Below are 72,089 nucleotides of genomic sequence, written 5' to 3'. Positions count from 1 at the left end.
CCCCCATTTTTTGGGCTGGCAGCTGTTGCTTATGATTCTGATCTTTGAATTTACACCTCCTTGAGACCCATCTTTTGTTTATTCACTATCTCCTTTTTATATAATATACAAGCAAAATACTGCGGATGCTGGAATCTGAAATAAAAACAGAGAATGCTGGAAATCTCAGCGGATCAGACAGCATCTGTGGAGAGAAAAACAGAGTTAATGTTTCAGGTTGATGACTCTTCGTCAGAACTCTCCTTTTGCCTTGCACCATCATCCCTTTTGTCATTTAATCACTCCTGCCCTTTTCCCTGCCTCTGTACTTGCTTAAAACCTCTCTAACTTTTCACAGTTCTGATGCAGTCACAGCCCTGAAACGTTAACTCTCTTTCTCTCTCCACAGATGCTGCCTGACCTGCTGAGTATTTCCAGCATTTTATGTTTTTACCTTTGCTTATACTAACATGCAACTGGACGGAGGTGCAGGGCAGTGATGTGAGCTAGCTCAATCTCCGATGTCTCTTCTAGTCAGCTCAGAAGTTATAATAATGTAGCTGTGCTACTGCTTAACATCACAGCAATTATTGCACAAATGTGATTTGCTACTTGGTCATCTTCAAACTAGATAATGTAATTTCCTATTACGATACTGGGCCCCAAAACCTTCAGATACTCTTCCAAATCTTCAGATCAGACGGTGCTGCAGAGAAATAAAACTTCCATTGCTTGTACAAGTGTGTTTAGCTTGTCTGTATGACACATATTCAAGCACTACCTTCTCTTAAGAACAGAGATTCTTTTTTTGGCAAAAGGTTCTGAAAAAATGATAAATTTTGTTGCTTTTATTCACTGATTCGGTGTTTATTTAAGTTGGCGAAGCCTGCAACACTTTATAGTGCAGTAAATGATCTGTTTTTCCACTTTTGGCAATCAGAATAATTTTTGGCCACTATTGTTCAATTTGACACTTTTGGAACATTGGTTACATATGCAACACAGAATATTCACAATTTACTAAATTGTAGCCAAGAATTAGAGTTTAAAAAGCAGCATATTTAGAAAACATCTTCAAACTCATCAAGATTTTTTTCAGCTATGCCATTTATAGCTATTGTTTTCATGATATTTTTCAAATACATTCCCATTTGAACTTTCTGTTTGGGAAAGACGGTTTTAAGGACTGATTGGTTTGTACTTAATCTGTTTCACCATTCACCTGTTAGCTGAATGTAATTGTGCCCCGACTCATAGGGGCCTTCTTTCTTGAAGAGTTTGATCTGAAAAGAGTGGGGGGGGGGAAAGCGGGGGAGCGCGAGTGCTCTGCCAAAGCTTCAGCTCACGTTTTGGCTGAGTATAGAAGCTTTAGTCTGGATTGGGCTGTACTAAACGTTTTGCACCTTGACAAACTTAGACCTTCACCAATATATATATTCAGTAAGAATTTACCAATGCCAATCACAAAAGCAATCATAGAATCATAGAAACTTACAGCACAGAAAGAGGCCATTTGTCTCCTCGTGCCTGTGCTGGCTCTGTGAAAGAGCAGTTGTGCTCAGTCCCACACCCCTGCTTTTTGTCCATAACCCTGCAAGTTTCTCATCCTCAGGTACCTGTCCAACTCACTTTTAAAATTATTTATGGAATCAGCTTCCACCACCTTTTCAGCTGGAGCGTTCCAGATCCCGACAACTCTGAGTGAAAAGATTTCTTCTCATCGCCTCTCTTGATCTTTTGCCAATGATTTTAAATCTATGACCTCTGGTTACTCACCTAAGGGAATCGCCTTTCTCTATCTATCAAAACTCAACATCTTGAAAATCTCTATTAGGTCACTTCTTAATGTTCTCCGTTCCAAGGAAAACAGTCCTAACTTTTCCAACCTCTCCTCATAACTGAAGGCCTTCATTCCTGGCAACATCCTGGTAAGCTTTCTCTGTGCCCTTTCTACGGGCTTAAAATCTTTCCAGAAGTGTGATGACCAGAATTGCCCACAGAACTCCAGCTGAGGCCTAACCAGTAATTTATAAAGTTTGAACATATTGGGTTGGATTTTAGGCTTTTCTACTTTCAGGGAGAAAACGGAGGTGGGGCATGAAAGTTACCGGCCAGGAATAGGTTGCGCTTTTTGTAAGGAATTTGTGCCATCTGGGCCCTGTGCCAGGGTGCGCAGCGCGATGGGAGGCGTTGTACAACTTTCGAGGCGCAAAAATGGGAAACCCGCGAACTAAAGTGCCGGGCAGTGTGCGCTCCGAGGCGGGAGGGGAACCCTTAAAAAAAAAAACCCACAAAAACACTCCCAAAAAATTGCCGATGCCATTACTGTCATGTTTGTAACCTTCACATAACTGTAACCTTTATGTAACAACACTGCATACTGTATACACCCGAGTAATGCACACCTTGACCACAGGGGGTGAACTTGTGGGAGACACTGCTCACCTGGTCATCCAGGTATACAAAGGGAGGTCCCACGCAGGGTCAGCCCTTCTTGGTCCTGGGAATAAAGGTTCAGGTCACGTAGTGACCTTGTCTGCAGTACATGCCTCGTGTGATTCTATAGTAAGGTGTAAGGACACTACATTTGGCGACAAGATACGGGAATCAACGACCCACAAGGATGGCTACCGGTAGCACAGAGGAACGGCATTGTGTCGGTGAGGACTGGGACGATCTCGTTGAGAGGCACCAGCAGAGCTTTGCCACGAAGGACTGGCTGGGAGAGGAAGCAGCTGGCAAACGGAGGGCTCATCTACTGACCAGCTGTGGATCCAAGACGTTTGCGTTGACGAAAGACCTGCTTGCACCCGAGAAGCCGGCGGACAAGTACTTTGAAGAGCTCAGCACTCTGATCGGTGAGCACCTCAAACCGGCGAGCAGTATACACATGGCCTGGCACCGGTTCTATACACACCGGCATCGGGAGGGACAAAGCATATCGGACCTTCGGCGCTTGGCCAGCCTCTGAGTTCACAGATGCCTGCAGGGGGGAGATGTTAAGGGATTTCTTCATTGAGGGCATTGGTCATGCCGGGATTTTCAGGAAGTTTATTGAGATCAAGGACTTGACTTTGGAAAGGGCAACACTGATAGCTCAAACCTTCATGGCAGGGGAAGAGGAGACCAAGATAATTTACGCGCGCAGCCCTAGTTCCAACATGGCGATGGACTAGGGAGTTAACATTGTAAACGAGACACAGAACCCTGCAGGCAGGCGAGGGCAATTCGACACCATCCAGGCAGCAACAGGCTCTAGGGTGGGCCAGCAACAGAGACAATGGCAGGGGGATCAGCAATTCATGCCATCACAAGGGACAATGCATCCCGGGATGGGACCATTGACACTCAGCAACAGAGTGCTCAGGAGTAATCAAAGAGACAAATCACAGTTCCTTTGTTCACAACAATCTCAGCTCATGCTGGAGGTGCGGTGGCAGACATGCTGTGAAAACCTGTAGGTTTCAACAATTTATCTGTAGAAACTGTAACTTCAAGGGACATCTGGCCAGAATGTGCAGAAAGCCCTTAGCGAGGCTAGTTTACGAGGCAGAGGAACCAGACAAGGGGTCTGCAAGGCAGGGTGATGTTTGGGGCAAAGTTATGGACGCTGAAGTCGAGCGGGTGCATGTGGCAGACGTCCACAGCTCGTACACCAAAACGCCACGTATGATGATGAAAGTTCTATTAAATGGCATCCCGGTATGCATGGAGCTGGACACAGGAGCCAGCCAGTCACTTATGAATGCCCAACAATTTGAAAAACTATGGCCACTCAAAGCTAACAGGCCGAACTGGAACGCATTGACACGCAGCTACAGACGTACACCAAAGAGATCATCCCAGTACCAGGCAGTGCAAACTTGGTGGTCACACACAATGAATCGGAGAACCTGCTGCCACTCTGGATTGTCCCGGGGAATGGTCCCACGCTCTTGGGGAGGAGCTGGCTAGCCGAGATGAACTGGAAACGGGAGGATGTGCATGCCATTTCATCTGTGGAGCGAAGTTCATGCTCACAGGTCCTACAGAAATTCGAGCCACTTTTTCAACCAGGTGTCGGGACCTTTAAGGGCACCAAAGTAGTGATACGCATCACTCCGGATGCCAGACCAGTGCACCACAAAGCCAGAGCCGTGCCGTCTGTGATGAGTGAGAGAATTGAGAGTGAGTTGGACAGGCTGCTAAAAGAGGGCATAATTTTGCCTGTTGAATTCAGTGACTGGGCAAGCCCCATCGTTCCTGTCCTAAAAACGGATGGCTCGGTCAGGATCTGTGGCGACTACAAGGCCACCATAAACCGAGTGTCACTACCAGGACCAATACCCGCTTCCGAGAGTGGAGGATCTGTTTGCCATGCTGGCAGGTGGCAAGCTGTTCACCAAGTTGGACCTCACCTCAGCTTACATGACTCAGGAACTGACTGAAGAATCCAAGCTTCTGACCACCATCACTACGCACAAGGGGCTATTTGTTTACAACAGGCATTCGTTCAGCGGCCGCTATCTTCCAGAGGAACATGGAAAGCATGCTTAAATCCATCCCTGGAACAATCGTATTCCAAGATGACATCCTTATTACGGGTCGAGACACTGAGGAACACCTCCACAACCTGGAGGAGGTGCTACGTCGACTGGACCTGGTAGGCTTGCGACTAAAGAAGTCCAAGTGTGTGTTTTTGGCCCCAGAGGTCGAGTTTTTGGGCAGGAGGATTGCCGCAGACGGGATCCGGCCTACCGAATCCAAAACGGAGGCGATCCGTCGTGCGCCCAGGCGCGGCAACACATCAGAGTTGCGTTCATTTCTGGGACTATTAAACTACTTCGGGAACTTTCTGCCGAACTTAAGCACATTGTTGGAGCCGCTGCATGTGCTCCAGCGTAAGGGTTGTGAATGGTTTTGGGGGGACCGTCAAGAACGGGCTTTCAATTGGGCACGGAATCTGCTTTGTTCTAACAAGCTGTTGACCTTGTACAACCCCTGTAAGAAACTGGTTTTAATGTCTGATGCATCATCCCATGGGGTTGGGTGTGTGTTGCAGCAGAGTAATGATGAGGGCCAACTCCAACCTGTGGCTTATGCTTCCAGGTCGCTGTCCCAGGCAGAACGGGGATATGGGATGGTTGAAAAGGAAGCACTCGCATGTGTCTACGGGGTGAAAAAGATGCACCAGTACCTTTTCGGCAGAAGGTTCGAGGTAGAAACGGATCACGAACCGTTAACTTCCCTGTTGTCCGACAGCAAGGCTGTCAATGCCAATGCGTCAGCTCGCATACAGTGGTGGGCCCTCACGCTGGCTGTGTATGACTACACCATACGGCACTGGCTAGGCACCGAAAATTGCGCTGACGCGCTCAGCAGGCTCCCACTGGCGACCACCGAGGGGGCGTCGGAGCAGAGTGCCGCGATGGTCATGGCCGTTAAGGCTTTCGACACCGCAGGCTCCCCCATCACAGCCCACCAGATCAAAATCTGGACCAACAGAGATCCCCTCCTATCCCTCAAAGAAATGTGTCCTGACTGGGGATTGGGCGCCCGCACATGGAGCGTGTCCCGAGGAGGTCAGACCGTTTCACAGACGGATGGACAAGCTCTCCATCCAAGTCGACTGCCTGCTATGGGCCAGCCGGGTAGTTATGCCCCAGAAAGGAAGGGAAGCATTCATCAGGGAACACCACAGCGAGCACCCAGGCATCGTGTTAATGTAGGCCATTGCCCAGTCACATGTATGATGGCCGGGAATTGACTCAGACCTGGAACACTGGGTTCGCAGGTGCACGACATGTTCTCAGCTGGGAAATGCCCCCAGGGAGGTCCCATTCAGCCCGTGGCCCTGGCCCACCAGGCCATGGTCACGTATTCACGTAGACTGCGCGGGCCTGTTCATGGGAAAAATGTTCCTGATTGTTGTCGATGCATACTCGAAATGGATCGAGTGCATCATATTGAATTCGTGCACGACATCCACCACCGTGGAAAGTCTGCGTACGGCCTTTGCGACCCATGGCTAGCCGGACATCCTGGTTAGCGATAATGGTCCGTGTTTCACTAGCTATGAATTCCAGGAGTTTATGTCGGGGAATGGTATCAAACATGTCAGGACAGCACCGTTCAAGCCGGCTTCCAATGGCCAGGTGGAACGTGCGGTTCAAATCATAAAACAGGGCATGCTCCGGATTCAAGGACCCTCCCTTCAGTACCGCCTATTGCGCCTCCTGCTGGCCTATAGGTCCCGCTCGCATTCGCTCATGGGAATCTCGCCCGCAGAACTACTCATGAAACGCACGCTTAAAACGCGGCTGTCCCTCATTCACCCAAACCTGTCAGACATTGTTGAGGGCAAGCACCAGTCCCAAATCAAGTGCCATGATCGCAACTCAGTGGGGAGATGCATAGAAATTGATGACCCTGTATTTGTTCTCAATCATGCTTTGGGACCCAAGTGGCTTGAGGGTACGGTAATTGGCAAAAAAGGGGAATAGGGTCATAGTGGTCAGACTTAACAATGGACAGATATGCTGCAAACATCTGGACCAAGTAAAGAAAAGTTTCAGCATGGACACTGAGGAACCTGAGGAAGATCATGAGATGTTACCCACACCACTGCCAGAGAAAGAGCAACAAGGACAGTCCACAGCATGCACAGTCCCTGCGGCCAGCCCGGACAGGCCGAAATCACCTCAGGCGACAGAGATGCATGCCAAGGCCCAACAACCAGAGCCCCAACTGCGGCGCTCCACGAGAGAGCATCGACCGCCTGAAAGACTCCATCTTTGACCCAAAGACGTTGGGGGAAGGTGATGTCATGTATGTAACCTCACATAACTGTAACCTTCATGTACACTGTATACACCTGAGAAATGCACACCTTGACCACAGGGGGTGAACTTGTGGGAGACACTCCTCACCTGGTCATCCAGGTATATAAAGGGAGGTCCCACGCAGGGTCAGCACTTTTTGGTCCTGGGAATAAAGGTTCAGGTCACGTAGTGACCTTGTCTGCAGTAAGGTGTAAGGACACTACAATTACAACAAAAATCGCTAAAAAATTAAAAGAACAAACACTCGCACTTACCTTTACAGCACTTTACCTTCATCACTGCCGTCACTATGGCTGAACCGCTCTGGTTTCCCAGGCAGTCATTGCGAGGCGTGATTCCAGGAGTACGGGTTGGGTTCAAGTCAAAACTCGGACGATGTCACAACTTGAGGTGTTGCACACCCGGCGCTGCTCTTCCCGGCGGTGCTGTTAAAAGCCGTCGCAAAACCCGACCCGAAGCTTGCGACAGGACGCAGGAGACCTTGCCACCCCATTTCACACCGCTCTGGGGCGAGACCCGGAGCGCAAAGGACCGTAAAATCTAGCCCGATCTCTTTGCTTTTATATTCTATGCCTCTATTTATAAATCCAAGTAACTCATAAGCTTTTTTAACCACCTTGTCAACTTGCCCTGCCACCTTTAAGGATATTTATATGGACTCCAAGGTCTCTGCTCACCGACACTTTTCAACACCATGCCATTTATAGTACACTGTCCTTCCACATTAGTCCTCCCAAAGTGCATCACCTCACACTTCTCGGCATTGAATGCCTATTTCAGCATTCTATCTATGTCATCCTGAAGCCTATAACTATCCTCATCACTATCTACTACCGTGCCAAGTTTCGTATCATCTGCAAACTTCATAATGCTGCTCCCTACGTCAGAGTCTAGGTCATTTATAAAAACTGAAAAGAGTAATGGACCCAAAGCTGACCCTTGGCAAACCACCTCCCAGTCTGATAAACATCTATCCACCATCAACCTCTGCTTCCTGTCACTGAGCCAACTCCGTATCCATACCCACACTTTCGCCTCAACTCTGTCGGCTTCCACCTTAACAGGCCTCCTTTGTGGCACTTTGTCGAATGCCTTCCGAAAGTCCATATATACTTCTACTGCACTTAAAACAAGTATTTATATAGGGCCTTAACGTAGTAAAACGTACCATGGCTCTTCATGGGAGAATTATAAAACAAAATTTGACACAAAGCCACATAAGGAGCTATTAGGACAGATGACCAAAAGAGGTAAGTTTTAAGGAGTGTCTTAAAGGAGGAAAGAGAGATAAAGAGGCGGAGAGGTATAGGGAGGAAATTCCAGAGCTTGGGGCCTTGGCAGCTAAAGGCACGGCCACCAATGGTAGATGAATTAAAATCGAGGATGGTAAAGAGGTCAGATATCTCGAGGATTTTGGGGCTGGAGGAGATTACAGTAACAGATGCAAAGTACTCATTTAATACCTTAGCCACGTCCTCTGCATCTACATGAAGATTTCTCTTTGGGTCCTTAACAGGCCCAACATTTTCACGAGCTAATCTCTTACACTTTGTGTATTTATAAAATGTTTTAGGGTTCAATGTAATGTTGCCTGCTAACCTTTTCTTGTAACCTCTGACTCCTGTATTAATTTTTTCAATTCCCTCCTGTGCTTACCATAATCTTCCTGGTTATTAACTGAATCTTGCTGACATTTGTTAAAAGCCTCCTTTTTCTGTTTTATTTTAAATTTTATTTCCTTGGTCATCGAGGGGATATTGGCTTTGGATGCTCGACCCTTTCCCATCAAAGGAATATGCCAAGCTTGTACCTGAACTATCTCTTCCACTAATCTTCCACATTGCTCCGTTACTGTTGCACCCTGCAGTCGCCTTTTCCAATCGACAGTAAATTACTGAAATTAGCTCTTCCCCAGTTGAGCATTTTTACCTTTGATATTTTCTGGTTTCTTTCCATAATTACTTTAAACCGAATTATGTTGTGCTCACTGTTACCTAGATGATCTCCTAGAGTAACAGACTCCACATGCCCTACTTCATTTCCCAGGGCCAGATCCAACATGACTTCCTTCCTTGTTGGACTGGAAACATATTGATCGAGAAAGTTCTCCTGTACACATACCAGAAATTCCTCGGCTACCCTACCCTAAGGGCTATATTTTTCCTACTCTATAATTGATTAATGAAAATCTTTGAATATTACTAATCTATTTTTGTTACATGCCGTTGAAATTTGCCAACAAACTTGCTCATCTATCTCCTTCTCACTGATTGGAGCTTTATAAAAAAACCTCAGTAATGCAACAGCTCCCACACTGTCCCTTATCAAACCAAATAAATCCTTTTTATTTAGAACTGTATCATCCTGAATCAATACAACCAGACTAGTATTCTTACCTTCACTATCATTCTTGAATACTTAGTAACCAGAAATATTAAGAACCCATTCCTAGCCTTGTTTGAGCCATGTCTGTTAATGCAATCACTTCACAAATCAATGTGACAACTTGTGCCTGAAGCTCACCAACCTTACTAGTTGCATTACGGGTATTGATGCACAAGCTTTTGCTTTTGCTATTTTCTTCAATCTGATCCCTGCAATTTTTGAGATATTTCTAATTTTATTGCTGGTTATATCTCTGTATCTTCTGGTCTCATTGTTACTACTTTCTGGTTCCCCTCCCCCTGTCAATTTAAATTTAACCCTCCCCAACAGTACTAGTTAGCCTCTCAGCGAAAACATTGGTCCCAGCTCTGGAGCAACCCGTCCACCTTGCACAGGTGCCCCTTCCCCTATAACCAGTGCCAATGCCTCAAGAATCTGAAATCCTCCCTCCTGCACCATTTCTCAAGCCATGTATTTAACTGTACTACCTTCCTGTTTCTATACTTACTAGCACGTGGCACAGGGAGTAAGCCTGAGTTTAGTACTTTTGAGGTCCTGTTTTTTAATTATTTTTCTAGCTCTTGAAACTCTGCCTGAAAGACTTTGGTACTTTTTCTACCTTTGTCATTGGTTCCAACATGGACCACGACTTCTGGCTGTTCTCCTTTTTCCTACAGAATGTCCTGCACCCGCTCGGTGATATCCTTTACCCTGGCACCTGGGATACAACATACCATTTGGGAATCCCATTTGCAGTTACAGAAACTCTTGTCGATGCCCATAATTATCGAATCCCCCATGACTACTGCATTTCTACTCTTTCTTTTAACGTATATAGTCAAATTTCCCATGGTGACAGGGGTTTGATTCTGACTGCATTCCTCAAAGGTGTTGTCACCCTCCCTGGTATTCAGAATTGAAAACCAGTTAGCAAGTGCCACTGGCTTGTGGGATTCATGCACTGTCTGTGTCTTCCTCTTACTCTGTGTGGTGAGTCACCCTAGTCCCTCACCTTCTGTGACAGTGGGTGACCACCTCCTGGAATGCACGATCCAGTAAACTCTTCGGGGGAGAAATTGGGTGCATTTGTGCTGAAAAATAAAATTGTAATATAATCACATAATTCACAGGGGAACATTGAAAAAAATTATTTTACCCATCGTCTTCTCCTCCTTCAGGAAATTCAGGCTTGCTTTCCATCTGCTCTTGTACCAGAAAAAAAGTTGGGTCTTCGGTCCTGACATTTTTCGGGCCCGTGTACTCAAGTCACCCTTCATCTCCAAAAGCAAAATACTGCGAATGCTGGAATCTGAAATAAAAACAGAACATTCTGGAAATACTCAGCAGGTCAGGCAGCATCTGTGGAAAGAGAAACAGAGTTAACGTTTCAGGGTTCTGACGAAGGGTCATTGACCTGAAACGTTAACTCTATTTCTCTCTCCACAGATCCTGCCTGACCTGTTGACTATTTCCACCCTTTGTCTCCTGTTCTCCCTGCTCCTCTTGCACGTGACCTTTCAGGACTCCGCTCGTGCCGTCACTCTTCCCATCATGGGAGCAGTGAACACATCACTGATTTTTACTGGTGCAGTGGCTACCTATGCTTCATGCACTCTGCTGCACAGCCTTTCTAAAGCCCAGCTCCAACATATGATCCCCAACACTCCAGACTATCCTCAACTCTCTCCCAAACCCCAGCCCACTTACCTTGTCCCCCTCCATTTTCTCCTGGCTCCATTGTTATATGTGCAGACTATAGATATACTCTCTGTGTAGTCACTGTATAGTTGAATAAGATAGAGACTTATTTACCTGATGTACTGTCAATAAGGTTTACACTGTGTATACACTATGCTGGCACCACGAGAGGGTGCAACTGGTGGAGACCGGGGTTTCTTGCCCTGGTGGCAGGGGCTGTATAAAAAGGGGAGCCACCATGCGGCTGCCTCACTCTGGAGTTATGAATAAAGGACCAAGGTCACTACAGTTTGAGTACAACACATTGCCTTGTGGAGTCATTCATAAGTGCATTACAGACATAACAACTGGTGATGAGAATACAGACTTTCACGTGATTATAGCTACCTTTGGCACACTAAAAGACTTCGCAGAGGGTGATGATTGGGATACCTTCACAGAAAGGCTTGAGTAATATTTTGTGGCAGATGACCTGGCAGGGGAGACGGACACATTGGTGGAGAAGTGCAAGGCTATACTGCTGAACAGTTGTGGGCCCAGGGTTTACTGCCTCGTCAGGAACTTGCTGGCACCATGAAGGCCAAGGATAAGACGTGCGATGAACTGACTGAACTAATTCGCGACCAACTAAAACCAAAACAGAGCATCCTCACGGCCAGGCACAGATTCTACACTCACCGCAAACCTGAGGGCCAGGAGATTGCAAAATATGCTGCCGACCTCAGGAAACTTACGGCACCGTGTGATTTTGGCACGCACCTCAACGAAGCATTACGAGACATCTTCATTATGGGAATTGGCCACGAGAGCCTCCTTCACAAGCTATTATCTGCTGACTCCACAGTCAACCTGCAGAAGGCCATCAGCATCAGTTAGGTGTTCATGACCTCGACCTGCAGCACCAAGCAAATTATTCATCCTTTGAACTCAAACCCCGCAAGTACTGTACACAGAATGATGCCTTTCACAGGCAAGACTGTAGAATGTGGCTCTGTCCAGGGCAGAGAGCAGACCTCAGGGTTCCAGAACTCAGAGTCCGCCCACGGGTGCTAATCGAGTAGCACCATGCTGGCATTGAGGAGGAAATCTTAGGGCTCACCAGTGTCGGTTTGCTGAGTACGTATGCAAAGCCTGTAACCTGAAGGACCACCTCCAGCATATGTGTAAAAGAAATACGACTCACTGTCTAGCAGAGGAGTCGGTAGATGACATTGAATCCAGCGGGGAGTATGATGATTTGGCCAGAGAGGCAGCTCAGCCCCAAGAAGTGTATGGAGTGTATACCTGCACCACCGATTGTCCTCCAGTGAAGATGGAAGTCGAGATAAACGGCATTCCAGTCTTCATGGAAGTGGACACTAGAGCGAGCCAGTCAGTGATGAGCCAGGATGCCTTTGAGAGGCTATGGAACGAAAAACGACCAGAGCTGGTTCCAGTACAGGAACAGTTGCGCACCTACACCAAGGAGCTGATCCCAGTGTGATCCATAATGGCGTGGTGCACAAGTTACCTCTGTGGATTGTTGCAGGTGATGGTCCAACGCTACTTGGAAGAAGGTGGATGGGGAAGATCCAATGGAAATGGGAAGACCTCTTCACTCCGGCAATCGATGTTCCCCGTGCTCAGAGGCAGAGCAAAATCTCATCTTCGCTTGGGCCAGGCACCAGAGAACAGACCAGCGCAGCACTTGAGGCACAGACCGTCCATCACAACTGCTTGGCAATGATCTGACCGGAATGACCTAAAAGTACCTTCCCAGCTCCAGTGGCAGGACTCCTGGTGAGGAAAATCGAATTCACAAGCACTCTTCCAGCTTTTGTGGCAGAATTGCGGGAGAGAAGGATCAAAGCAGTCGACCTCGAGGACAGAGGCAAGATGGCGTCTATGCTGCAGCAAGGTGCAGCGTGGCTAAAAAAAAAAGAGATGACCGTGGCCATACCACGAGGTGCAACGCTGAGGGACCAACACGTGGTGTCCAACAAAAGATTTGATTGAGGAAGGAGACCTGCAACCAACTGAACTTAAAAAGAGACATTGTATGCATGGCAATCAATGTAATGAACCGATTAAGATTGTGAACAAAACGTTGTTGCTAGATGTCGGTACTATTCCTAAGGTAAAGAACAAAATGTTGTTGCGAGCTGTCGGGAATAGAATGTCCCCCAAAAGTAGCAAGCGAGCAAATTCGGGAGGGTCAAGGTGCTGATCCTGATGCCCAGCTCCAGGTGTCCCCACAAGGTATAGGCCAGTGACCTCTGGAGAGTGAAGGCACTGATCCCGATACCCTGCCCAAAGTCTATCCCACGCTGCAGGCACCCGATGGCAATGGCACCAATATGCTCAGTCGGCCACCGTTGCGGAGACGGCGCAGCCCCCAGACCTGGTCGCTACTTGGCCATATCCGGGAGCGAAAGATCAGAAACAACGAGTTCCCCAAATGGGACCTGGAACAGCCAAGTTCCCAACACCGTTAGAGAGCAGGCAGAAGATTCTGCAGCCCTCAAAGGAGGACAGGGAGGCCACACACATCTGTGGCTCTGCCCACCACTAGGCAACAGCAAAGGCTCCGAGTCCTGGCAAGGTGAGCGAATCCCACTAGCAGGGGGCGCAGCACCGCCATCAGACGACTAGGGCCCCGTCCGCTTGCTCTGGAACTAGCGTCCTCGCATACCTGTACTGCTACCTCAGTACTGACCATGACTGAACCATGAATACAATCTACCCAATCCTGGCGCACGACCATAAAACATAGCGAATGTAAGTCACTGAACCAAGGTATCACGATACAAACTGTTTTTTTCTTCCTTTTTTTGTATTTCTTTGTATTTGCACTGTGTCTGATCCTGTATGTTAATGTAATGGGCCAGCTGCATGATCTCGCTTTGAGGGAGGGGGGGCGGGGGGGGGGGGGGGGGTAAGTGGATGTATGTAGCCATGGACACACACATGGATCACACCCAGAACTTACTGGAACCTCCACTGCATCATCGAACCATCCAAACTGATAACCACTACCCAACGTTGTGGCAAAAGGACTTGGGGATTAACGGAGAGAGCCAAGCCAAAGCACAGCCAGGATGCAAGGGCTATTGGCACATAAGTCTGGAGAGAGCTGAGCCACTGACTCTCTGCCGCCGAATCTCCCGCTTCTATCTTTCGGTCTCTCATATGGTTTCCCCTCAGGCTTGCTCTCTCTTCAAATCAAATCATTGCATTTTATTTCCTTCATCCACCCCTGCTGAATATATTGAAAAATAAAATTGTAATATAATCACATACTTCACAGGGAAACATTGAAAAAAATTATTTTACCCATCGTCTTCTCCTCCTTCAGGAAATTCAGGCTTGCTTTCCATCTGCTCTTGTACCAGAAAAAAAGTTGGGTCTTAGGTCCTGACATTTTTCGGGCCCGTGTACTCAAGTCACCCTTCGTCTCCAAAAGCAAAATACTGCGAATGCTGGAATCTGAAATAAAAACAGAACATTCTGGAAATACTCAGCAGGTCAGGCAGCATCTGTGGAAACAGAGTTAACTTTCATCGACCTGAAACGTTAACTCTATTTCTCTCTCCACAGATCCTGCCTGACCTGTTGACTATTTCCACCCTTCATCTCCTGTTCTCCCTGCTCCTCTTGCACGTGATCTTTTAGGATTCCACTCTTGCCGTCACTCTTGCCATCATGGGAGCAGTGAACACATCACTGATTTTTGCTGGTGCAGTGGCTACCTATGCTTCATGCACTCTGCTGCACAGCCTTCCTAAAGCCCAGCTCCAACATATGATCCCCAACACTCCAGACTATCCTCAACTCTCTCCCAAACCCCAGCCCACTTACCTTGTCCCCCTCCATTTTCTCCTGGCTCCATTGTTATATATGCAGACTATAGATATACTCTCTGTGTAGTCACTGTATAGTTGAATAAGATACTTATTTACCTGATGTACTGTCAATAAGGTTTACACTATGTAAATACTATGCTGGCACCACGAGAGGGTGCAACTGGTGGAGACCAGGGTTTCCTGCCCTGGTGGCAGGAGCTGTCTAAAAGGGGAGCCACCATGTAACTGTCTTACTCTGGAGTTACAAATAAAGGACCAATGTCACTAGTTTGAGAACACATTGCCTTGTGGAGTCATTCATAAGTGCATTGCAGATATAACATCCATAATCTTCACCCACTTTCTCTCTCACTTTCAGCCTCTCACTACCAAATCCTGGTACACGTCTCCAGTCCTAATGCGTGTTGGCTACCATCCTGCTGTGTGCTTTGAATTTTTTTTAAAGTTCAAGGTAGAAATCAACAGCTTCAGTAAAACATATGCAAACAATATAGAGCGATTGAGAGAGATACAGGAGAAAGTGAACAAAACTTGCATAGTGAAAAAAACTTTAAAAAAGGCAAAAACAAGGAGAGATAGACACCTGAATGAGGAAGTATTAGAGCTGGAAATCAAGGAGAGACAGAGTGATAGACAAACAAAGATAGAGAAAAAAAAAGAGCCAGAGTGGGAAATACCAAGAGCTTACAAAGATAGGCAATTTTGTTTTTATTTTCTCACCATGCGCAATGTCCCTCACTAGGTCAACTTAAAAGTTGGGAGATCAAAAAGGCCCTTAACTTTGTTGCCAAAGAAGCAATTAGAAATAAAAAAATCCAACAAGCAGAAGAACATTCAATCAGATGTAATTTTATATTTCTGCTTTGACCAAGAGCAGCAAATGTAGTTTAAAAAAAATGTGTTCATGGAATGTGGGCGTTGCTGGCAAGGCCAGCATTTATTGCCCATCCCCAATTGCCCTCGAGAAGATGGTGGTGAACCGCTTTCTTGAACTGCTGCAGTCTTTGTGGTGAAGGAACTCCCACAGTGCTGTTAGGGAGTTACACGATTTTGACCCAGCTACAATGAAGGAACGGCAATATACTTCCAAGTGAGGATGGTCTGTGACTTGGAGGGGAAGGTGGAGGTGGTGGTGTTCCCATGGGTCTGCTGCCATTGTCCTTCTAAGTGGTAGAGGTCGTGGGTTTGAGAGGTGCAGCCAAAGAAGCCTTGGCGAGTTGCTACGGTGCATCTTGTAGATAGTATTGCAGCCATGGTACGCTGGTCGTGGAGGGAGTGAATGTTTAAGATGGTGGATGGGATGCCAATCAAGCTAGCTAATTTGTCCTGGATGATGTCGAGATTCTTGAGCATTGTTGGAGTTGCGCTCATCCAGGCAAGTAGAGAGTATTCCATCACACTTCTGACTTGTGCCTTGTAGATGGTGAAAAGGCTTTGCGGAGTCAGGTGAGTCACTCGCCACAGAATACCAAGCCTCTGACCTGCTCTTGTTACCACAGTATTTATGTGGCTGGTCCAGTTAAGTTTCTGGTCAATGGTGACACCCAGGATGTTGATAGTGTGGGATTCAGCGATGGCAATGCCGTTTAATGTCAAGGGACAGTGGTTAGACTCTCTTGTTGGAGATAGTCATTGCCTGGCACTTGTGTTGCATGAATGTTACTTGCCGCTTATCAGTCCAAGCCTGAATGTCATCCAGGTCTCGTTGCATGTGTGCATGGACTGCTTCATTATCTGAGGATTTACAAATGGCACTGAACACTGCAGTCATCAGCGAACATCCCCACTTCTGACCATATGTTGAAGGAAAGGTCATTGATGAAGCAGCTGAAGATGGCTGTGCCGAGGATAATGTCCTGGGGCTGTGATGACTGACCGCCAACCACCACAACCATCTTCCTTTGTACTAGGTATGTCTCCAGTCACTGGAGAGTTTTCCCCTTGATTCCCATAGACATCAGTTTTACTAGGGCTCCTTAATGCCACACTAGGTCAAATGCTGCCTTGATGTCAAGGGCAGTCACTCTCACCTCACCTGGTTGAGTTAATCCTTTATTGGTTTCACAAAAGACATTATATAATGCACATTGCTTACATCATTCAAGAATATGACCCACTATGTGTAATATTTGCTTCTATATGTCGCACTTTATGTTTTGCTTTGTCTTCATTTGAACATTGTGTATATATACATACATTTTGTTGATATGACTCTTATCTAAGCTGGATCTATAATTTTGTATTGCTTATTTCCCCCACCCCTTTAAAACAAGAGAAAACAATAATGGTGAAATGTAAAAACAGTTTTAAGTTATAAATTTGATAACCAATATAGAACCCATGGCACAGATCCAGGTCTTAACCAGGTTTAACTAAGTCTGTAAATAGTAAACCCAAACTACTTAATTGTATAACTTATTGCATTGTTAAGTAGACCAAAAACGAACAAAGTTCCAATCAGGTTCTTCGTGAATCGAATTAATCCCATCGTTCACAATTGCCGACCAAGTATGCAATCTATGAGCACAAAAGCCAGTGCAAACACAGAGGGAGCTTTCATGCTCAACAGCTCAAGATAAGCTACTCCTTGTATTCATGTGCAAGCAATTGCCCTTCTAAAATGTCTTTTTGAGAGCTTAAGGATAAAATTCAAGATATGCCTGCCGAGGAAGATGGAAGCAGGCAGCACATCACTGTCTTGTCCCAACCCAACACTCCAGAAAAGGGAACCCCGTGCACCTGAACCTGACTAACCAAGGGCGTCACACCATACTGAAACAGTATGCACAATCATGCTGTCAGACTCAATATATCAAACTGTTAATGCCTTAAATAAAAATAAACCTGCAACAATATTTTAAAAGACAGTCTGTATTAAAAGTCTGTTTTTATCAAATATCACCATCATAGATTAAAATATGAATCCATAAAGTGTATTTATTGTGAAATATTTGTATAATATACTGGCTGGATTTGTAATCAACTCAATAAACATGCAGTGATGGAGGTCACAATCGTTAACCTTTCCATCTGGCTTTTCTCATCAGTAACATGGTCTTTATTTACTGCTGCACATGCCAGAACACTTGTTGTGGGCCAAAATAAAGGCAAAACAGAACAGAAATAACTATTAAAATAAGATGCTATGGGTGTGATTACATGGCTGTAACTACATTTTTTTGTTCGGGTGACCATTCATTATTAGCAACTTGAGCTTTGCTTTGCGATTTGTGATCTCTATTTGAATTCCAATTATTACTTTGTAAATTAGCCTCAGTTATCTATTATTCTTTCCGCAATGTGAACAGATATTGTGCATCCTACATTCAAGGGGTGAACTTGCACCATGCAATAATATTATTGGTGCAATGTGACTGCATTCATCTCCACATATATCTTGCTCTTGGTGCAGAAATTTAGCCTTTAATAGGAGGACTCTCTTGTTGCTTGATCATCAATCCTTTGCTCAGAAGGAAAGCCTTTTGATTGGGTTCACGTCCAAGGAGGTTTTTGAGCATGTCCATGCCATCTAAAGTTCCGCCCGGTTTGAGGATACAGTCTCTGTACTTTATACCAACCTATTGATGGGAAAAGGAAAGTCTTACTGGTGTACTTTAGTGTCTGTTACTTTTCAAAATGTGCCAACAATTAATAATCATTTAAATATTGCCATCCTTCGATATTAATCTTACTCTGGGCTACTCCCATTAATTCTTTCACACAATGAGGCAGGAAATGACCTGTGTGGATCCACTACTGGGAGTTTAAGTCTGTGGAGGATATCATTCAAAAATGATAAAGGCACTAGCAAAATAGATCATGTCGCTTCATTTTATTATTCGCCACCTACTTGGAGTTCTTGTTGGCAAAAGGTTTTCTGCTTGAAGCAGGTCAGGAAGTTGCAAGGAAATATGTGCAGTAAAACCTTTGGCTGAGGAGATGGTTCTCTTCCCATCAAATGGCAACTGTTTGATTTACTCAACTAGCCATGAGGCCAGCTTGTGGTGTTAATTTCCCGAGGCTGGGGTTCCTGACGGTGCAAATAACTGCCAAGACATTATAACATTTCTAATCCAATCAACAAGCAGGATAGTATTTCTTTCCTGGCATTACCATTTCAATTTGGCCCATCATCCCATTTGTGTCTCTAATCTCTCCTGTCTTCCACCCTATTACAGACCTTCCCTTTTGTTCCTTCTTCCCCTCCCCCTTTCAGTGCTTGTTAAGAATCTGTTCTTTCCGAACACTCGCCAGTACTAACAAAGGGTCATTGACCCCAAACGTCAACTCTGCTTTCTCTCCACAGATCCCTTGGCCAAAGGGATCAAGGGATATGGAGAGAAAGCAGGAAAGGGGTACTAAGGTTGAATGATCAGCCATGATCTTATTGAATGGTGGTGCAGGCTCGAAGGGCTGAATGGCCTACTCCTGCACCTAATTTCTATGTTTCTATGTTGCCTGACCAGAGATTCCCAGCATTTTTATTCCAGATTCCAGTATCCGCAGTATTTTGTTTTTGCATCAGTATTTCTTTCCAATCTGCAAAGTCAAATCTATATTATTGAAGCAAATAAAATGGAGATGGTATTACAGAACCATCTTTAGTAAGAATTTTAGATGATGTGCAAACCGAGCTTAGTCATTGTGACTGATGAGTTAAAGAAGTTTCAAACAAGATACTGTAATTGACTAACTCGCTGTGCACACACCAAGGCTAGCTGGAGCATCTTTGTTTTTAAGTGGATCTCCCTTGGTGATGCTCATGGTAGGTCAGAGAATGTTCTTTTTGAAGAACAGCAGTATTACATCATATGACACAGAATTACCCTACTGCGAAGGGTGAAACTGTATACCTTGGTGATTATAACTTCTAGAAATAAGCACTTCCTGACGTCAATTAGATGGTAACCGTTTCCCCATAGCTTGGCAGCTGCTTGTAAATCCTTTGTTTCTTCTCAAGGCTTCAAGAAATGACTAACTTCCCTTCCTTTTTTATGCTTTCTTTCTTAAAAATAGTTTCGCAAGACTTTGATATGTATAGTTAGATCCATATTGCTTGGAACAAGTTTCGCTTTTTGTTTTCAAAATTGATAAATCCCGGTTGCCTGAAATCTAAGCAATTCGTGGGAGGCCATGGAAGAATCATAATGTGTCAGAAGGATCATTTGATATGTAGAGAGTGTGGGGATAAAAACTTAAAGGGGCAGTCTCTGATGATTTTTATCCCCTGTTGACAACTTGGGCTATTCAAAATATTGTGTTTGGAAGATAACATAGAAAACAGATGCAGGAGTAGGCCATTCGGCCCTTCGAGCCTGCACCACCATTCAATATGATCATGGCTGATCATGCAACTTCAGTACCCCATTCCTACTTTCTCTCCAAACCCCTTGATCCCTTTAGCCGTAAGGGCCACATCTAACTCCCTTTTGAATATTATCTAACGAACTGGCCTCAACAACTTTCTGTGGTAGAGAATTCCACAGGTTCACAATTCTATGAGTGAAGAAGTTTCTCCTTATCTTGGTCCTAAATGGCTTACCCCTTATCCTTAGACTGTGACCCCTGGTTCTGGACTTCCCCAACATCGGGAACATTCTTCCTGTATCTAACCTGTCCAATCCCGTCAGAAATTTACATGTTTCTATGAGATCCCCTCTCGTTCTTTCAAATTCCAGTGAATGTAAGCCTAGTTGATCCAGTCTTTCTTCATATGTCAGTCCTGTCATCCCGGGAATCAGTCTGGTGAACCTTCGCTGCACTCCCTCAATAGCAAGAACATCTTTCCTCAGATTAGGAGACCAAATCTGCACACAATACTCAAGGTGTGGTCTCACCAAGGCCCTGTACGACTGCAGTAAGATCTCCCTGCTCCTATACTCAAATCCCCTTGCTATGAAGGCCAGCATGCCATTTGCCTTTGTCACTGCCTGCTGTACCTGCATGCCTACCTTCAATGACTGATGTAACATGACACCCAGGTCTCGTTGCACCTCCCCTTTTACTAATCTGTCACCATTCAGATAATAATCTGCCTTCCTGTTTTTGCCACCAAAGTGGATAACCTCACATTTATCCACATTATACTGCATCTGCCATGCATTTGCCCATTCACGTAACCTGTCCAAGTCACCCTGCAGCCTTTTAGCATCCTCCTCACAGCTCACATCATCACCCAGCTTAGTGTCATCTGCAAACTTGGAGATATTACATTCAATTCCTTCGTCTAAATCATTAATGTACATTCCAATGACGATAAACCACTATTAAATGATGTACAGCCTTGTTATACTGGTGACAATCTGAAGTGACCCAATACATGATTTAACAGAATACGATATAAAAAAATCCCTGCAATGTTTTACCATAGGATCCATTATATGATTATTTTTGAAGAGGCTGTAGAACATGTCCATGGAAAAAACCTCACTGAACAGGTACCCATAGTACTGACCATCATAGCTACCTGCCAGATGCCCAAAAGTAGCAGGCATATTTGTTTCTGAAAAACAAAAACAAATAAACTCACATTTCTTGTCAAGAAACCATACATGTAAATATGAATTTAAGTACAGGTACTGCGAATGAAGGCACATTCTTTGCTTCAATGCATTATTCAGGAATAATGGAAAAGAATATTTTTTTTTAAGAAGGTAAAATTCAGAGGGATTTAGGGGTCTTTGTGCACAAATCACAGAAAGTTAATATACAGTTAATGTACAGCAAGCAATTAGGAAGGCAAATGGCATGTTAGCCTTTATCGCAAGCGGGTTGGAGTACCCGAGGAAGGAAATCTTGCTACTATTCTACAGAGCTTTGTTGAGACTACACCTGGAGTACTGTGTATAGTTTTGGTTCCCTTATGTAAGGAAGATTATACTTGCCTTAGAGGCAGTGCAACAAAGAATCACTAAATTGATTCCTAGGACAAGAAGTCTGTCCCATGAGGAGAGATTGTGTAGAATGGGCCCATATTCTCAGAGGTTTAGAAGAATGAGACGTGACCTCACTGAAATATGTAAAAATCTTAGCGGGCTTGACAGGGCTGATGCTGAGATGCTGTTTCCCCTGGCTGGAGAGTCTAGAACTAGCGGTCACAGACTCAGGATAAGGGTCGGCCTTTTAGGACTGAAATGAGGAGAAATTTCTTCACTTAGAGGGTTGTGAATATTTTGAATTCTCTAACCCAGACTCAGATCGATAAATTTTTGGGTAGTAAAGGAATTAAGGGATATGAGGATTAGGCGGGAATGTGGAGTTAATGTAGATGTTCAGCCATGATCTTACTGAATGGCGGAGCAGGCTCGATGGGCCGTGTGGCCTACTCCTCGTCCTAATTCTGATGTTCTTACGTACCCCTTAAATTGCCACTAAGGAGTCACCCTCTCCTGAATGAACTGTGTTTAAATAGCAGGTTAGTGGTCATCAGATGCATCTTCCTTCATTAATTCCGTAGCCAATGTTCCCTGTAGAATGCGCGGACTCTCTACTGGTCCCATGCAGCCCAGGATTGAAGTTTTCAATGTAAAGTTTCGCGCATGTGTGAAACATTGGGGACCCACACTCCCCGCCACCCCCCCCCAAAAATAAGAGGGAACATTGGCCGCAGTCATGTTGAGCGTTAAGGAGGCAAGCCGCTGCTTACTTTTAAATAGCCGACAAGCTGAATGCAGCCAATCGTAAAATGGTTGACCCACTCAGCAGCATGCCAAATTTAAAACTGCTAAAAATTCCATTGCCACCTTCAGCGTGCCGAGAAACAGCTGACCATGCTCCACTGCTGCAAGTGCCCGAGGGGCATTCATTCCCCCTCCCCCACCAGTGACAGACTTTGACGGACTTCCCAGTACCACTAGAAATCAAACTGGCGCTCAACAATATCTGAATTCACTGAACTAGGAAAATCCAGGCTCAGTGTTGGGAATCATGGGCAGGTGCAAATCCCGCCTGCTACAGTTCAGGTGTAATTACCACTGAAAATGAAAATTCTGTCCTTTGTCTCCAAGAAAAATCTATCTGATACACAATCTAGTATAGACAATGGAAGGAATTTTAACCCTGCACCCCACTTTTTGCAGGGTGGGCGAGGGTTAAAATTTGAAAAAATTGTCAACCAGACCCCAACCCACTCACTTCCAGTTTTAAGAGAGGCTGGTCTCCACGGTAGAAGACACTAAAATCGATAATCAAGGGGCAATATAAAAACACAATCACTAAAGAAATAGTACTCAGTAAAATAATGGTACAAAAGGTGGACAAATCCTCTGGACCTGATGGCCTGCATCCTAGGGTCTTAAAAGAAGTGGCTGCAGAGATAGTGGATGCATTGGTTGTAATCTACTAAAATTCCCTGGATTCTAGGGCGGTCCAAGCAGATTGGAAAACCGCAAATGTAACACCCCTATTTAAAAAAAGGAGGCAGACAAAAAGCAGGAAACTATTGACCAGTTAGCCTAACATCTGTCGTTGGGAAAATGCTGGAGTCCATTATTAAGGAAGCAGTTGGGGGAGGGGGGGGGGGGGCGGGGGAAACGGGAGGACGATGACATTTGGAAAAGCATAATTCAATCAAGCAGAGTCAGCATGATTTTATGAAAGGGAAATCATGTTTGACAAATTTGCTGGAGTTCTTTGAGGATCTAACGAGCAGGGTGGATAAGGGGGAACCAGTGGATGTAGTGTATTTGGATTTCCAGGAGGTATTCGATAAGGTGCCACATAAACAGTTACTGCACAAGATAAAAGTTCATGGGGTTGGGGGTAATATATTAGCATGGATAGAGGATTGGCTAACTAACAGAAAACAGAGAGTCGGGATAAATGGGTCATTTTCTGGTTGGCAAACAGTAACTAGTAGGGTGCTGCAGGGATCAGTGCTGGGGCCTCAACTATTTACAATCTATATTAATGACTTCAATGAAGTGACCGAGTGTAATGTAGCCAAGTTTGCTGATGATACCACACCTGGAGTACTGTGTACAGTTTTGGTCTCCGTATTAAGGAAGGATATACTTGCATTGGAGGCTGTTCAGAGCAGGTTCAACTAGGTAGATTCAGGAGATGAAGGGGTTGATTTATGAAGATTGGTTGAGTAAGTTGGGCCTATACTCATTGGAGTTCAGAAGAATGAGAAGTGATCTTATCGAAACATATAAGATAATGTGGAGGTTATTTCCACTCATTGGGGAAACTAAAACTAGAGGGTGTAGTCTCAGAATAAGGGGCTGCCCACTTAAACTGAGAAGAAGAGGAATTTCTTCTCTCAGAGGATTGTAAATCTATGGAATTCTCTGCCCCAGAGAGCTGTGAAGGCTGGGTCATTGAATATATTTAAGGTGGAGAGAGACAGACCTTTGAGCGATAAGGGAATAAAGGGTTATGGGGAGTGGGCAGGGAAGTGGAGCTGAGTCCATGATCAGATCAGCCATGATCTTATTAAATGGTGGAGCAGGCTCGAGGGGCCAGGTGGTCTATTCCTGCTCCTATTTCTTATGCTCTTATGGTTGAGGGTGCGTGCGACCTCTCAAGAGGCGAGTCGCTCACTAAATATTTAAGGAGGCTGCGTCCCTACAATTTAAGTAAACATTTTATTTTTGAAACGCCTGCAGGCCGGTTTCCAGGGCATCAGGGAACCCAGCAGCTGAAGGGAGGCAAGAACGACCTGATCCATCCGGAAGTGCCTTTACAGCACTTCTTGTCGGCCAGGAGGAGCAGTGGTGCTTCGTGCCGGCCCACCGAGCTTCCGTTTAACACCCTGTGATAGGCCGACCCACCCCCCCCCTTGCCACGTTGGACTTCCCACAATCCCCAGTGTTCGAAACACCACACGACCGATGTCAGACCTCTTCACCCCGCCCCCCCACGTTGTAGAACGTTTCTCCGATCGCCCGCCCATCTCCTGCCCGCCTGTCCATTTAGCTGACTGCCGGGCAGGAAATCTGTTGTAAATTTTTTTAACTCGGTCCTGCTTTAAAATAAAGAGAAGAATTTAAAAAACATTAAAAGACTGAGAATTGCAATTTTAATGGTAATATAATACGTCGGAAATTTTATTAAGATTTACTGCAGCAGAAGCTATAATACTGCACAGTAGGAAATGTGCTTTCAGGATGACCTTTTAGTATCCATTAGAAATGCACAAAGTACTCAGCTCATGGTTCCCTTTGGATTATTGATGGTCAGGTGAAAGCTAGTCACACATATCTTTAACCATAGATTCCACCTGCCAGAAGAAAAGGTGAACACTGATTCATTACAGTCCTTCAAGAAGGCGATAGATAGACTTCTGTAATTGGTCACCACAGCATATGGAAGATAAGAGTAAATCATTCTGGATAATAATTAACAGTTTGGGACTTCCTGGGGTTTTCCTGTGGGGGATCATAGAGGAATCTTTGACAGAAGGTCTCCTGAACTGGTCACAGCACTCTGGTTCTCTTGGCTGCCCCAGTAGGTTTGGGGAGGGAGGGAGGGCGAAGGAAGGATTTGTATATAGGGAGGGAATCAACATGGATGGAATGACCATGTATGGGCCTGATGCCTTATCTGTTCCCAGATACTTAAACAAAAAGGAAATAGGTTTGAATTTTGTGTCTGCAGGTTTGTACCTGGTGATGCGGGTATTCCAAGAATTTCTTCACAGTTTCTGGCGTACTCCTCTGCCGTGTTAGCAGTTGACTTTGTATGGATTGACTGGTCAACCTTACACAAAACAATCTGCCGTAGATTTAGAAGACCTGTTTGGGGAGAAAAAAAGATAATGCAGACTTCTAAAATTAGATGATAAATGATTGGGATTGGGAAACAATGGGTTAAAAGAGATGCGCTGTAGTTCTTAATTATCAATACTGCACTTGGACTAATATTGTGGAAGGGTAGCCGTTCGATTGCATTTTCCCAATTCAGAATAATTTAGGGAGGGAAATAAGGTCTTGCTCTCCAGTTAAGTGGAACACTTAAATAAAGGAGACTACAACAGTATGAGGACAGAGTTGGCTAAAGTGGACCAGGAAAATAGATTAAAGTATAGTACGGTTGATGAGCAGTGGCAGACATTGAAGGAGATATTTCACAACTCGCAAAAAAAATCTATCCCAATGAGATGGAAAGACTAAGAGAAGGGATAACCATCCGTGGCTAACTAAGGAAATAAGGGATGGTGTCAAATTGAAAACAAGGGCATACAATGTGGTCAAGACTAGTGGGAGGCCAGAGGATTGGGAAACTTTTAAAAGCCAGCAAAGAACAACTAAAAGAATGATAAAAAGAGGGAAGATAGATTATGAAAGTAAACTATGAAATATAAAAACAGATAGCAAGAGTTTCTACAGTACATAAAAAGGAAAAACGTGGCTAAAGTAAATGTTAGTCCCCTAGAGGATGAGACTGAGGAATTAATAATGGAGAACAGAGAAATGGTAGAGACGTTGAACAAATATTTTGTATCGGTCGTCACGGTAGAAGACACTAAAAACATCCCAATAGTGGATAATCAAGGGGCTAGAGGGAGGAACTTAATTCTATCACTATCACTAATGAAGTAGTACTTGGTAAAATATTGGGACTAAAGGCGGACAAGTCCCCTGGACCTGATGGCTTACATCCTAGGGTCTTAAAAGAAGTGGCAGCAGAGATAGTGGATGCATTGGTTGTAATCTACCAAAATTCCCTGGATTCTGAGGCTGTCCCAGCGGATTAGAAAACCGCAAATGTAACGCCCCTATTTAAAAAAGGAGGCAGACAAAAAGCAGGAAACTATCGACCAGTTAGCCTAACATCTGTCATTGGGAAAATGCTGGAGTCCATTATTAGGGAAGCAGTAGCGGGATATTTGGGAAAGCATGATACAATCAAGCAGAGTCAGCATTGTTTTATGAAAGGGAAATCATGTTTGACAAATTTGCTGGAGTTTATTGACGATGTAATGAGCAGGGTGGATAAGGGGGAAATCAGTGGATGTGGTGTATTTGGATTTCCAGAAGGAATTCGATAAGGTGCCACATAAAAGGTTACTGCACAAGATAAAAGTTCACGGGGTTGGGGGTAATATATTAAAATGGATAAAGGATTGGCTAACTAACAGAAAACAGAGAGTTGGGATAAATGGGTCATTTTCTGGTTGGCAAATTGTGACTAGTGGGGTGCCGCAGGGATCGGTGCTGGGTCCTCAACTATTTACAATCTATATTAATGACTTCAATGAAGGGACAGAGTGTAATGTAGCCAAGTTTGCTGATGATACAAAGATGGGTGGGAATGCAAATTGTGAGGAGGACACAAAAAATCTGCAAAGGGATATAGACAGGCTAAGTGAGTGGGCAAAAATTTGGCAGATGGGGTGTAATGTGGAAAAATGTGAAGTTATCCACTTTGGCAGAAAAAATAGAAAAGCAAATTATAATTTAAATGGAGAAAAATTGCAAAGTGCAGTACAGAGGGACCTGGGGGTCCTTGGGCATGAAATACAAAAAGTTAGTATGCAGGTACAGCAAGTAATCAGGGAGGCAAATGGAATGTTGGCTTTTATTGGAAGGGGGATAATCAAAGCAGAGAAGTCCTGCTACATCTGTACAGGATATTGGTGAGGCCACACCTGGAGTACTGTGTATTTAAGGAAGGATACACTTGCAATGGAGGCAGTTCTGAGATGGTTCACTCGGTTGATTCTGGAGATGAGGGGGTGACTTATGAAGATAGGTTGAGTAGGTTGGGCCTTTACACATTTGCGTTCAGAATGAGAGGTGTTCTTATCGAAACACATAAGATAATGAGGGAGGTCGACAAGGTGGATGCAGAGAGGATATTTTCACTCAGTGAAACTAAAACTAGGGGACATGGTGTCAGAATAAGGGGCCGACCATTTAAAACTGAGATGAGGAGGAATTTCTTCTCTCAGAGGATTGTAAATCTATGGAATTCTCTGTCCCAGAGAGCTGTGAAGGCTGGGTCATTGAATATATTTAAGGCGGAGATAGACAGATTTTTGAGCGATAAGGGAATAAAGGGTTATGGGGAGTGGGCAGGGAAGTGGAGCTGAGTTCATGATCAGATTAACCATGATCTTATTGAATGGCGGAGCAGGGTCGAGGAGTCAGGTGGCCTACTCCTGCTACTATTATGTTTTTAACACCCATCTGGCTACCTCATCTCCCCCATGTTGTTACCTGCAGTCTTCCCATATGGCAATTGCAAAGCTGTAGGGCGCAGAGGAAAAAGAAAAATGTTACAGGCAAAAAGAAGAGGTAAGAAAGAGGAGATTAGGGATGAGAAAAAAAGTAAGCAGACAGAGAAAAAACGATTAAAGAGGAGAGACTAAATGAGGAAGAGAAACAGAAATGGAAGTGGTCAGAGAGAAAAGAAAAGAAAATCAAAAGCGGAGTCATTTTTCCCTCTTTTAAAAAAAACTTACTTGAGGGGCATGAGAAGCTGAGTTTTTCTCAGCCTGAAAATGTTCGACAACCATGAATCAGCGAGTTTTGTTTCAAATTTATCAGCAATGAAAACTGACGTGAGAAAGCCTTAAGCAAGGCGAATTGGCAGGCCTATACAGTCCCTACCTTAATTTTGTCAGTGACGGCTATGCTACTGCCTCCTCCCTGAATGGTCAGTAAAACTCCCAAGAAAACTGACCTATACTTTGGCACCATGGGCTCAATTTCCCTTCTGATAACACTCTCTTTCTCGGTTTCAAATATTTACTTGCATTTGCCTTAAAGGATGCACTGGTCTCAGCCTCAGCTACTCGCTGTGACAAAGCACTCCATGCTCCAACGACTCTCTGCATTAACAAATTCCTCCTGTCCGCATTCTTATCGTCAGTTTTAAATTTCTGACAGCTCGGCTGGAGTTTCCAACCCGATCAAACAATCTTTCTCTATTCAGCCTATCAAAACACTTCATAATTTTTATATCCTCTATTGAATCGCAGGTAATGTTTATCCGATTATGCACCTGAGCCAACTTCTTTTCAAGGGATTAACACATGCAGACAGATTGTCGAATCATGTCACTCACTTTAGACTCCCCACCACATGCTGGCTGCACTGGGCCAATTTATTAAGAAATCCTATTGGAGACTCTTTATCAGAGCCATTATCAAATTAATATTGATGAGGTTTCCACTAAACTCTGCTTCCAATCAGAGACTGCAACCCTTTTCATCTTGAACAATGGCCCTGAAATTCCGGTTGGAAGCTTCTTTCGAATGAACACCTCCGACCAGAAAATTTTTACGAATTTACCTGGTGGTTCCAGAGGCGCCTCGGATTCCGGTGAGGAGGCCTTCTCTTCCCGCACTGTGGAGCGCACTCCTGTCCTCGAGGTTTGGACGCAGACGATGCAGTCACATGTGACTGCACAAGCAATCAGGTACAGTATTCCACAGCATTCTCATTAATAGCAATGAGAACTCTGTATCTACGAGTTCTCATTGATATTGATGAGAAAAAAAACACCACACCAAACATCATGATAAAAAATAAAAAACACACCTCACATAATTAAAATTAATTGAAATTAAAGTTAAAAAATGTCTTAGAAAAAAATATATTTTTCCGATTTTAAAAGTTTTTAAAATTAGGGTTTAAAATAAACTTACCGTAGTGGGCAGGGTTTTTAAACAATAAAATGTGGTAATATTTTATTTGACTATGTTTTTGTATGTTTTAAAACTCTTACTCCTGTAAAAGTAGGCTACACGCCTGCTTTTATCAGGCGCAAAAGTTTTCAGGACATCCGCCGGGCAAGGTATGGATAAATACCACAATCTTGCCCATGCGAAAGTCCTGGCTGTGGGGATACGGAGGATCTGTCAAGCCAGAACTTGACAGATCAGAAAAGCCAGTTTCAAGCGCATTGTACACTGAAACCGGCTTTTGCGATGCCTTCCAGGGTCCGTACACACACAGTACGGACACGGGGAGGCCGGGATTTCTAGGCCAATGTTTTAACCATTTAAGTTTACAGCACAGAAGGCGACCATTCGGTCCATCGCCTGTGTTTGTTCTTTGCTAAAGCAATCTAAAACTAATACCACTGCCCTGATCTTTCCCCGTAGCCCTTTCTCTTCCTCTGCTTCAAATATTTATTAAGTTTTCTGCTCTGGTAGAAACAGTTCCAGTATCTTTACAAAGCTGCTGTTAATTGGCTTCATTATTCAATTGTAATAGCACATAAGGAAAATCTCAAAGATGTCCTGTTGTAAATCTACACGAGAATTAAAACGTACAACATTCGGTTCGACCATACAATCAATACAGAAAGATGCAGCCAGTATTGCAAGGAATTAACATCCCACCTTTTCAGAGACTTATTTGATTTTGTTCTTTTAGAATCTTTTTCAAATTGCTAAGTTAACTAGAAAATAGACCACCAGGAATTGAATTCCGGTCAATGAAAAGACCTGTGGTAAAAAAAATATAGTACAATCTGGAAAATGACAGTAGACATATGCATATGGACATTCTGATCTTTTTGGCATACATTATATTTCACTTTTCAGTACATAAAATACCTCTCGTGATTCTTCCCTCCAGCTGGGACAGCTGCAGCCTCTGCTCAACTCTTCCTACTTGATGCAACTTGTGTTTAGCAGAGCAGAATTCAAACCTATATACATCCCCATTCTGCAATGCTGAACGTTAGGGCATTAACAATCAATATGCTATTCAAGATCTAGGTTGAGAAACTGAAGAAAAGTGGTGCTGGGCAGTGATAGAATGTTGCCACTCATCAGTGAGCCACTCGTCAGTGAGCTGTAATGAGTGAACACAAACTTAAGATAATCACAAAAATAAAGGAAAAGGGAGGTTAGAAAAACGTCTTTACACAGAACGGGTTAAGCATGTGGAACTCCCTGTCACAACCACTTGCTGAAGCAGAGTCCATAAATTATAATAAATAGTTAATTGAAAAAGAGGAATATTGAAGGGTGAGCACGAGAGTGGGATCAGACTAGATAACTCCTGGAGAAAAACACCAGTGCAGAGTTGACGGACTGAATGACCTGTAACATTCTATGATTCTATTCTATGTGTTGGAAAGAAATGCAAGTTTGTGAGAAAAAACAAACAACAGATTTGGTACGATAAAGTGGTTAATTTTTAAGCAGACTCAACTATTGGGGTAGTAAACATAACTGGGAACACAATGTAAAATTTCTCTCCAATCAATACATATGACAATCTCTGCTTTCAGACAGGCCAAAAAGGGGAAAAACAACCCAATTTCAAAATATTGGTATGGCAGAAGCTTTTTAAAATCTGTAAGATCAATTTTTAGTTTGGCATATAAAATACATTGGGCTAGATTTTACACTTTTGTGGAGATCGCCTAAAAATGGGTTTTCAGATCGCCGGCTTGTCGCCCATTTTCAAAGCCCCCAAGTCTCCAATTTTGAAATTGGGCGTTACCTCGAGTGATATGAAATGGGCGTTAGCTTTAAATCTCTCTGACCTTCTACCGTAAAGTGTCGCCGTCCTTAGCAATGGCATGGCAACACACGATTCAGGAGGTCAAGGGTCATCATGACATGCGCAGAAGAGACAGAGAGGGAGCAGAGAGGGACTGAAGGCGTGTGTGGGTGTGGTGTGGCTGCTTTGGGAGGAAGGAGGGAGAGTTTATAGCTTTAGAGCAAATAGGGAAACAAAAATTAGCTGTTACCAGCCAGATATTTGCCCGAATTTGGCCTATAATGGAGGGAGGAGGAGGAGGCATCACAGCACGCTGTGGAGACTGACACTGGAGAGAACAGTGAGCTGGGGGAGGAGCACATTGGAGGGCGCAAAAGAGCCAGGAGGTTCTCGGACGAGGCAAATGCCTCCCTCCTGCAGGAGGTCGAATGACCCTGAGATGATTTGACTCGGAAAGCGCACCCCAAAGGCCTACCAGAAGACATGGGCCGAGATAGCAGAAGTGGTCACATCGGCGACCAACAAGGTGCGTGAGGGCAACCAATATTGCAAACGATGGACAACCTTCTGGGATCCGCAAGAGTAAGTATTACATTTATTTACATGTACTTATGTATTTATATAATTTGATTTGTAACAGTCATGATTGACTATCAGCAGATGTGAGGTCTTTCACTTTTACCGGGAATGTTGTAGTCTAAGCCTGCGGTCATGGTGCACATCTTTTGGTAAAGAATGCTAATTATCATAATTATCATGATTACATCTGTCGGTTATGTGTTGTATCAGTCTCTGTGACAGTACCTAGCAATGATATCACGCAATTATCTCATGCCATGTCATCCTGTCACCTTTTACAGAAGAAGCTATCGATGATGAGGTCCATGCAAAGGCGAATGGGTGGGGGCCATCCAGTCATCTGCAAGATCACTGATATGAGCGGCTGCTCACACTTGTGGGGAAGCACCCCCAGACGGCCACGCAAGCATCTGCAGACCCTGAAGTGATGCAACGTGAGTAAAGTTTACACCATTGCGTGACGTAAAGTCAATAGATGCCACACCCACTCATATCTGAACAATCATATATGATAGATGATTTATAAAATTGTCCTATAAATAATGCTGGCCTAATGAAAATCATTGCAATGCAGAATGTGTTGATGGTCATGAAATGTGATGTCTGTAATGATTTTGATAGCGGTGGTGCTTTTATTGTGCATATGCTGTGTGTAGCGCTGGACTCACCTTGTGACCCCAGCACCCCCTTCTCCTCGAATAACCTCATTTGTGTTTTGCAGCTCAGCCAGCAGCGCGTCCCCAGAGGCCAGAAGGTGGGGACGCGGGGTCGGACTCGCCGGACAATTCTACAACTGGTGCTGAGGAGCTCTGATTCTCGCCCGTCAATCCGCTGGGTCTGTTCTCTACGATTGAGCGCGCGGACTTCGAGTCACCTGCATCGCCATGCTCCAGAAGCCATTCCACCCCAAGGCCATTGAGTGCTCCTCCGGTCATTCCCGCCTCCACTCTGGAGGTACCTGCCCCAAGCATCTTGCCCCAGGGCATTCCATGTGTCCCCAGGATGGCGTCGACCCCGTGGAGATTTCGTGGATGAGGCAGGTCTGGTCCACGAGCGCCACATGAGAGCGGAGAGATGGTACTGTTGTCCAGGAGGACTGTAGACATTGGTGACCAGATCCTTGAAGCATTGGGGGGCATATTCCGACAGCTGGCCGCCATGCCCAAGTACGTTCCGTGGATGGAGGAGGCCCTGGAGGCGATAGCCAGGAACACCGCTGGCACAGGCCTCCCAGTGGTCCCGGAGCGCGGCACTCCATCCCTAGGTTCCGCACCACCACTGTAAACGACAGATGAAAGGCAGGACCAAGATCCTGCTTCTGCATCAGAGAATGTTGCCCCCTTGGCACCCCCCGCTCCCGTACCCGTCCAACCACCGTCTCTGCCTTCATCCCCCCAATGAGGCACTGCCTGAGGAACTCTTTGGCCAGGCGGTGTGGAGCGAGGGGGGGGCGGGGGTAAGGGGTAGAGGTGGGGAGAAGGGGGGATGGGGGGGCGGGGGAGAAAGGAAAGTGAGGTGCATGTCCCCAGGTGATGGCTGTGTTATATCTCCATCTGGGTGTATGCAATTTGTATGCTTTGCATTTATATTCTGTGTTGCTGGACATGTTGACCATTTGATTGATGTCAATGGTCGAAAAAGTGGGGTGTGAGCGGGGGTGGAGTGTTTTTGGCCGTAATACTTATGATTTCAGATCAATGCTGGTATCAAAATTTTTTTATTCAACATGCCTTGGTCTGCATTGTCTCAGATAGCTGGACTGTCACACACTGGTGATTCCTCAACATGCAAGGGTTAAATAAAACTTAACTTCAATCAACTTAAACTTTAACCGGCACCAAAGTGATGCCCACCATTGATGTCTGAGCTGCACACACACAGTAGTGTGTCAGCGTCGTCACTCACAGCAACGTTCTTTCAGGCAAATCGTTCAGTTATCAGCTCCTGACGTAAAAGTCTTGCAGCTATGTAGCCACCACGGGCCCTTTCTTGCGGTCTGCAGTGGGGGGGCGTGGGCATGGTTGCATAGCCAGCCTGATTGTCTGGCCCTAGGTCAGCCTCCAGCCCCTCGTCCTCCTCTTCCTCGCTCTACTGAGGTGGAGCATCAGTCCCTTCTGGCAATTCTTGGCCCCTCCTGATAGCCAGGTTATGCAGCATGGAGCACACGACCAGGAAGTTAGCTACTTGCTCAGGGTTGTATTGTAGCTTCCCTCCTGAGTGGTCCAGGCATCTAAAGTGCTGCTTAAGCACAGTTATTGTTTTCTGGACCATATTGCGTGTCTCTGTGGCTCTGGTTGTATTGCTTCTCGGCCTCGGTGTGGGTGTCACACAGGGGGGAGGGGGTCATCAGCCAGGTGGGCTAGGCCATACAGTTATCACCAAGCATCCAGCATTGTCCTTGTGGCTGACTCTTAAACATGTCAGAGACAGCGCTCTCACACAGGATGTGAGCCTCATTGAAGCTGCCCGGACATTTGGCATTCACTGCCATTATTATCTGGTTGTGGTAGACAACTAGTTGGACATTCAGGGAGTGAAATCTTTTTCTGTTACAAAAAAGCTCTGGGTCCTGAGAAGGTTCCCGCATTGCGATGTGAGTGCACTGTTTTGCTCCCTGCATCCTGGGGAAGTTAGCAATGTGGTAGAATGCTCCAGCCCTGTCAGTCTGAGCCTCCGTGATCATGGGGAAGCTGATAAAGTCCATCCTAGGCACGTACAGGGCCTCTGCAGCATCTGCGTATTAATCGATGCAGGCTGAGAAATGGCTGGCCCCATTGCAATGAAAGTATAATAGCGATTGAACAGGAGCAATAATTTCCTCACTAAAATACACCTACAGTAAACCCCCAATAGTCCAGAGTCTGAAAATATTTCTGTTGAGATGGTCACTTCACCCAAGAAGAGAACTCCAGAATCAATCCAAACTCCCCCGAAGTTGAAGCATCCTTTTGATTGAATCACACCTGTGATTTAAAAATGGCGCCCACACCGCTGTGATTCATTCAGAACAGTTCCACTTTTTCTGAACGGTGTTTTGGGCGAGATGTGTGCGAGATGGCGAAATTGACGCGGGGCGATCTCCTGGGTGTTAGTTTCGGCAAATGTGATCTTTACAACAAAAAAAAGTGGGCGGTCGGTATTATTGAATCTCGGCGTTAATTATGTGCGGAAAGTAATGCTGGGCGATATTATGGCCGTTGGTTTCGCCCATTCTGATGATTCAGCCCATAAAAGTCGACGGGCGGAATTATTTTTCCCCGGCGTTAGGCACATGGGGAAAGTAACGCTCGCCGATAAGCGTCCGAAAAATGGGCATCAGTTTCCATTTTTTGGCTAGATGGACGATATCTGGACGTTATACATTCATTTCAGCGGTAAAATGGATGTTAAGTGGGCGCTTTGCATGCAAAAAAAGTGTAAATTCTAGCCCGTTATATTGAAACGTCAACATGCAGTGCCATGAATACACAATTGAGTCCTATCCTTGGGCACTGCACGTTGGAGTTTCAATATGATGTACATTTATGCTTATGGTCTACAGGACAGTAGTGATACCTGCCCTCCAAATGGCTGAGAGACGTGGACTATATAAAGTAGACACCTCAAAGCGTTGGAGAAATACCACCAGCGCTGCCTCTGCAAGATTCTGCAAATCCATTGGGAGGATAGATGCACCAATGTCAGCGTTCTTGCTCAGGTCAACAATCCCAGCATCGAATCACTGACCACACTCGACCAGCTCCATTGGGCGGGCCACATCATCCGCAAGCCTGACACAAGACTGCCGAAGCAAGTGCTCTACTCAGAACTCCGACATGGCAAATGAGCCCCAGGTGGAGAAAGGAAATGCTTCAAGGACATCTTCAAAGCCTCCTTGATTAAGTGCAACATCCCCACCAGCACCTGGGAATCCCTGGCTCAAGACTGCCCAAAATGAAGGAAGAGCATCCGGGAGGGCGCTGAGCACCTCGAGTCTAGTCACCGAGAGCATGCAGAAACCAAGCGCAGGCAGCGGAAGCAGCATGCGGCAAACCAGGCTCCCCACCCACCCTTTCCTTCTACCACTGTCTACCTCCCGTGACAGAGACTGTAATTCCCGCATTGGACTGTACAGCCACCCGAGAACTCACATTTAGAGTGGAAGCAAGTCTTCCTTGATTTCGAGGGACTGGGTATGATGATGGTGACATTTATGCCAAATAAAAAATTTCATCCTCCATAACAATTTCAGAAATGTCACGAATTATAGATGACTGGGTTCTGTTATGGTGTTTAAACCAACTTCTCTTTGCTAGTAGTTGGAGTTTAGAACAGAGCTATCAGCGTTTCCCTTTTTGCATGAGATTTGTTGGCGAGAATACCCAAAAATAGGTCAGGGATCTAGCTTCCTTTCCTCAATTTGTGCAAACATCACAAAGTTCAACAGCTTATCTGTAAGTGGAAGGTTGTGCGAAGGGTGCAGAGGGAAGCTGCAGAGAGCAAATTTGATATCCTGTACCAAAAAATGTATATTTGGTTACTTGCCGCTTCCTTCGCATTAATAATGTAGCCAGCACTTGTACACCTCCATGCTCCTCTGTCAGCTTAAATTGCTTATTCGGAGCCTGCTCTGCACTCCAACAAATTGCTCTGGTTCACATGATGTTTATTTGCACTTTCATTAGATAAGTGACCAATCACATTGCCGATGGAATGCTAATTGATGGGTTTTTTTCGTGCAGATTTTCTTCCCTGTTCCGTTTCTGATGGCTTGTCTCTCCTGTTCGGTTACCATTTCAGGGCATCAGTTTCCATCTGCTACCTCCCTCAAGAGGCCATTCTTCATGTGCGAGCCCAGCAAGTCTTTAAGGGAAGGCCGTTCAACGGGAGGGGGTGGGCACATTGCCAAAGCTTATCCAGTCTTCACCTAATGTTCACACATATGCACATTCCAGCAGGAATCACTGGATAGTGATCAGGAGCAGGAATCATTGCGTTTTTTTACCCTCCCTAACTCACCGCAGGGGTACTCAGGTGAGGCAAACCGCCACTACAGCTGACATCAGCAGACCCAGAGTTAAACCTGGGACTTTCTAGTCTATATGGCTCAGCTATACAGTGTCTCCTCATCAATTTGGTTCAGTAGCACACTGCATTTCAGTCGATATTGCTTGATTACACACGTTTTTCTCAACTACATGGTTTACTTACACATGGCTTCTAGTCTATACGGCACAGATACACACTGCATTCTAGTTTATAAAGCTCGGTCACACACTGCCTTCTCTGCTATATGACTCGGTCACACACTGCCTTTTCTTCAATGTTGCTTGGTTACAGTCAGTACAGTATTAACCGTTGAAGCCTAACATATTTAAGAATAAGTTAAAAACATTAAGATTCTTCCCTCCCTCTCTTCCCATCCCCACCAGCTCCCGCGCTCCCCCCCCCCCCACCCCAACACCCCCACTTAACTGGACAGGAAGGTGAGATGAGGAAATAAAATGTAACAAAGTTTATGGGAACTTTGATATCTTGTAGTTGATGATGTCTACTTACTCTCATGGGGCTGTTGGGATCTGTACCTTCCTCTTGGAAAGGGGTGGTTAGGGTTCTTAATTTTATGGATTTATTGGGGGTATTTTAACAATTTTCATGACCTTGTGAACAGCAAACCTTTGATCAGGAAAGTTGTATTTCACAGGAAGGATTTCAAAACAATTATAATGGCCCTGAAATTCTGACCGGAGAATTTTTACGAGTTTACCTGGTGGTCTCGGAGGCACCTGCGATTCCGGTGGGCAGGCCTTCTCTTCCCATGCTGTGAAGCGCGCTCCCGGCCTCGAGGTTTGGACGCAGAAGGTGCAGTCAGGTACAGTATTCCACAGCATTCTCATTAATAGCAATGAGAACTCCGTATCTACGGGAGCTTGACAGATAGGAAAAAGCCGGTTTTCAGCGTATGCTCATGGTGCGCTGAAAACCGGCTTTTGCGATGCCTTCTTGGGTCCGTACACACTCCGTACGGACCTGGGGAGACCGAGATTTCCAGGCCAATGTTGTTAATGCCTGTTAAATAATTGCTCAACAAATGGCGGGGCCGAAATTTAGTCCCGCCGGAAAGCTGGCGCTCCTTCCTTTTTCTTTTTATAAAAGAGTTTTTTTACCGTTGTTTCGGAAGAGCTCCCCTCGTTCGCGAAATTCACCTCTTTGTCTTTTTTTTTGAATCGGCCAAGAAGTCGGTCACACAGGAGGTGGAAGTGCAGCGGTAAGTGCTGGGGAGCGGCGGAAGTGGAGGCGGGACGGATTCTCTGCCGTTGTCACTCAGCAGTGGAGCCATTGTGCCTCTGTATCACCACCTATCTCGCCTCAGTCAGTCGCGATCGGACACTGGACCACCAGGGAGGGTTTTGGCCGGCTAGTGGCCTGGCACCCAAGAGGAGGTGCCAGACTTCCTGTTGGCGGTACAGTCGAATCCTGGGACACAATAGTTCATCCGACATGAAAGTCAGCTGGCAAAAAAAATAAAATGGCGGCCGCGGCATTGGGCCCTCACCTTTAATGGCCGCCACACAGCCAGGGCAGAGAGAGAGCATACAAGGTGCACCAATAGAAAAAGCTGTCGGGGGCACCACTCGGCGGCAATAAGATTTTGCTCGCTAAATTTCGCGGGAGGTGGGGGGTCCCGGCGGTGTGCGCACTGATGACGCATGCACGCCCTGTCGGCAGCGGCGGGGCGGAAGTGGGGATCGCCTGAAAAAGCCCCGAGCTGAATTTAGGTTGCGGCGGCCATTCGACCAAAAAGAATCGGCGGCCGCTCGACTCCACTGCGTGGCCGCCGCAAACAGGTGGTAACGGGCCTTATTGGGGAGCTGAATTCCAGCCCCGTAGACCTTTGTCTCGAGAGCTGCCGGGGTCTTGGGTTTCATCATTTGGTTGGTCTTTTGTGCTGTTTTCAGGAGGGATCTCCTTTGTTGGGCATTCTTCAACCGCGCTATAGATAGAGCCGATATTGTTTTGTGTAATATCAAGGGTATTATGCAATCCTAGCTCAATTGGTAACACTCTCACCTCTGAGACAGAAGGTGTCGGTTCAAGCCACATTATCAAGGCTTAAGCACATAATCTAGGCTGATGCTCCAGGGCGGTACTGAGGAAGTGTTGTATTTGTGGAGGTCAGCCTTCAGATGAAAAATTAAATCAAGGTCGATGTGAAAGATGCCACCCATGATACTATTCAAAGAGGAACAGGGAGTATCCTGGCCAGCAATTTTCCCTCAACCAAAACCACCAAAAACAGATTAGTCAGACATCTCATGGTTGTTTGTGGATATCGCTGGTGCAGAATGGCCAACACATTTGCAAATGTAATACTCACTGAACTTCAAAAAGTACTTGACACTACAGGAATGAATTACAGAGAACAGCATTAACTGCCAAATTAATCAAAGCAAAATACTCGATATCCTGAAGGGAGTGTGAATGCAAGTGCCATTTCCCACCTGTTACTACATTTTTTTTTTCTTGCCAAGGGAGTCAAGGGGAGCAGGCAGGGAAGTAAAGTTGAGTCCAAGATCATATTGAATGGCGCAGCAGGCTCGAGGGGCCAAATTGCCTACTCTTGCTTCTATTTCTTATGTTCAATTGTCTCCCCTCCTTTGCTGGAGGGGATGACTCCTCACCATAGGCATTGATTACTCCCTCCCCTCCCCCATCCTGTAACCTGCCTAAATGTCCATTATTTTTCTCGATCCTGCACTTACACACGTGTTTCCAAGAGGTGTCAGTGGATAACATCCTGTGGTGGGAACCATGGCAGGCTTTTGGTGTGTCCTTAACCTGGGGTGATGTTGCCAATTGTTGTACTCCTCCTGCTAACCTGCACATATCAGCTAACTCAGCACAAAGCGGGAACCGAACCTGGGACCTTCCTTATCTGTATAACTCACTCATTGGGGCCATCAGGAAAGATCTGGAAACCCATCTGCTTGATGAACACACCAAGCTTGGGGGAGGGGGAGGATGGGGGGTGGTGGGGGGCAGACACCACTTGTTGTTTCCCTATAACTACTTCTCTATGCAGTGAGGAGATTGTTCATTTCATTATTCTACTCCCCCCCCCCCTCTCAATAGTTTGTTCCCTGTTCTCATGAAGGTGCTGCCTCTTCCACAAATACCCAATTTTTATATGCAAACCTAAATAGTGAATAGAGGGCATCACAACTGAGTCCAATCTTGTTCTCACTCGAAGTGCACACATTTATATCTTTCCATCAAAAACAATCCTGGCTAATTATAGCACCCCTCCCCTATACCAGTGGCACCAAGGCCAACTCTAGCAACCTACCGTTGCCCTGCCTGAGATTATCAAAACCCCCTGCTGACTTGAGGATCCAACCTGGGATCTTGTGCTCTGCATAGCTTAGAACCATAACACTCGATGCAATTACCCATTAAGGCATGTATTTAATACAAAAACGCCTCGCAGTAGTGAACTGCATTCATAGCAAGACTCCAGCAGCTGATTTATTTTGGTAAAGGGTTGACTAGCTGGAGAAGATCCAATTCTTCGAAGTATAATTAAAAAAAAGACTTGCATTTACATAGCCCCTTTCACGATCACGGAACTTCCAAAATCGCTACCAAAAGCCAATTAAGTATTTTTTTAAAAATATAGTCACAGTTGTAATGTAGGAAATGTGGCAGCCAATTTGTGCACAGCAAGCTCCCACAAACAGCAATGTGATAATGACCAGATCATCCGTTCTTGTTATGTTGATTGAGGGCTAAATATTGGCCAGTACTCTGGGGATAACTCCTCCGCTCTTCGAAATAGTGCCATGGGATCTTTAACATCCACCTGAGAGAGCCGACAGGGTCTTGGTTTAACATCTCATCTGAAAGACGGCATCTTCGACAGTGCAGCGCTCCCACTGCACTGGAGTGTCAGCCTAGACTTTTGTGCTCAAGTCTCTGGAGTGGGACTTAAACCCACAACTTTCAGATTCAGATGCGAGGGTGCTACCAACAAATACTGACAACACCTAATGTATCGGCCGCGGTAACATAGTTGTTATGGCACTGGGCTAGAAACCCAGATGACATGCGTTTAAATCATGAGAAATGTTAGTGAAAGCTGTTAGACTGTTCTATAAAAACAAACTGTTTCATGAATGATTTTCAGTCTGGCCTACTTTATGCAGTTTACTCTTAATTCACTCTCAAGTGGCCTAGCAAGCCACTTAGCTTCAAAAACAATCAGTGTAAAGCAATGCCTTCAACAATTCAAGAAGGCAGACCACATCCTCGGGGCAACTAGGGATGGACAATAAATACAGCATTTCTCATATGCTGAGAACAGAATTTAAAAAAAGTTATTTAATCTCACAGCAATCAAGTATCACTGCTGCATAGAAAAGCATTTTCATACTATTGAGTTATATCTGATCTTTGTGTAATTTACTTCTTACCAGCATTAGCTTGTCTCGATTCAATAAGTTTCTCAAGTAAATCATCTGGAATAGGACTCCCATCTTTATAATGTTGTGACATTCTCTTGAGCGGTTCCTTCTCCCAAACCCAGTTTTCTAACATCTGGGAAGGTGCCTCCACAAAATCGGTCTCCACATTAGTTCCACTAAACATGGCAAAATCAGCCTGCAAAATATATTCAATTATCAATGTGCTAAATTTCTTTGAGTACTTAAGTAGTTTGTTAAAAAAAAAACAATGAAGTTTTATATTACATTTAAAATAATAACAGGTTTAAGACAAACAAAACAAGCAGGGCATTTGGAACAATGAAACCAGATACCAAACAGATATCCAGGCAGATAGTTCATAAGCTGAACTTCTGATATTCACAATGTCACTTTTATTTCTGAGCTTCTGCAATGGTATTATGTAAAACAGCATCGTTTCACAGTCTCTGCTAATCCATTTAGAGGCTGTTCAGTTTCTCGCTTCACATGACGTTTCCATTTTTGGGGACATGATCCCTACCGGATTTAAATATTGAGCCAATGATCCCTCCAGGAAGGGTCACACAAGTCTGGTAGTCCTCACTTGGTCAGGCAAAGACAGGTGAGGCCATATGGTTCAAGTCCGAACAGCGATAGTAGGGCAGAAAAGGCAAAGCATCTATGATGTCATGCAGGACTAGAAGTTGGAGAGACTGGCGATTCGGTGATTCTATTACTACCAGAACCAACTGCTCTGAATAACTAGCAACCACTGTCCTCCAGAAATAGTTGGAGGATGAGGACAGATGAAGAAAAACTTGCATTTATGCATTGCATTATTATATTCACACGACATTCCAAAGTACTTTACAGCTAATGGATTACATTTTAAAGTGCAGTCACTGCTAACATGACAGCAAAGTCACACAAACAACAAATGCATTAATGACCACGTCATTAGCGGTAGTTTTTTTTTTACATCGGGGGGTGGAGGGGGGGCAGGGGCAGGTGGGTGACGAGATGGGTGAAGGAGTCCCAAAATCTATATTGAAAAAATTGTAAAGTGGGTACCTGGGCACAGATCTGGTGCATGACGTGCCCAAATTCATGGAAGTAAGTCTCAACTTCCTCATGCTGGAGGAGGGAGGGAGCATCAGGTGTCGGTTTGGTAAAATTTGTTACCATAGCTGATATTGCCATTTGTCTGGTTCCATTGGGCAGTAGGCATCCAGGCTGGAGATCAAAACAAGCTGCATGCCCGTACTTTCCATCTCTGTAACAGAAGGTCCACAGAGCAACTGATGTAATTATAAGATTAAAATGATAACAGGATCAAATCAGACCAGAGATATCTGGTAAGCATAAGATTACTACTGTGCATTATTACACTATTACAGTAGCATAAATATTTCTAACACTGATAACAACTTGCCTTTATATAGCACCACCAACATACATAGATATCCTAAGGCACTTCAAAGGTGTAATTAAATCTTCATTGTATATAACAAGCATATATTATATGATATATGTAATACAGAAGGACATATAAAAAATTCATCTTAAGTCATGTGACAAAACTCTTCACATCTCTTGAATTTAATCTTCTAATTGCACTAGACTTACTGAATCCTGTGGGATCATATACTTTCACAAATCATTTAATTATAATTTCCCAATTCCATACTTCTGATTGTATCAAGTAGCACTTTTTCTAATTGCGGTGATATACATCATCCGATCGAAATCTAAATATTGATCCAATTAACTCAGAAGCAAATAAAGCCTTTTTGTGCTTTTTACATAAAATATATAGATTATTCTCATCATGTCTGTACTGTTGGCATTAATAATGGGAATTGTTAGAGTCTAGAGTGATGCGAGTGAGACTCCCAATGTGATGTGCCACTAAGTAGCAAAACGAGCCTGAGCACGTGATTTTCCTAAATAGAGGTCTGCCTTAACCATTCTTTTGGGAAGAGATGTGAAGCCGACACAAGGTCCTTCCCATAGTGAAGGAGCTATAGTCCTCATGTCATTGGCCACATAGAGTTCTGTTAGAGTAAGTTGTTGACCTTTGAAAGAGGTGGCTAGAAAGATAATGGATGCACTGGTTGTCGTCTTCTAAAATTCTGCAGATTCTAGAACGGTTCCCCCGGATTGGAAGGAAGCAAATGTAACCCCACTATTTAAGAAGGGAGGGAGAGAGAAAACAGAGAACTACATACCAGTTAGCCTGACATCAGTAGTAGGGAAAATACTAGAATCTATTATTAAGGACATGGTAACATGGCACTTAGAGTAAACATGGATTTATGAAAGGGAAAGCAGGAATGGGGTACTGAAGTTGCATGTTCAGCCATGAACTCATTGAATGGCGGTGCAGGCTAGAAGGGCCGAATGGCCTACTCCTGCACCTATTTTCTATGTCTATGTTTCTACGTTTGATAAATCTATTAGAGTTTTTTGAAGTTGTAACTAGCAGAATAGATGAGGGGCAACAAGTGGATGTGGTGTATTTGGATTTTCTAAAGACATTCTATAAGGTGCCACACAAAAGATTATTAAACAAAATTAGGGCTCATGGAATTGGGTGTAATATACTAGCATGGATTGAGGATTGGTTAATGGGCAGAAAACAGGTCATTTTCGGGTTGGCAGGGCTGTAACTTGTGGGATGCCACAAGGATCAGTGCTTGGACCCCAGCTATTCACAATCTATATCAATGATATGGATGAGGGACCAAATGAAATATATCCAAGTTTGCGGATGATACAAAGCTAGGTGGGAATGTTAGTTATGAGGAGGATGCAAAGAGGCTTCAATGGGACATAGACCAGTTAAGTGAGTGGGCAAGAACATGGAAAATGGATTATAATGTGGGGAAATGTGAAGTTATCCACTTTGGTAGGAAAAATAGAAAAGCAGAGCATTTTTACATGGTGAGAGATTGGGAAATGTTGGTGTTCTGAGGGACCTGGGTGTCCTTGTACATGAGTTGCTGAAAGTTAACATGCAGGTGCAGCAATTAATTAGGAAAGCAAATAGTATGTTGGCCTTTATTACAAGAGGATTTGAGTACAAGAATAAAGTCGTCTTATTGCAATAAAGACAATCTGGAGCATCCGTGATGCTGAGGATGTCATGAATAGCACGTTTAGTGAGTTGATCACACCGCAGGCAAAGGTTATACAGCCAGATAGAGAATGGGTGACCATCAGGAAGAGCAAGGGAAGGAAGGTAGTGCAGGGGTCCACTGGGGTCACCTCCCTCCAAAACAGATATACTGTTTTGGATACTGTTGGGGGAGATAGCTCATCAGGGGAAGGCAGCAGCAGCCAAGTCCATGGCACCAGGGGTGGCTCTGCTGCACAGGAGGGCAGGAAAAAAGAGTGGGAGAGCTATAGTGATAGGGGATTCTATTGTAAGGGGAACAGATAGGTGTTTCTGCGGCTGCAAACGAGACTCCAGGATGGTATGTTGCCTCCCTGGTGCAAGGATCAAGGATGCCTCGGAACGGCTGCAGGGCATTCTGGAGGGTGAGGGGGAACAGCCAGCTGTTGTGGTGCATATAGGTACCAATGATATAGGTAAAAAACAGGATGAGATCCTACAAGCTGAATTTAGGAAGTTAGGAGTTAAATTAAAAAGTCGGACCTCAAAGGTAGTAATCTCAGGATTGCTACCAGTGCCATGTGCTAGTCAGAGTAGGAATGGCAGGATAGTTAAGATGAATACGTGGCTTGAGGAATGGTGCAAGGAGGAGGGATTCAAATTCCTGGGGCATTGGAACCGGTTCTGGGGGAGATGGGACCAGTACAAACCGGACGGTGTGCACCTGGGCAGGACCGGAACCTATGTCCTAGGGGGAGTGTTTGCTAGTGCTGTTGGGGAGGGGTTAAACTAATATGGCAGGGGGATGGGAACCTATGCAGGGAGGCAGAGGGATGTAAAATGGGGGCAGAAGCAAAAGGTAGGAAGGAGAAAAGCAAGAGCGGAGGGCAGAGAAATCAAGGGCAAAAATCAAAAAGGGCCACATTACAACATAATTCAAAAAGAACAAAGAGTGTTAAAAAAAACAAGCCTGAAGGCTCTGAGTCTCAATGCGAGGAGCATTCGTAATAAGGTGGATGAATTAACTGTGCAGATAGCTGTTAACGGATATGATGTAAGTGGGATTACGGAGACATGGCTCCAGGGTAACCAAGGCTGGGAACTTAACATCCAGGAGTATTCAATATTCAGGAAGGATAGACAGGAAGAAAAAGGAGGTGGGGTAGCGTTACTAGTTAAAGAGGATAGTAAGGAAGGACATTAGCTTGGATGATGTGGCATCTATATGGGTAGAGCTGCGAAACACCAAAGGGCAGAAAACGTTAGTGGGAGTTGTGTACAGATCACCAAACAGTGGTAGGGAGATTGGGGATGGCATCAAACAGGAAAATAGGGATGCGTGCAATAAGGGTACAGCAGTTATCATGGGGGACTTCAACCTACATATTGATTGGGCTAACCAAACTGATAGCAATACTGTGGAGGAGGATTTCCTGGAGTGTATAAGGGATGGTTTACTAGACCAATATATCGAGGAACCAACAAGAGAGCAGGCCATCCTAGACTGGGTCTTGTGTAACGAGGGAAGATTAATTAGCAATCTGGTTGAACGTGGCCCCTTGAGGAAGATTGACCATAATATGGTAGAATTCTTCATTAAGATGGAGAGCGACACAGTTAATTCAGAGACTAGGGTCCTGAACTTAAAGAAATGAAACTTCGATGGTATGAGACGTGATTTGGCTAGGATAGACTGGCGAATGATACTTAAAGGATTGACGGTGGATAGGCAATGGCAGACATTTAAAGATCACAAGGATGAATTACAACTATTGTACATCCCTGTCTGGTGTAAAAATAAAACAGGAAAGGTGGCTCAACTGTGGCTAACAAGGGAAATTAGGGATAGTGTTAAGTCCAAGGAAGAGGCATATAAATTGGCCAGAAAAAGCAGCAAACTTCAGGACTGGGAGAAATTTAGAATTCAGCAGAGGAGGTCTAAGGGTTTAATCAGGAGGGGGAAATAGAGTATGAGAGTAAGCTTGCAGGGAACATAAAAACTGACTGCAAAATCTTCTATAGATATGTGAAGAGAAAACGATTAGTGAAGACTAATGTAGGTCCCTTGCAGTCAGAATCAGGTGAATTCATAATGGGGAACAAGGAAATGGCAGACCAATTGAACAAATACTTTGATTCTGTCTTCACCAAGGAGGACATGAATAACCTCCCGAAAATACTAGGGGACCAAGGGTCTAGCGAGAAGGAGGAATTGAGGGAAATCCTTATTAGTCGGGAAATGATGCGAGGGAAACTGATGGACTGAAGGCTGATAAATCCCCAGGGCCTGATAGTCTGCATCCCAGAGTACTTAAGGAAGTGGCCCTAGAAATAGTAGATGCATTGGTGGTCATTTTCCATGGACTCTGGATCAGTTCCTATGGATTGGAGGGTAGCTAATGTAACCCCACTTTTTAAAAAAAGGAGAGAGAAAACAGGGAATTATAGACCGGTTAGCCTGACATCGGTGGTGGGGAAAATGCTAGAATCAATTATTAAAGATGTAATAGCAGCACATTTGGAAAACAGTGGCAGGATCAGTCCAAGTCAGCATGGATTTATGAAAGAGAAATCATGCTTGACAAATCTTCGAGTTTTTTGAGGAGGTAACTAGTAGAGTAAATAAGGGAGAACCAGTGGATGTGGTGTATTTGGATTTTCAAAAGGCTTTTGACAAGGTCCCACACAAGAGATTGGTGTGCAAAATTAAAGCACATTGTATTGGGGGGTAATGTATTGACGTGGATAGAGAACTAGTTGGCAGACAGGAAGCAAAAAGTGGGAATAAACGAGTCCTTTTCTGAATGGCAGGCAGTGACTAGTGGGGTGCTGCAAGGTTCAGTGCTGGGACCCCAGCTATTTACAATATACATTAATGATTTAGATGAAGGAATTGCATGTAATATCTCCCAAGTTTGCAGATGAACTAAACTGGGTGGCAGTGTGAGCTGTGAGGCGGATGCTAAGAGGCTGGCAGGGTGACTTGGACAGGTTAGGTGAATGGGCAAATGCATGGCAGATGCAGTATATTGTGGATAAGTGTGAGGTTATCCACTTTGGTGGCAAAAACAGGAAGACAGATTATCTGAATGGTGACAGATTAGTAAAAGGGGAGGTGCAACGAGACCTGGGTGTCATGATACGTCAGTCACTGAAGGTAGGCATGCAGGTACAGCAAGCAGGAAAGAAAGCAAATAGCATGCTGGCCTTCATAGCGAGAAAATTTGAGTATAGGAGCAGGGAGGACTTATTGCAGTTGTACATGGCCTTGGTGAGACCACACCTTGAGCATTGTGTGCAGTTTTGGTCTCCTAATCTGAGGAAGGACGTGCTTGCTATTGAGGGAGTGCAGCGAAGGTTCACCAGACTAATTCCCGGGATGGCAGGACTGACATATGAAGAAAGACTGGATCGACTAGGCTTATACTCACTGGAATTTAGATGAGGGGATCTCATAGAAACATAAAAAAATTATGACGGGACTGGACAGGTTAGATGCAGGAAGAATGTTCCCGATGTTGGGGAAGTCCAGAACCAGGGGTCACAGTCTAAGGATAAGGGGTAAGCCATATAGGATAGAGATGAGGAGAAACTTTTTCACCCAGAGAGTGGTGAACCTGTGGAATTCTCTACCACAGAAAGTTGTTGAGGCCAGTTCGTTAGATATATTCAAAAGGGAGTTAGATGTGGCCCTTACGGCTAAGGGGATCGGGGGTATGGAGAGGTGGTGAGAGTGGGGTACTGAAGTTGCATGATCAGCCATGATCATATTGAATGGCGGCGCAGGCTCGAAGGGCCGAATGGCCTGCTCCTACACCTATTTTCTATGTTTCTATGGGCCCACGTTTCCACACGATTAAAAAACGAGAACCCCTCCGAGCTGGGCACCCGTTTTTCGCGCCTAAAACGGTGCCTAAAAAAACAACGCGCTATTCTCGAGCGCCTTGCAGCTCCATGTCTGCCTGGCGCGGCGTGCAGGGGGCGGAGCCTACCACTCGCGCCGATTTTGTAAGTGGGAGGGGGTGGGTACCATTTAAATTAGTTTTTTTCCTGCCGGCAACCCTGCGCGCACGCGCAGTGTGAAGGAAACATTGGCACTTGGCCATTTTTGTAGTTCTTTGTAGCTGTTTAATTTTTGAATATTTTTTAATAAAAGCACATAGCCATCAGCACATCAGCACTGAGGCTTCTTGCAGCCTTCTCACTGTCTCCTTCCCGCCCGCCGTCTGGAATGGCTTCCTCCCCCCCCCCCACTGCGTTCGGTCGGTCGATCGGGCCCGCACTCCCTCCCTCCCGCCCGCCGTCGGGAACGGCTTCCTCCTCCCCCCCTTGCCGTCGGGAACGAACGAACGAACTTATGAGGCTGGCTGAAGCACTTTCACACAGTTGGGAAGATGGTTTATTTAATCTTTTCTTTGCTTATAAATTTTTTATTCAGGTTGGATTTATTTGTATAATATTTGTCGAAGTATAAATAAGGATTTATTGTAGAATTTAATGACTTCCCTCCCCCCCCCCCCCCACCCGCCCCCCACCTCGTTCTGGACACCTAATTTGTAACCTGCGCCTGATTTTTTAATGTGTAGAACAGGTTTTTTCAGTTCTACAAAAATCTTCACTTGCTCCATTCTAAGTTAGTTTGGAGTACGTTTTCACTGTGGAAACTTTGAAATCAGACGTCAGTGGCCGGACACGCCTCCTTTTGAAGAAAAAAATCTGTTCCAAAGTAGAACTGTTCTACCTGACTAGAACTGCAGAAAAAAAAATGTGGAGAATTGCGATTTCTAAGATAGTCCGTTCTCCACCAGTTGCTCCTAAAAATTAGGCGCAAATCATGTGGAAACTAGGGCCCAGAGTTTCGAATTATATAGGGCCCACACCTGGAGTATGGAGTACAGTTTTGGTCTTCTGACCTAAAGAAGGATATACATCCCAAGGAGAGTGCAACGAAGGTTCACCAGACTGATTTCTGGGATGGGGGGACTGTCCTATGAGGAGATTGAGTAGACTAGGTCTATATTCACTCGAGTTTAGAAGAATGAGAGGTCATCTCATTGAAACATGCAAAATTCTTACAGGCTTGACAGAGTAGATACAGGAAGGATGTTTCCCCTGACTGAGGTGTCTACAACCAGGGGACACAGTCCCAGAATAAGGGGTCGGCCATTTAGGACTGAGATGAGGAGAAATTTCTTCACTCAGAGAGTGGTGAATCTTTGGAATTCTCTACTCGAATGCCATGGAGTCTCGGTCATTGAGTCGTCAAGACAAGAGATCGATAGATTTTTGGATATTAAGGGAATCGAGGGATATGGGGATAGTGCAGGAAAGTGTTGAGGTAGAATATCAGCCATCATCTTATTGAATGGCAGAGCAGGCTCGAGGGGCTGAATGGCCTACTCCTGCTCGTATTTCTTATGTTCCAGCTACATGTGTGGCACCAAAGAGTGGGAAAAAAATGTAAGAGACACTCCACAAAAATGGTACACACACCATTATATAAAAAAAGCATTCAAAGTATCTGAGGAATGGCAGGAATGTAAACAGCTTCATCGTTCAACTTTAAGGTTCTGGTAATCTTGAGTTTTGCACTGATTCAATTTAAGTTTTAAAAACGCCTTCCAAATACTGATGTGACAAACTGAGTCAACTGATAAGTGTTTTATCTTGTTGAAATCTTAAGGATGTTAACTGGCATACCTTGGATAGAGGTCGAGATAAAACTGACCCAGAACATTACTCGTAGCAGTATCCTTGACAGTGTAGAGAGTTACGCTCTTATGCCAGGTATGAGCATTCTCTAACTGATTGAAAGTCAGTCCCAACAATTCTTGGTAGATTTTCATTAATGTTGCAGTCACTACTTCTATAGGGAAGAACTCCTTCAGATAATTCTGGTCAACAGAATATTTGATTTTCTCAGTCTGTGCCATATAATAACGCATATCCCACGCATTTATTTTGTTATTGAACTCGAATCCTCGCTCTTCACATTCTTTCTTCTTTAAATCTAAAATGAAACGCCTCTCCTCCTCACCTAAAAGTTTCAATTTCTGATATAATTCATCTGCAGAGCAAAAGTAAGGCAACGGATTACAAGTTGATTTCAGATTACAAACTATGCTGCACTCCAACCATTTTGTTGATCGCACCGAGAATAAATTTCACGGATTGACATTCTTGGCGCAGAGCATTGTGTAATGGGAGCATTTATTATAAATTCCGGTACGAAGATCATCATGCTACAAGTACAACATCTCAAATCCGGCAACCTCGGGACCGAGACCGTGCCGATTTTCGGATTTTTCCGGACTTCGGACAAGAAAATCAAGAGCATATGTATGCTACCGAGACAGACAAAGTACTAATGGTGTCGTGGGTCGGGTCAGGCCGGGTCGAAGGTCATTCGGCAAGGCACGGATCGATCGCACGCCATTTAAAACATAGCGGTGAAGCTAATAATTAGTCCGGCCCGTTGGTTTTTGGGCAATAATTACGAATTTTATTTTACTGATTATCAAATGGGATTTTCTCAAAAATGTCCGGTTTTCAGACTATTCCGATTTTACGACAGCCAGATTTGAGACGTTCTACCTGCAAGTTTGTTGCTCACACTATTTCTTCTCTATTAAAATGAATGGGCAGAATTCACGCGGGCTGCAAATCAGATGTGCGAACCGCTGTGCCTGAATTCCCAATGAGCTTCTGTTGTGTAGAAACACTTTTAGCAAGGTGAATACAACATAACACACCGCCTGAAACACAGGAATGTACAGAATTAGAAAAGCTCACTGGAGTTTCAGTGCCTAGGAATGATCATATCCCACAATACTTCTCATACTCGTCTTCACACTTTCTTTTTTTTTAATATTTATCCAACTATCGCTTGTATTTGCTGATACAATCAGCCTTCAATACATTCAGTGCCTTCTGTATAGTTAAATCTAAACTCTCTTTTCATACCATCTTTTCTAGAAAGAAAAAAAGAAAAAAACCTTGCAATTATATAGCACATTTCACAACCACCAGACGTTTCAAAGTGCTTTACAGCCTTTTGGAGTGTCGAAGGAAAAGGTTTGAGGTCGTGCCTATTTCAAATTGTGATTATGCTAAACGTATTGACAGTCCACCCATTGCCTCAAATTTACAATTCTAATCCATGTATTTAAATCCGTTCATGGCCTCATCCCTCCTTGCAGCCCTACAACACTCCCTCCCTCCCTCCCTTCCTTCCACTCTATTCCTTTGGCCTCCCTTTGCTCCACCATTGGTGGCCGTGCCTTCAGATGCCCAATCCCATTATTGAGTTCCTTCCCTAAACCCCTTTATCTCCCCATATTCTGTAAGACCCTCTTTAAAACCCACCTTTCTGACCAAGCCTTGGGTCACCTTTCCTAATATAACCTCCTTTGGTGCAGCATCCATTTTCTGAACTATGCCTCTGCGATGTGCCTTGGGATGTTTTTCCACATCAAATGCAAGTTATTGTTGTTTATCTTGTCTACACCCATTAGGAATTTGAACACTTCAATAAGGTAACCTCCGAGACTTCTCTCCAACTTCTGCTGCCTCTCCTCGTGACTCGGGTGCCTAATCCCAGCTATCAATTTAGTTGCCCTTCACCGCACCCTCTCCAATGCCTGGATGTCTTTCTCATAATATAGTGTCAAAAAACAGTAGACAGTAATCCAGATGAGGCAGTACTAGCACTCCGGACAAACTCAATCACTTCTCGAGATCTGTACTCTACTCGTCTGGCTGTTCAACCAGCGATTCCATTTGCTCTCTCCTGTTTTGCTTTTGCACACTGTTCTGACTATCTGACATGAACGTTAAATCTACAGCAAACACTTGTCACACCAGTGTACACAATGATAAGAAAGAGAAGAACCGTTGTTGTCAAACATCTTATCAGCAAGATAGTGGGCAGCCGGGATATTTTAAATTCCATTTGTTTGCTGATGAATATGTCTTATAAACAATCTTTTAAATTAAAAAGGAACAAACCTAAGAATTTGCCAACATTTTGCGTTTTTTTGGCCATGTTCATCTCAAGTACAAAGTCAGCATGAGAACTAAAACCCAGGAGTCCTGCTGCCTTTGCTCGAAGTGGAATCAGCTTTTCAAGAATTCGTGTGTTTTCCTGCCAATAAAATACCATGAAAATTAATCCACTGACTCAACCTAATACATTTTCTAAATGGAAGTTTGTGTTTTCTTTTTCAAGTTTTAAGATATAGAGCAGTAAATAAGGCCTGCCATCAAAACATTTTTACATTTAAAAAAAAAAATTATTTCTTCCAATTATCCTTCGCAACCCCACAGATTACACAGTGCAGAGAGATCCTTTCAACAACTTGTATTTATATAGCACCTTTAATGCAGTAAAATATCCCAAGGAACTTCATAGGAGTGTTAGCAAACAACATTTGATACCGAGCCACATAAGGAGATACTAGGACAGACGCTTGGTCAAAGAGGTAGCTTTTAAGGAGTGTCTTAAAGGAGGAGGAGAGAGAGGCAGAGGGGTTTAGGGAGGGAATTACACAGCTTAGGACCTAGGCAGCTGAAGGCACAACCACCAATAGTGGATCGATTAAAATCAGGGATGCGCAAGAGGCCAACATTGGACGGGCGCAGAGATTTCGGAGGGTTTTTGGACTGGAGGAGATTATAGTGATAGGAATTTGTGGATTGAGGTGAGGAAAGGGGAGGGAGAGAGATGCGAAAGCCAGTCTAGCATAAGGTATTATGATCTCCATTGAGGTTGCGAATAAATGCACTTACAGCAGTGAGTAGACTATATAAGTCCGCTTCCCTATTCTGAAGATGGAGAGAAAGCACACAGCAGTGCATTCCATCTAGTGATTTATCATAGGGTAGAGCTGTCCCAGTGATTTATAATAAATAGTCTTTTATTTTAAGAATCACAAGTTTCCCCTAAAGGCTATTGGGCTAAGTAAAATGACCACACATTAAATTGATCTATGTGACCAGCTGCCACACTGGTAACAGCTATAAATAGATTAAGGCTAAGTATGAAATCTGTCAGATTAAATTTCAAGCCATGAACTGGAAAACTTGTGACAGTTGCATGTTATACAGAGACACTTAAAAAAAAAAACAACCCTGTTATTTACAAACAGCACTATCCCAAGTCTCACTCTTTTATGCAGATTTGCAATTTTTTGGAGATCCCTCTCATAATTTCTCAGAAGATAACCAAAATATCACCAGATTCTAAAATCCGTGAATTCTGTATCAATTTAAGTTCAAGCATTTTACCACCATCCTATTCAAGCATGTGGACAGTGACTGCAACATAGACCCATCTTTGTTTATTTTAAACCCTCGGGGGCAGGAGGCAATAATCATGCTAAATTAGACTTCTGGAAATGAGTATTTGTGCGATATGTTTGTAACATCGTAACCTCATCTTACCTCTTTACATCTAGAATTAAAAGCTGCTTCCATTTTTCTTCTGGTTTCAGGGACATAACATTCTTTTACTGTGGGCATGTAGTGGGGGTACTTCAAGGTCACCTTATATTTGTTATCATCAGTCTTTTCCAAATCACCAAGAAAGTCTTCCGGGAGGCCACCTATGATGAACATCCAAACTAAGTTTTCGACTGTACACAGTAAACTGGATTATCAGAACAAATTTAGATAATTAAGAATTAAACCAAATGTACCCTTTAATAATGGATTTTGGGGTATTTTCTCACAACAGGTGGGGCTACATGCATCTTTAGTAACATCTTAGAAATTAATATCTTTATCCCCAAATCAATAGTCATTAACATATGCAGATAATTACAGAAAACTAGTAATGTCATAACTGCAAAGCCTTCCTTCCATTTGACTTGTTTTGTTCCCCTCGCCACCTCCTTGCTGGGTTACCGTTCCATGGGGGCCATTCACTATGTCATACCTCTGACACAACCACTCAATGAGTGACAGCAGGCTATTCAATCATGTGAGGGAAGTTCCGGCATAGCTGAGCTTGATCTTGTCCACCTCGACATTTGTCCATGTGCAAACTTTCTATTGGGGTCACTGGATAGCAATCAAGAGTGACGATTTTCTCCTCTACAAAATAAGGTCACTTAAACACTCGACTGTTTGTGTAACTGGTCCATCTTTTTAAAAACCACAATAAATTTGAGTTTCTTTGCAGTATATTGTAAAATCTTTTTTTTTTTAAATTCATTCATGAGATGTGGGCATTGCTGACAAGGCCAGCATTTATTGCCCATCCCTAACTGTCCTGGAGAAGGTGGTGGTGACTTGCAATCCATGTGGTGTTCTTTGTAGCTGTTTGGTACAAGAGTGGCTTGCTGGGCCATTTCAGAAGGAAGTTAAGAGTCAACCACAATGCTGTGGGTGTGGAGTCACATTTCGGCCAGACCTAGTAAGGATGGCAGATGTCCTTCCCTAAAGAACATTGGTGAAATAGATGTGGTTTTATGACAATCATGGTCACGGTCACCATTACTGACACTAGCTTTTTAATTCCAGATTTATTTAATGAACTGAATTTAAATTCCCCAGCTGGTGGGATTTGAACTCATGTCGCCAGATCATAGTCCAGGCCTCTGGATTACTAGCCCAGTAACATAACCACTATGCTACCATACCCACTTGCATTATAAAGTAACATTAGACAAACATGTTTTTTTAACATTACGGTTCTATTTGCTTTCTTTCTTTTTCTGTTTGATTTGTTTAGTTTTCCACACAAATTATTTGAACAGTTCACCTCCGCAAAACATAACAGAAAAATTGGTACAGCATTATAAAACTTACTTCACTTCCTTAAATATTTACTTAAGTACAAACCCTAAATAGAAGCATTCCATCAAATGGCTCTGGAAAGCAATCTCGACAAAAGCATTTGGTTACTTTGTACCAGACAGATCTGTTACTCCTAACAGAACAAGATTCCTCGCTACAAAATATATACACGCAAGAAAGTTACCCGAGCATGTCAGAAACCCAGGCTGTTGAGCGAAGCATAAAAGGAAGTAGCAGAGGCCTTGACCATCATTTTCCAGTCTTCTTTGGATTCAGGCATGGTGCCTGAGGACTGCTAATGTAGTGCCCTTGTTTAAGAAGGGAGAAAGAGATAGGCCGAGTCAGCCTAACCTCAGTGGTGCGAAAATTATTGGAAAAAATCCTGAAGGACAGGATAAATCTACATTAAAAAAAGCAAGGATTAATCAGGAACAGTCAGCACGGATTTGTTACAGGAAGATCATGCTTGACTAACCTGACTGAAATTTTCGAGGAGGTAACAAGGATGGGCGATGAGGGTCATGCGTATGATTTAGTATATATGGACTTTAGCAAAGCTTTTGATAAGGTCCCACATGGCAGATTGGTCACGAAGGTAAAAGCCCATGGGATCCAGGGCAAAGTGGCAAGTTGGATCCAAAATTGGCTATGAGGTAGGAAGCAAAGGGTAATGGTTGATGGATGTTTTTGTGACTGGAAAGATGTTTCCAGTGGGGTTCCGCAGGGCTCAGTACTGGGTCCCTTGTTTTTTGTGGTGCAGGTATACATCAATGATCTAGATTTGAATATAGGGGGTATGATTAAGAAGTTTGCAGATGACACTAAAATTGGCTGTGTGGTCGATAATAAAGAGGAAAGTCATGGACTGCAGGAGGATATCAATCTACTGGTCAGGTGGGCAGAATAGTGGTAAATAGAATTTAATTTAGAGAAGTGTGAGGTAGTGCACTTGGGGAGGGCTAATAAGGAAAGGGTATACACATTGAACGGTAGGCCACTTAGAAGTGCAGATGAACAAAGGGACCTTGGAGTCCTTGTCCACAGATCCCTGAAAGGAGCAGACCAGGTGGATAAGGTGGTTACGAAGGCATATGGAATGCTTGCCTTTATTGGCCGAGGCATAGAATACAAGAGCAGGGAGGTTATGCTTAAATTGTATAATACACTGGTTAGGCCACAGCTGGAACACTGCGTGCAGTTCTGGTCGCCGCATTATAGGAAGGACATGATTGCACCGGAGAGGATACAGAGGAGATTTACGAGGATGCTGCCTGGAATGGAGAATCTGAGCTATGAGGACAGATTGGATAGGCTTGGTTTGTTCTCCTTGGAGCGGAGGAGGCCGAGAGGAGACCTCATTGAGGTGTATAAAATTTTGAAGGGCCTGGATATAGTGGCTAGCAAGAGCCTATTTCCCTTGGTGGAAGGGCCAATTACAAGAGGGCATAGGTTTAAGGTGGTTGGTGGAAGGTTTAGGGGGCATGAGGACACGCTTCTTCACGCAGAGGGTTGTGGGGGTCTCGAAGGGTGGTAGATGCAGAAACCCTCACTACATTTAAAAGGTGTTTGGATGGGCACTTGAAGTGCTGTAACCTGCAGGGTTACGGACCTAGAGCTGGTAAGTGGGATGAGACTGGATAACCTCTTGTTGACTGCCGCAGATACGATGACAAGTACTTCAGGAAATCTAATACGGCCAGAGTGATCACCTGGACTAGTTTCAATCGCCTGGATAGGTCAGAGAGGAATTTTCCTAGATTTTTTTCCCCAATTGGCCTGGGGTTTTAATCTATTTTTCTGCCTCTCCCAGGAGATCGCATGACTCCGGGTGGGGTGGAGTGTAAAATGTTGCGATACATAGGGTATCGCAGTTGTGTGGGGCGAACTGGTTGGGCCTGTCTGCCATTGTTCAATAGTTTATATGTAACCTTCAAGGCTGCTGACCGAGGGCTGTGTGGCTCTTTGTCGGCCAGCATGGACACAACGGGCCGAAATGGCCTCCTTCTGCGCTGTGAATTTCAATGTTTCTAAACCATGGCTCATACCCAGTTCATCCCTGGTGAACAGAAGAACGGTAGTGTCCTCATTGAGATTTTTGTTGAAGTCAATACAGAGCTCATTGATTTGCTTTTTGATGGTTTTGAGTTCCTGAGAAAGACAGGAAGGATAAAATGTAAGTCAGTATTATCCAATGCCAAACTTAAAAACACAGTATGGCTGTTTTCTCAATTATTAAATTTTTTCACAGATCTTTTGAATTTAGTAGCTGTCCATCTGTATAAATCTACGCCACATGATTCCAAATGGATCTAGTGATGCAATGTTACATTGTCAGTGGAGTTTTAATATAATTGTAACTCATTTTTTGTGTCTGTATTTATCGTGGAAGATAATAATCATCTCCACTACTGAACCTACTGTTTGGATTTCTTCAGGCAGGTGCAATCCATTTCTTCTTCCCAGTTTCAGCAGTCTCTCCATGTATCGCTTGGCCTCTGGTTTCAGGCCCTTGGGATCACATTTTTCCTGTAATTATGCATGAAGCAGGAATTAATTTCAGATTTTGAAAACCGAGAAGGATTGGAGAGTTCAAATAAAAATGATGCGCAGAGTAATATCAAATAGTGAGACAAAGTGGGAGCATTTGTTCTCGCTAACAAGGCAGTCAGCTCATCGTACTTCAAACATGGCCAGCGATGGGCAGAGCTGTGCTTGTCCTTTTAAATACTGGCACACTAAGCTCTGCTTTGACCAAGTAGAGAAGTGGTGCAAGCAGGAGGTGTAACTCTGCACTGTCTGCTTGCATTACTCCACAGTACAGTACCACAGCTGACACCTAGTGTAGTCACTATTGCACTGTAGAAAAAGGCACATTTTCTTAAGTAAATTGTGTTTCTAATGAAACACCTTCTTTAGTTTCAGCTGCTGTAATTCTAAGGTGAGCTCATGCAATAACCTTGCTGTGCATCCGTGTCAAACAGTGTAAGTGCATTGCAAATACAAGAAAAAAAAGACGCATTTATTTAGCGTGCTTCATAACCTCAGGATGACCCAAAGTGTTTTACAGCCAATGAAGTACTTTTGAAGTGTAGTCACTATTGTCATGTAGGAAAAGTGGCAGCCAAGGTCTCACAAATAGCAATGAGATTATGACCAGATCATGTGTTTCAGTGATGTTGGTTGAGGGATAAATATTGGCCAGGACACCAGGGAGAACTCCCCTACTCTTCTTTAAATAGTGTCATCAAATCTTTAAAGGGCACCTGAGAGGGAAGATTGGGCCTCAGTTTAACATCTCATTTAAAAGGGAATTCTTTTTACTTCAGGAAAGAAAATGATCACTTTCCCTCAGTTAATAAGAGTACAATTCCTAAGATCCGTTTGATAATCTGCTGCATCTTTCAACCGAAGTCTGGATACAGCTGTCACTGCTGAAATATTAGTCAAAGCATTCACCTGTAGAGCCATAATCCGTTGAAACACATCGCCTCTCATAGACATGTCCACATCAAACTCTGAAAGCTTCTTGTCTGCCTCAGTGCTTGCAGCACGCACATCTTTGTGATGGGAAACATGTTTTAGAAAAGTCAGATTGCTGTGCCCCACTGAAAGAAAAAGGAAACAAGGATTAGGTGTATTTAAAAAAACATATATATTGAAAAGGGTACTAGTAGTGCAGCTAAGGAAAATACTTATTGAAAAAAATAAATTCTGCAATCCTGACTATGAGCAGTGGTGCAGAAAATGAAAGAAAAGACTTGCATTTATATAGTTCCTCATCACCTCTCTCAGAAATGTCTCAAAGCACTTCACATATATTTGAAGTGTAATGATTGCTGCTAGTTAGGAAAACGAGTATCACTTTACCAAACTTAAAATTAGTCATGTCTAGTTTAATAGACTAAGTGAAAATTGATACCTTGAAAGATAATTAGGGCTCAGAGTAAGCAACGTAAAGCCGAGTGCGTGATAAGAACAATGAGTACGAGAAGGAAATACTCAGAGTTTCATTCAGAGTTTTGTCAATTAACTCTAACTGCTGAATAAGATAACCTTTCATTGCAACTCTAGTAAAAAGGCTTTAATACGCAGTGAGTTTTTACATTGCTGGAATGAACTTTCATTCCCAAAAAGAAAGTTTGTTTTACCCAATGTTGCCATCCCAACTAGCGACAGGAGGTATGATGATTGGAATTACATTAAACATGCAATTTACTAAAGCGCCAATAGAAAGTCCACACAAAGGCCCAGAATTTCGTGGAGGTGTGCGCAATTCTAATGGTGCAATCTAGGGCCCATTTGTGGCACAAAAGAAAGGAATGTAATTATCTTCAGGAAACAAGGACAATTGCATGAGCAAGTAGGCACTCTCAAAGAAGTAATTTTTGACATTAATGGTTTACTATTATAAGCACTTCATATTTCAGCACATAAGTCTTAGCCTTGTCAAAATGTCCTAGATAGTATCTTTTTATGAGAATAGATAGGGCCAGCTGATAGGAAAAGCTTAATTCAATCACTACAAGTGTGGCGTTGAGACAAAACTCATATTGCTGGTTGGATTGATTAGTTAATCATTCTGTCCAGTTTTTATTCTAACTGGAAGGAAGAGTAACTTTTGGAAAGAAACATCAGGCTAGGTTTCAGACAAATTCGATCCTTGAATAACTGCATAAAGGGGTAGTCAATGACTGCAACTGGGATCTCTTACTCAACAGGATGGCCGCCAGAAAGGCAGTCCTCCAAATAAGGAACTTTAATCATCAGAATCAATGGTTTCAACATGCAATCGGTAGAAGAACCTGTTAGTGCCCTTGGCTGGCAAACAGGCTTTAATAAATAAAGAAATATAAGTTTATCCTTGAAGATACTGGAGATAGATGAATAAGAATTTGTTAAGGAGAATTGGAGATTCTTAAGGAAAACATAGATAGGCTCCGACTAAGGGTCATCGACCTGAAACGTTAACTGTTTCTCTCACCACAGATACTGCCTGATCTGCTGAGTATTTTCAGATTTCCAGTATCCTAAATATTTTGCTTTTGTATATAGCCTCCCCACTTGGCTAGACTTTCCACCTGTCCCGCCCAATCCAACATGGCAGCAGTGTGGCACTTTTTCCCAAATCTCACCTTGGTCTCTCCCCTTACACTTCTGGCAGCATCTCCTCCTTTAAGCACCTCACCTTGTTCTACCCCCTTATTTCTAACCTCTCCTTTAAAATCCACACTCACTACTGCCCAGCACACCCCACTCTGAGAAGGAGAAAAATATTTAATTGTCAGCATAGACATTGTTATAGACTTCTCCCGCTCCATCTGTTTTTCAATTAACCTGAGGTGGGGGGAGTGAAAGCTGCTTAGGGACACACCCCATCGTGTTCCAGCTTCCATTTCCTAGTGCATGAGTGACAGCGGTATGCTTGCCCATCTGTGGGCAGGTGTAGGTCAATGACATACAATTTGAGGGAATATGCCCTCAGACATGCTTCTTGTGATTTTTGCCCTTTGAATTCTAGATGCAGGGGTCAGCTGTTAGGCCCAGGCAAAATGCATTCTCCTGACTATTGGTACATTTATAGGTTGGTTTTAAAATACACAAATTGCCCAACCCTATAATGGCATTTCAATTGCAAGTCAAACTCAATCACAATGTGATTTTATTTACTGTCTGATGACTTACCAGCATACTCAATTTCCACATCTGCTAGAGCCTTCAAAGTGTTTTCATATGTGACTTCTTTAATATCTAGTGCTCCGACACTGTCATACACTTGCATGGTTTTACGAATGAGAGCATCTGTCTGAGATTTGACTTGATCTGGTGTTAGATCCCATTGAAACCTGTTAATGTCCATTATTTTTGATGAATTTGTTTGACGGTCAAGAACAATTGCTGCTCCTGTAGGTACTGTGGGGAAAGTCTGTGAACACAAGCTTTAAAAAATTTAAATAATAAATATTTTAAACTGACAAGCGTTTTGTATAGTTTTGCAATGAAAATTAACACATTGTGCTGTGTAAATTTGAATTTATAACGTAAAATCATTCAGAAAAAAAACTATTTTGTCTTACAACATGACAGGCATAGAACATACCTGGACCTTCATACATTCTTGTTACTCTAAAGTGCTTTACTTTTTAGTTTGATCATGAGCAGGTAGCTTCATATAAAGTGATGTTCCTCTGATGGTTCAGTGGGTAAATGCACTGCATGATGTGACATTGATCTCTACAGTTCATTAAGTTACAAGGTTCAGGTAAGGCGCAGTGCTGATCTAGACAATCTCACCCAGCCAGCAACCACTATAATTGAACTCAGAGACTCAGGCTGCTAAAAAGCAAACTCAATCAGGCCTTACTCCTGACTGCAATCCAGTGCCCTTTGCTGAAAGTATGTACCTGTGTGGGAGACAATATAATCGGACTGAGGTATGGTCACGTGGTTGCCTCGGTTCCTGACCCTCAGTTTCCAGCCTCTCAGGGATGAGGTTTGCCGCCCATGAAATTTTGCCTGAATCACTAACGTTAGCAGAGGAAAGGGCAAAGAATTAAACCGTTGTTAAAAATTAGCCCATACTGCTAGCTGCAAAAAGGAATTTGGGATAGTATAGCCCATTAATTCAACTCCAATGCTATCCAGAATAGCCCAAAAGAACATTTGAGGTGTAGCTGTCCCAGAATTTGTTTTTTTAAATGCATTAAACATAATTAGCCCAGTGGCACTGAAAAACACGTGTAAACTTAACAAAAGCAACAAAGTTGCTATCTACTAATTTTTTTTTACCAAACCAATTGTTCAACATTAATGGGATAAGAGCGTGTTATTCAATGTACCCATACTACACAAAAACTCTCCTTTAAGCAGAGTCAGACTGAAAACAATAAGTTACAAATAATATCTAATAACTTTCAATTCTTATTCAGTACAAAGCACTGTCAAGGGAACTCTTCCAAGAAGGCAGCAACTACTGTAAATCAAAGGAAATGGAAGTAAGACATGTCTGATGACTTTGTCTCTCTAAAAAAAATAGCACAGGGCAACTATTCAGGAATGTTTCAACCGGGTCTTCATAGAGTGAAGAGCAACGAGGACAAAGACCGACAATCCTTTTCTAAAATATCTTGATTGCATCAATCATTTATAAAGCATTCAAGACAATCTCAAAGTTTAATTGGTGTTGTGCAAGAATAAAGCAGTCCCAATGGTCCTCACGTGATCAATTTATAATAGCTACAGTCCAATTCAACTTACTTACCATTTTCTTCCCTCTCATATTCTTTACTTGGTTGCGGAAATGTAGACAGACTGTCATGGATTAAATAAGCGTAACCCCAGTGAGCAAGTGTGAAACCGTAATACTCAACAATTGAAAAAAAAATCACACAATGGCAGTATGGGTTTCCTTCCTAATCTCTCTCCTGTCTGATTTCCACCTCTGTCTGTCTGACTTTTGCTCATTTGTGGCTCCACATCCAGAGTCAAAGAATGGTAATGCAAGTAAAACGACCTTCTTCTACGAGGTGAAACTAGTCTATTCTCTGTTGGAAAGAGGGGACGGAGGTCAGAACAGTCAGGACTCAGAAAAAGAGACTGAGAAGTACATTAGACAGAAGAGGGAAAAGAAGCAAACAGAGTTGAAAAAAGGAATTCTAGGCAGTACATCAGAGATCAAAAACCAGGTAGCACTGACTTAATGAAGAAGGCATTCAGAGGATCTGGATGCGAGGCATTAGGTATTGAAGGTATAGCGTGAGGGAAGAAGTTCAATGTTTCATATAAAATCCCAAGCGTTAATTCATCACTGTACTGGGTAATGGTAGCTCAGGCGTGAAAGGTAAATATACAAAACAGATGTGGAAGGAATGGAGATGAACATGCAATTACAAAGGGATGAAGACAGAGTAGGCTAAACTGGACTGGGATGAAAGATTAAAGGGTAAGATGGTAGAAAATCAATGGCAGACATTTAAGGAGGTATTTCATAACTCTCAGGAAAGATACGTTTCTGTGAGAAAGAAAGACCCGTCCGTGGCTAACCAAGGAAGTTAAGGATGGTATCAAACTGAAAACAAAGGCATACAACGTTGTGAAGATTAGTGGTAGGCCAGAGGATTGGGAAATTTTTATGAACCAACAAAGGATGACTAAAAAACGAGAAGATAGATGATGAGAGTAAACTAGCAAGAAATATAAAAAGACAGTAAGAGCTTTTACAGGTATATAAAAAGGAAGAGAGTAGCTAAAGTAAACGTTGGTCCCTTACAGGATGAGAATGGTGAAGTAATAATGGGAAACAAAGAAATGGCAGAGAATTTGAACAAATATTTTGTATTGGTCTTCATGGTAGAAGACACTAAAAGCATCCCAATAATAGATAATCAAGGGGCTATTGGGAGGGGAGGGTTGGGGGGGGGGGGGGGGGAGAAACGTAAAACAAGCACTATCACTTGAGAAAAAGTACTAGGCAAACTAATGGGACCAAAGATGGACAAATCCCCTGGACCCGATGGCCTGCATCCTAGGGTCTTAAAAGAAGTGGCTGCAGAGATAGTGTATGCATTGGTTGTAATCTATCAAAATTCCCTGGATTCTGGGGAGGTCCCAGCAGATTGGAAAACTGCAAATATAACATCCCTATTTATGAAAGGAGGGAGACAGAAAGCAGGAAACGAGAGACCAGTTAGCCTAACATCTGTCATTGTGAAAATGCTGGAATCTATTATTAAGGATGTAGTAGCAGGACATTTAGAAAATTATAATACAGTCAAGCAGAGTCAGGATGGTTTTATGAAAGGGAAATCATGTTTGACAAATTTGCTGGAGTTCTTTGAGGATATAATGAGCTGGAAGCAGGGTAGATGTCGTGTATTTGGATTTCCAGAAGGCATTCGATAAGGCGCCACATAAAAGGTTACTGCACAAGATAAAAGCTCACGGGGTTGGGGGTAATATATTAGCATTGATAGAGGATTGGCTAACTAACAGAAAACAGAGTCTGGATAAATGGGTAATTTTCAGGTTGGCAAACTGTAACAAGTGGGGTGCCACATGGATCGGTGCTGGGGCCTCAACTATTTACAATCTATATTATTGACTTGGATGAAGGGACCGAGTGCAATGTAGCCAAACTTGCTAATGATACAAAGAAAGGTGGGAAAGCAAGTTGTGAGGAGGATGCAAAGATTCTGCAAAGGAATATAGACAGGCTAAGTGAGTGGGCAAAAATTTTGCAGATGGAGTATAATGTGGGAAAATGTGAAGTTATCCACTTTGGTAGATAAAATAAAAAAGCAAATTATTATTTAAATGGGGAAAAATTGCAAAATGCTGCGGTACATAGGGATCTGGGGGTCCTTATACACGAAACACAAAAAGTTAGCATGCAGGGACAGTAGGCAATTAAGGCGGCAAATGGAATGTTGGCCTTTATTGTAAAGGGGATGGAGTATAAAAGTAGGGAAGTCCTGCTACAACTGTACCACATCTAGATTGCTGAGTACAATTTTGGTCTCCTTATTTAAGGAGGGATATACTGGCATTGAGGCAGTTCAGAGATGGTTCACAAGGTTGATTTCTGGGATGAAGGGGTAGTCTTATGAAGAAAGTTTGAGCAGGTTGGGCCTTTACTCATTGGAGTTTAGAAGAATGAGAGGCGATATTGAAACATATAAGATTCTGAGGGGGCTTGACATGGTAGATGCAGAGAGGATGTTTCCTCTCGTGGGGGAATCTAGAACTAGGGGGCATATTTTCAGAATAAGGGGTTGCCCATTTGAACCGGAAATGAGGAGGAATTTCTTCTCTCAGAGTGTCGTGAATCTTTGGAATTCTCTACCCCAGAGAGCTGTGGAGGCTGGGTTATTGAAAATATTTAAGGCAGAGATAGACAGATTTTTGAACGATAAAGCTATGGGGAGCAGGCAGGGAAGTGGAGTTGAGGCCACGATCAGATAAGCAATGATCTTATTAAATGGCAGAGCAGGCTCGAGGTGCCAAATGGCCTACTCCTGCTCCTATTTGTTATGTTCTTATTAAATGGTAGGATACTGAGAACTGTCAAGGAACAAGGGACCTTGGAGTGCAAGTCCACAGATCCCTGAAAGTAGCAGACCAGGTTGTTAAGATGATTAAGAAGGCATACGGAATGCTTGCCTTTATTAGCCGAGGGACAGAATACAAGAGCAAGGGGGGTGTTATGATTGAACTGTATAAAACACTGGTTAGGCCACAGCTGGAGTACTGCGTGCAGTTCTGGTCACCGCATTACAGGAAGGACGTGATTGCATTGGATAGGGTACAGAGGAGATTTACAAGGATGTTGCCGGGAATGGAGAATCTAAGAAACATAGAAAACATAGAAAATAGGTGCAGGAGTAGGCCATTCGGCCCTTCTAGCCTGCACCGCCATTCAATGAGTTCATGGCTGAACATTCAACTTCAGTAAGCTATGAGGACAGAGTAGATAGGCTGGATTTGTTTTCACTGGAACAGAGGAGGCTGAGGGGAGACCTCATTGAGGTGTATAAAATTATGAGGGGCCTAAATATAGAGGATAGAAAGGGCCTATTTCCCTGAGCAGAGGGGTCAACAACCAGGGGGCATAAATTTAAAGTAATTGGTAGAAGGTTTAGAAGGGATTTGAGGGGAAATTTCTTCACGCAGAGGGTTGTGGGGGTCTGGAACTCACTGCCTGAAAGGGTGGTAGAGGCAGAAACCCTCACCACATTTTTAAAATTCTTGGATATGCACTTGAAGTGCTGTAACCTGCAGCGTTACAGTCATAGAGCTGGACAGTGGGATTTGTTGGCCGGCATGGACACGATGGGCCGAAATGACCTCTTTCCGTGCTGTAAACTTCTATGATTCAAATGGTAAAAATGCAAATAGATAGTGGGGCCACATGCAACATGCTACCTCAGATATTTACCTAAAGGCTTGAAGGTAAATGAATCTAAGACAACACTGTCACTATATGACAACCATGCAACCTTTCCTGTGGTAGCAACTTGTAATGTGCCACTGGAAAATACAAAGAACAAGAAAAAGTACGCTGTGTCCTTTGTGATCATTGAGGGCCAAAGTGCACCACTGATTGATTCACGCACTGTGCAACAGCTACAACTGATACAAGTACAGCATCAAAATATCACGGTGATAAATGAACTACGCGAATCGCAAACTGCGAACAATGCTAATATCTCACTAGCGTGTCAGCAATGCGTATCCAGATGTGTTTAAGGGACTTGGACACATGCCAGGGACAGTTCACCTTGAACTTCGTGAATCAGCGACACCAGCTGTAATGCCACCCAGAGGGGTGCCAATAGCGTTCAAACAAACGCTGAAAGAGGAACTTGATCATTTGGAAGAACGACAAATCATCACAAAATTTGTTGAACCAACGGACTGGGTATCCAGTCAAGTGACTGTAAAAAAAAACAAATGGAAAGATACGAGTATGTATCGAACCTCATCATCTGAACAGTACCCTGAAAAGCAGACACTATCCACTTCCTGTGATCAGTGACATCTTGCCACAGATGTCAAATGTAAAGGTCTTACTAAAGCAAGGAGGGTTTCTTGCAATGTGAACTAGACACAGAATCCTCCTACCTCACGACCTTCCAGACTCCATGGGGACGATCGTGATATAATAGAATGCCATTTGGCATCAGCCCTGCCCCAGAAATCTTCCAGCAGAAACTAGACCAGAACCTCAAGGGTCTAGATGGAAGCTACAAGATTGCAGACGATATCTTGATCACTGGACACAGTGAGACACTTAAAGAGGCCAGTCACGATCATGATGCAAACTTATGCAAATTCGTGCAGAGATAAGAACATAAGAATATAAGAAATAGGAACAGGAGTAGGCCATACAGCCTCTCGAGCCTGCACCACCATTCAATAAGATCATGGCTGATCTGATCATGGACTCAGCTCCGCTTCCCTGCCCGCTCCCCATAACCCCTTATCGTTTAAGAAACTGTCTATTTCTGTCTTAAATTTATTCAATGTCCAATTTTCCACAGCTCTCTGAGGCAGCGAATTCCACAGATTTACAACTTTTTGAGAGAAGGAATTTCGCCTCATCTCACTTTTAAATGGGCAGCCCCTTATTCTAAGATCATGCCCTCTAGTTCTAGTGTCCCCCATCAGTGGAAACATCCTCTCTACATCCACCTTGTCACCTATGCCCCCTTATAATCTTATACGTTTCGATAAGATCACCTCTCATTCTTCTGAATTCCAATGAGTAGAGGCCCAACTTACTCAACCTTTCCTCATGAGTCAAACCCTTCATCTCCGGAATCAACCTAGTGAACCTTCTCTGAACTGCTCCAAAGCAAGTATATCCTTTCGTAAATATGGAAACCAAACTGCACGCAGTATTCCAGGGGTGTTCTCACCAATGCCCTATATAGCTGTAGCAAGACTTCCCTGCTTTTATACTCCATCCCCTTTGCAAGAAAGGCCAAGATTCCATTGGCCTTCCTGATCACTTGCTGTATCTGCAGACTATCCTTTTGTGTTTCGTGCACAAGTACCCCCAGGTCCCGCTGTACTGCAGCACTTTGCAATCTTTCTCCATTTAAATAATAACTTGCTCAAGATGCAGAGAGCAAAACATCAAACTAAATTTCGATAAGTTTGAATACAAGAGCTCCCAAATGAAATACATGGGACACATAATGTCTTGTGATGGGACTCAAAGCCAACCCAAGCAAAGTGGTCGCAATCAACGAAATGCAGAAACCGCAGGATGTCGCAGGTGTACAATGATCTGTCGACATGACAAAGTACCTTACAAAATTCTTGCCAGATTTTTCAGACCTCAGCGAGCCTCTGTGACGGCTTGCTCAAAGACACGGTCTGGAATTGGACTGCAGAACAAGACAAAGCGTTTGAAGCTATCAAACAACGCGTGACAGATTCTCTGGTGCTCAAGTACTTTGACCCCAAACTTGCAACCGAAGGTCAAGGTGATGCTTCGAGCAAGGGTCTTTGGTTGTCCCTGTTGTAGAAGGATGAACCCATCACATACGCAAGCTGAGCACTCACTCCAGCAGAAAAGCGATACTCTCAAATCGAAAAGGAGCTGCTTGCTCAAGACTTCGGAATGGAACAAAATCATCAATATGTATACGGTCACAAGATCACGCTGTGGACAGGCCGCAAGCTGTTATCTGCAGCACCCAAGCAACTACAATGTCTGCTCATTCGGCTCAACCAATATGACGGCAAAATAAGCTACCAGGAAAAGAAATGTACCGAGCAGAGACCCTCTCGTGTGCATACCTCGAAAATGTGGTGAGATCACCAACTGAAATTGCAGTGGAATGCATCCACATGGTGGACTTTCTCCCACTCTCCAAACAAGGACTGACTGACTACCATACAATGCACAACTGCAAGCGACTCCACATTACAACTGTCCATACAACAAATCACAATGGGATAGCCAGAAACGACACATGAATGCCCGCCTGAAACGCATACATACTTCAAAAAGTTTGTTACGAACTCACAATACAGGATGGCATAGTCTTCAAAGGCTACCGCTGTGTCATACCAAAATCCCAGAGATCCGACATTCGTCAGCGACTTCATGCTGCTCGCACGGGAGACGAGAGCACTCTTCGACGTGCCAGAGAATCCGTTTACTGGCCAGGACTGAACAGTGACATAAAAGATTATGTTTCAACGTGTGTAACACCTGTTAATCGAGCCAACCAAAAGAGCCATTGATAAGTCACGACCTCCCTCAGAGACAGTGGGAAAAGATTGGTTGTGACATATTCACACTCGATGGCCAAGACTACTTATGCACAGTGGACTACTACTCGGGCTATTTCGAGATAGACAATCTGCACGGAAAGAAAGATGCTAGAGTCATCATCAAACTCAAGAAACACTTCTTCAACCACGGTATTCCAGACACGGTTCAATCAGACAATGGACCTCCCTTCAACTCACAACAATTCACAAACTTTGCCACAAAACATGGTTTCGATTTCACAAGCTCACCAGAATATCCACAAAGCAACGGAAAGATTGAGAACGCGGTTAAGCTCCCAAAGCGTTTAATCAAGAAGACTAAGACTGTGGTGACTTCTACATGAACCTTCTCATCTGGCGAAACACACCAAATTAAGGTCTTGATATTTCACCAGCACAATGCCGCACAAAGACAAACATCCCAATCGCAAACGCACTACTCAAACCAAGAATCATACACATCATAGTCAACAAAGAAAACAACTATGCCAAACATGCATACTATTACAACAGAAGTGCTACAGCACTTCCTACACTGCAGGAAAGAGAAACTTGCGACTCAAACAAATGCGAGACAGCAAAGTATGGCAAAAAGCTCAGGTTCAGAAACAAATTGGCATTTGGTCATATCAGGTCATTACAGAAAATCGCTGAGTATCACTGAAATAGGAAACATCTTAGAAAGAATGCTGAGACATTCATCGAAACTCCAGAGATCTCAGTGACACCCATACACGATCCACTGCCAACATAGCCAACATGCGAAACAGCACTTCAATGACAACACGTGAAAACAGGGATATGTTGCCTGATATTTCCCCTCAGAGCAATGATAAAGCGATCAGTGCACAGAACACCACTGAAACAACCAGTTTGAGGTGAAGCAACAGAGTCTGCACAATACCAAAATACCTGGAACACTATGTACAGAAATAAGAAATCATGGACACTTGGATAAAGAAACAGTAAGACAAGGTTTTTGTTAATTGTTTGTTAAACTTGTAGTTGTTTACCAGTTTATATTGAAGCTCACTTCAATTCACTTTGTTTCTTATGAAAGGAAAGGTGCAATGATAGAATGTATAGCGCCCTCTAGCTAGGAGGTATAGTGCCCTCAATCTGTATGGAAAAAATCTCGTGTCTGTACCAGGATCACCATTTTAACTGCACATTGCTGAGTGAGCTCCAGAATAAAGAGAATTAAGTTGTTCAAGCTATCATTTACAACGTTAGTGGTCCTCTGGGTCCAGCCTCTGTGCATGCATCCATCCCTCCCTTCGCCTCACCATTGGTATCCCTGGCTTTGGTCGCCTGGTCCTCATACTCGAACTCCCTTCCTGAACTGAACCCCTCTGCCTCTAAGACCCTCCTTAAAACCCAGCTCTTTGCTTTTGGTCTCCAACCTTTCCAATATCTCCTGGGCTCAGCATCCACATTTTTCCAGTGAAAGACTTGGGGAATTTCTCTATGTTAAAGGAGCTGGATAAAATGCAACTTGCTGTTGTCCAGGTTTACAGCAGCAACATGGAAACAAATGCTAAATTCTTCCCAACAGATAATGCACCAGCAGCACTGACTGGCTCACACTCAGAATTCCTACTTTGCAGCCCAGGAACCCTAACCATTATTTACTGCTTGAGTAAACCCCAAAGGCAGTGGCTCCTACTCCACTTATGAACGGTTTGTGACAGTCTGGTTATTGTTCAGGGCTCTGGCCTGAGATGCGTACAGTTTAGCAATCGTTACCAGTCAATCAGTTGCAAGAGGCTTAAAGTTTCAGTTCTTTTTGTAGTAAGTCGCATTGTCCTCTCGCAGTTGATCGAGTGCTCACTTTAGGCTGAACTGCACGCACATTTTTGATTTGCAGCCATCCGTCGAACACTATCCACTGGAACGCAATGAACCGTGCAGCGCAGGTTATGCACCCGTCACTGGACAGCTGCACCATACTCACCGGCTTGTCCCAACGCAGCGACTCGGCCTCGCACCCGCCGGACTGCGGCAGTGCGCCTGCGCCAGGGCCCGCGTGGAACGTTGTGTGAACGGGCGCGAGCGGCACACGCGGGCGCACAGAACGATCCAGGCGGACATCGGGCCTCAACACTGAGCTGCACTGGTGCAGGCAGCAGGCGTTAGCAGCGAGCCACTGGCAGAGCAAGAGAGACGCACACTGGCGGGCGGGAGGAAATGCACCCATCCTTTTTTTTTTAAAGTCAACCTGTAGTGGGGTCAAGTCCCACTCCAGAGACCAAAGCACAAAAATCTTGGCTGACACACTCCAGTGCTGAGGGTAACTCAGGTGAATTCTCAGGTGGCTGAAGAGTCCAATGTGGGACCAACAGTCTCTGTCACAGGTGGGGCAGACAGTGGTTGAAGGAACGGGAGGGTGGGGGAGGTTGCCTTCTGCTGCCTGCGCTTGGCTTCGGCTTGCTCTCGGCGAAGACACTCGAGGTGTACAGCGCCTTCCCGGATGCTCTTCCTCCACTTTGGGCGGTCTTGGGCCAGGGATTCCCAGGTGTCGGTGGGGATGTTACATTTCTTAAAGGAGGCTTTGAGGGTGTCCTTGAAGCGTTTCCTCTGCCCACCTGGGGCTCGCTTGCCATGTCGGAGCTCCGAGTAGAGCACTTGTTTTGGGAGTCTTGTGTCAGGCATGCGGACGATGTGGCCCGCCCAGCGGAGCAGATTGAGTGTGTTCAGTGCTTCGATACTGAGGATGTTGGCCTGAGCAAGGACGCTGATGTTGGTGCGCCTATCCTGCCAGTGGATTTGCAGGATCTTGCGGAAGCAGCGTTGGTGGTTCTTCTCCAGTGTTTTGAGGTGCCTGCTGTATATAGTTCATGTTTCTGAGCCATATAGGAGAGCAGGTATCACCACTGCACTGTAGATCATGAGCTTAGTGATGGGTTTGAGGTCCTGGTTTTCAAACCCCCTTGCCACTGGACTAAGACCTTGCTCTGCTAAGTCCGTGTGGTAGTTGGTGTGCAACGGCCACCTCACGCTAAAAGAACTCACGCACAGGCATCTTCCACCCTTCCACTAAGCAAGACCCGGCGGGCAGGGGAAGGCCAGCTCAAGGAACAAGGTGGAGGTTACACCACCTTCTGGAAAGGCAAACCAGAGGAAGAACACCGCCTCCACGGAGAATCGGTTTCTCTGTGGGATGGAGTCGAGGACACTCATATCAAAGACGGAGTTTCGGTTGAGGAGATCCTCGAAGTGCTCCTTCCAGCGGGCACTGACTG

At 44.1% G+C, this 72,089-nt stretch overlaps 1 protein-coding gene across 4 annotated transcripts; it reads right to left on the bottom strand.

The window, feature by feature from the left end:
• Positions 1 to 15,652: 15,652 nt before the first annotated feature.
• Positions 15,653 to 70,983, bottom strand: LOC139263364 (neurolysin, mitochondrial-like). Of its 4 annotated transcripts, none has more exons than XM_070879344.1 (13): positions 70,802 to 70,983; positions 60,748 to 61,001; positions 58,522 to 58,670; positions 57,484 to 57,591; positions 57,111 to 57,213; positions 53,710 to 53,870; positions 52,276 to 52,411; positions 49,969 to 50,335; positions 42,225 to 42,426; positions 41,163 to 41,349; positions 25,333 to 25,461; positions 21,091 to 21,227; positions 15,653 to 18,303 (listed from the first exon to the last, which is right to left on the bottom strand). In XM_070879344.1, exons 1-13 carry the CDS (start codon positions 70,936 to 70,938, stop codon positions 18,142 to 18,144), a joined length of 2,232 nt encoding a protein of 743 aa, XP_070735445.1. In that variant the 5' UTR covers positions 70,939 to 70,983; the 3' UTR covers positions 15,653 to 18,141. The 4 variants fall into 4 exon arrangements, with proteins under 4 accessions (XP_070735445.1, XP_070735454.1, XP_070735464.1 ...); XM_070879353.1 differs by lacking the exon at positions 70,802 to 70,983 and adding an exon at positions 70,594 to 70,649; XM_070879363.1 differs by lacking the exon at positions 70,802 to 70,983 and adding an exon at positions 70,577 to 70,637.
• Positions 70,984 to 72,089: the final 1,106 nt, after the last annotated feature.

The sequence above is a fragment of the Pristiophorus japonicus genome, chromosome 1, assembly GCF_044704955.1.
Source record: "Pristiophorus japonicus isolate sPriJap1 chromosome 1, sPriJap1.hap1, whole genome shotgun sequence".
Classification (NCBI taxonomy): domain Eukaryota; kingdom Metazoa; phylum Chordata; class Chondrichthyes; family Pristiophoridae; genus Pristiophorus; species Pristiophorus japonicus.
The sequence above is the reverse complement of the archived record's forward strand: the minus strand, read 5'-3'. Positions and strand labels throughout refer to the sequence as shown.

Excerpts from the sequence above, each read along its gene's own strand:
- LOC139263364 (XM_070879344.1), bottom strand. The coding sequence starts at position 70,938 with ATGTCCGCCTGGATCGTTCTGTGCGCCCGCGTGTGCCGCTCGCGCCCG. Across the intron at positions 58,671-60,747 it reads TGTGGAAATTGAGTATGCTG|TGGGGCACAGCAATCTGACT; the intron begins GTAAGTCATCAG and ends TTTTTCTTTCAG. Across the intron at positions 57,592-58,521 it reads AACGGATTATGGCTCTACAG|GAAAAATGTGATCCCAAGGG; the intron begins GTGAATGCTTTG and ends GCATAATTACAG.